This window comes from Camellia sinensis, chromosome 15, assembly GCF_055761805.1.
Source record: "Camellia sinensis isolate YWXY chromosome 15, ASM5576180v1, whole genome shotgun sequence".
In the NCBI taxonomy this organism is placed as follows: domain Eukaryota; kingdom Viridiplantae; phylum Streptophyta; class Magnoliopsida; order Ericales; family Theaceae; genus Camellia; species Camellia sinensis.
This window is the reverse complement of record NC_138975.1, coordinates 75,793,926-75,866,014: the sequence shown is the minus strand read 5'-3', so window position 1 is coordinate 75,866,014 and position 72,089 is coordinate 75,793,926. Positions and strand designations below refer to the sequence as shown.

At 36.3% G+C, this 72,089-nt stretch overlaps 3 protein-coding genes across 5 annotated transcripts; all 3 read right to left on the bottom strand.

Moving 5' to 3' along the window:
• Positions 1–635: 635 nt before the first annotated feature.
• Positions 636–2,626, bottom strand: AZG2 (Xanthine/uracil permease family protein). Its single transcript, XM_028264124.2, has one exon. It carries the CDS (start codon positions 2,591–2,593, stop codon positions 926–928), a length of 1,668 nt encoding a protein of 555 aa, XP_028119925.2. The 5' UTR covers positions 2,594–2,626; the 3' UTR covers positions 636–925.
• A 3,402-nt stretch (positions 2,627–6,028) lies between these two features.
• LOC114285593 (xyloglucan endotransglucosylase protein 1-like) lies at positions 6,029–6,996 on the bottom strand. Its single transcript, XM_082909156.1, has one exon. The coding sequence runs from the start codon at positions 6,686–6,688 to the stop codon at positions 6,044–6,046; it is 645 nt and encodes a 214-aa protein (XP_082765282.1). The 5' UTR covers positions 6,689–6,996; the 3' UTR covers positions 6,029–6,043.
• A 15,163-nt stretch (positions 6,997–22,159) lies between these two features.
• LOC114317461 (Galactose oxidase/kelch repeat superfamily protein) lies at positions 22,160–70,498 on the bottom strand. 3 transcript variants are annotated; one of them, XM_082909153.1, is made up of 20 exons: positions 70,259–70,498; positions 69,828–69,914; positions 69,668–69,736; positions 69,422–69,554; positions 69,243–69,289; positions 69,028–69,114; positions 51,539–51,600; positions 50,454–50,496; positions 50,270–50,350; positions 49,629–49,745; positions 47,668–47,773; positions 35,727–35,790; positions 30,511–30,553; positions 29,021–29,284; positions 28,782–28,943; positions 26,354–26,485; positions 25,466–25,618; positions 25,130–25,216; positions 22,705–22,773; positions 22,160–22,584 (listed from the first exon to the last, which is right to left on the bottom strand). In XM_082909153.1, the coding sequence occupies exons 1-20, from the start codon at positions 70,388–70,390 to the stop codon at positions 22,477–22,479; spliced, it is 2,046 nt and encodes a 681-aa protein (XP_082765279.1). In that variant the 5' UTR covers positions 70,391–70,498; the 3' UTR covers positions 22,160–22,476. The 3 variants fall into 3 exon arrangements, with proteins under 3 accessions (XP_082765279.1, XP_082765280.1, XP_082765281.1); XM_082909154.1 differs by having other exon boundaries at positions 26,357–26,485; XM_082909155.1 differs by having other exon boundaries at positions 26,363–26,485.
• Between the last annotated feature and the right edge of the window lie 1,591 nt (positions 70,499–72,089).

Genomic DNA, 72,089 nt, shown 5'->3' with positions numbered 1-72,089 from the left:
ATGGAACTAAAACACAGAGCTCGCTCGAGCGAAAAAAGCCTCGCTCGAGCGAAGACACCAAAATCTGGGCAGCAACTATTTGTTTCAAAACACACCCAACCTGTTACAAACATGCCCATCACATCCCAAAACTCAAATACAAAAAATGAAAGGACGAAAATGAAACATTTACAACAATAGACATCTACGGAACCGAGTCTGGAATACAATAACCAATGGAGGGAAAACTGGGATCGCTATACTTTTTTTTTAATTGTATAATCCTTGCTTCTATGGGCGAGAAAATGCTTTTATTTTGTGTTGAGTCGAATTTGCTCCCTTTTTTTTTTCGTTGTAGTTACGAGAGCTACTAAAAAGGGAAGCACTTAGTACAGTCAAGAGGAACAATATGCATAAAAAGTCAAAAAAATTATTTAAAATGGTAAATTTTCAAACGGACCTTAATTGAATACCAGTGCATGAAACAAGATTAATGAGTAATTTTTATTTTTTAATTCTTATACAAGCTCAAAATCAAGTTGCTTGAAAAATTGAAGAGGTATTTTAAAAAAAATGCTAGTAATGAACACAAAAATAAACTACAGAATAAAACAAAGAGAATCAAATGTACACACAAGATGAGACTCCGCGAGAAAGAGAAGAATAGAGCAACAAATTTATAATTCATCCATTCACCAGTCATACATGCACAAACGGCCTTGAAAAGCTGCAACACTATAATAAGTGCTATGTGATACATTCCTAAAACTCATTTTCAATCCCCCGCGTGCCTGCCTGTAGCCAAAACAACTACTAAGGAGAAGGTCACTTTCCACTTCTCATGGTAGCTTGTGCATCTATCTATCTACTGCCATTGCATCTCATCAAAACAAACAAAAACAAAAACAAAACAAAAACAAACAAACAAAACAGCTAGCTTAATCAATCAAATGATTTCAACCATCTCCGGACCAGCTGTTGTTGCTGACACTTGATTCTGTTCCTGGACAACCACTCTCTTCATCTTCATCAACCCATTCATCCAACCCACACTGTAATCATACAACCCTAGAGCAATGTAGATCCCAATGCCCCCCACGATGCCGTTGGATATGGAGTAAGTCAGTGGCATGAGAAGCATGGTAACAAAACCAGGCACTGCCTCCTTCATATTGTTCCAGTCTATATCCTTCACCACCTTCATCATCATCACCCCAACCATGACCAGTGATGGACCTATCGCCCATGGCGGCACACTTGACAACAATGGTATGAAAAACAATGATCCAAAGAAATACGCCCCCACAACCACCGCCGTCAGTCCTGTCCGGCCACCTTCCCTTATTCCTGCCGACGACTCTATGTAGGTTGAGATTGGCGAAACTCCGAGCACAGCCCCCACCACCGTTGTTCCGGCATCCACCATGTAGGCCAAGTACTCCCCTTCAATGCGTCCTCCTCCTCCTCCTTGCTCGTCATCATTTACAAACCCTCCAACTTCTGCCATGGTGTACAATGTCCCTGTGGTGGCTAGCACATCTACATAAAGCAAGGTCACCAGGGCCACCCAAACCTCAGTCCTGTTGAACTGACTGAAGCTAATAGCCCCTGCAGTGGATTTTATTTTGTGGAAGTCCACGACCTTTTTGAAGTAGTTGTAGTTTGAGTCACCAAGTGGGGTGATGGGAAAACATGTCACTTCTGTGCCCCTAAACCATGAGATTAATGTCACAAACAGAATACCATATATCATGCTTCCCTTAATCTCCTTCATTAGCCCAAAAGACATGATTAGGAAGCCCACCGAGCCAAGCCAGAACCTCGGGCTGCGCATTTTTCCCCCTGTGCACTCCCCGGTGACTGGATTCGTACGGGTGCAAGCCGAGATGGTCACCAGTGTGGCCAGATCGGAGCCCACAAGGCCCATACCTTGGTGGGCTTGTAAGCCCACAAAGGCAATGAAAAGCCCAATGCCAGCTGCGCAAGCCAACCGTACAGGCTTAGGAATGAGCCGAGCAAGCCTGGCCCGAAGCCCGAAAGCAGCTATGAGAAGAAAGGCACAGCCTTCAGCCAATACGACTGCCAGGGCAGTTTGATATGACATTGACCCACCAGAACCATGAAAGCCCACTAAATTATAAGCTAGGTAAGCGTTTGGGCCCATACCTGGGGCAAGAGCCAGGGGAAGGTTAGCGAAAATGCCCATAGCAAAGGAGCCGATCATAGATGACAAAGCAGTGGCCACAATAAGATCAGCCTTGACCTTGGAGAGGCAGTTCTGGTAGCCAGCGTTAGGTTTGAACATGCAGTCTGGATCTGGAGTAGTAGCAGTCTGGTTGGCCGTGGCTGTGCAGTCCGAAACAGAGCAAGTAGCGCCCGAGTCAGCAAGGATGGTGGCGTTGACGGTGATTATGTATGCCATGGTAAGAAAAGTAGCGGTGCCGGCACGTAGTTCTTTAGTGAAACAGCTCTTCCTCTCCTCCAACTTGAAGTATTTGCCAACCTTGCTCTTTGACACTGCTTCATTTAGACCTTTCTCCATTTTTATCCATGAATTTCCTAGCCTTGTCAATAACCCACTTCCTATTCTTGCACAAAGCTCACCTCCTCCCATCTCTCTCTCTCTCTCTCTCTCTCTCTCTCGTATGCATATTTTATGAATGGTTTTGTTTCAGACTTTTATAAGACAATTGTGCGTCATGCGGAGCGGACTAACTGTTGAATATTTAGGTGTAACAAAACGAAAAGCAATTAATTTTTAGGAATGAGTTTCTTTTTGGTGTGAGAGATTGTCCAATGGAAAAAAAAAAAAAAAAAAATGCTAGAGGGTCCCAAATTTTTTACCAAATAAATGACCAAATGTCTCACATGGGCGTGGGGCCCACAAAATTGCGGACCCCACACCCATGTGAGACATTTGGTCATTTGTTTGGTAGAAAATTTAGTGTCCCTAGCATTTTTCAAAAAAAAAATGGGGAAATTGTACTTTAAGCCTCGTTTGACAAGTGACTTTTTTAGTCAAAAAGTCAACAATCCATACTAAAAAGTCAAAGATTTCATTTTCTCTCTACTTTTGCAATCTTTTCATAAAAAATCAAAAAGTCATCCCTTACATCACATTTTAGTCAAAAAGTCAAAAAATTACTAAAAAACTTGTTCCCAAACAAGACCTTAGTGTAAGTTTTTAAAAAAGACCTAACAAATTTTATCAATTTTAATAATGAAAGTTATAAATTTTCTATGAATTTATAAATATTTTATTAAAATATCACTAAATTATAAATTTTTCAGAAAATAGTGTGACAGTGTGTCACCGACTAAAAAAATCATAGATCTATTAAGCGTATAACTCATCTCTTAACAATCCAGCAATGTTGCAATATTTAATATAAATGATGAATAGTTCGAATCACTGAAATCAATTTCAAAATAAATTTCAAAATAAATTTATCAAATCTAAATACTCTCTCAAATTGAAATGAATAGGTAACAAACGGGTCAAACCCGTTACAAATGCATAATTTGATATCCAAAAAGGAAGTCTTGAAGGTACTCAGCGTTAAAAGAATTTCATGGAGCATTCGTTTGAAAGTCAAAACAATAAATGACTTTTCTGTAGCCAAATTAGTGTAACGAAAACAATCGAATATTAGGTGGCAAGTTATTCTTTCTGTAAAAATTGATGTATTATTGATTGATATATTGAATGTTACAATGATTCTTATATATAGAAGAGTAGGTAGTAGTAGGTGGAAGATGGAGTAGGTAAAGTGGAGGTGGTAGTGGTGTAGTGGGTTAGGTTTAGTGGAGTAGGTGAAGTGGAGGTGATAGTGGTGTAGTGGGTTAGGTTTAGTGGAGTAGGTGAGGTGATAGTGGTGTAGTGGGTGGATTTTAACAGCCCCGCAAACTCAAGGGGGATAGGAACTAACCAACTTGAGTTTGGAGAGAGTAACAAAACAAGAAAATACATAAAAATAAAAGAGGATAAGAGACACTGTATGGTCGTGTCAGACCATTGGTGAAGACACTGGATGGTGGTGTCATAACGTTGTAGAGGACACTGTATGGGGGTGCCATAACCATGTAGAGGACACTGTATGGTGGTGTCAGTTCACGGAGTCTTGCTGGACCCTTGTAGAAACTAACCGGAATCAATGTCGGGACAGTTTACAGAGTCTTGTCGGACCCATGAAGGAGCTAACCGGAATCAATGTCAGGACAGTTTACAGAGTCTTGTCGGACCCATAAAGGAGCTAACCGGAATCAATGTCGGGACAGTTTACAGAGTCTTGTCGAACCCTTAAAAAGTTGCACCCTCAAAAGGTGTGTCCAATCTTTCAAAAAGGCGTGCCATCAAAAAGCGTGCCCAATCCATAAAAAGGCGTGCCATCAAAAGGCGTGCCAGATATGATGGCGAGGCACGTGAGGGCCGGCTGGCGCGCCCGTTTGTCGTCTGGCGTCAAGTGGCGCGCGATACGCGTGGCTGCCTCTTCGTCAGGGTCTTTATAAACTGAGGCGGAGGCTGTGCTTGAGACAGAAGCGAAGACAAAAAAACCTGGGAAAAAATTTCTGAAAAACTCTTCATTTTCTGAGAGAGATATTCGTTTTCTGAGAGATTGCCTCTAAGAGCTGCAAATCTTGAAACACTCTGTAACCAACCCTTCCGAACATTATCAGTCTGAAATTGCTATTTCGCTGAAACACTCAGCAACCCAAAAAACATGGCCTCTTCTTCCCGTTCAGCTACCCAGAATAGGGCCTCTTCATCCCGTGGTCTACTCACTCTCTTTCCCGACCTCAATGAGTCAACAAGAGAGAGAATTGGTGCGGTGGCCAGTGAACCTCAACCAAACACCTCTGTGTTTGCTCCGTTGAACTTTCCGATGCGGTCGGTGGAGCAAAAAATGGCGGTGCAAACTGATATTGAGGCCAATCAGTATACTCTGAAGTCATGTGTGGAAACCATGACTGCGGTCACAAACTTGTCGCACCGGCTGCAGAGCAGGACAAATGAGGTGCAACAGTTAAACTCCCAGCTGGCTCTGCTCCAACGCATGTATAAGGATGCGCGAGCAGAGATAAGTGTGCTAAAGGCAGAAAATAAGGAGCTGAAGCGGAAGGCCACCGTGATGTTCCGATTTGGAGGGCCGCCATATGCTGCAGTGGAGGAGCAGGGAGTAGTGATCGTGCCCAGTGGAGTGGGAAACACGGAGGCAGCACCGGCAAGGACTGCCCAGGACGGTGGCAAGAAGAAAAGACCGACGGAATAGGCGAAGAAGTGAGGTCGGTGGGTGGCCGTCTGCAGAAAAGAAAACAAATCTTTTGGTGTTGTGTTTTGGTTTTTTGTTGTTGTTTTTTTTTTTTTTTGTGTGTGTAAAATTGTGATCGGGGTTGATCCCTAAGATGAATAAATTATGGTTTGGTGTGCAAAGCTATATGGTATGAATGGAATTTGAAAAAGATTAAAAATAATGTGAAAGAAAAATAAAGAAAGAAATAATAAAAATATATTTGAAATCAAAATGAAAGATGGGGAAATAAGGAAAGTGGTTTGGAGAAAATAAATAAAAATAATGGATTTTGAAATCAAACGGAGGAGAGAGAGGGGACAAGCCCATGTGAGGGAAAGAGGGGTTTAAAGAAAGTGAGGGAGTGAGTTGATTAAAAAAAAAAAAGGATTGTGGGTTTGAAAGTGGAAAGATGAGAGAGAGAGAGTGAATTTGTTTGCTTTAACAAGATGACAAACTTGGGCACAAGTCTCTGTGGCAGCATTGCATTTTTCTGCCTCCCTCTGATACTGGGAAGCTACCGTTCTTGCTTCTGCAAAGGTAATGTTCATATGGTGAGCATGCTCTTCATTCACTGTCTCCTGCAGTTTCATCTCCTCTGTCAACAGATCCACAAACTGCTTTTCCGTCTCCTCTTTGAGATCTGGGTCATCTCCTCCACAGTCTGTAACAGAAAGATTTGCCAAGCCAGGAGCAATCTTGAGAAGGGAGAGAGGAGGAGGACAATCACAAAGGCAAGGAATGCAAGAACCAGTACAGGTTTGGACATTGAAGCCCTAGTAGTATGCTGTGAATGGTGCTTTTGTACAGTCAGCTTTCACTGGCCCGCCTCTCGTGGCCCAGTCATCAGCATTCCAGAGGCTAGAGTAGATCTTCATGGGTTGGTTTTTAGGGAAAGGGACACCAATTGATTCACCATTCTTGAATACCCTTATGGGAGTGTTATCCACCAAGAAAATGATTTGCTGGGAGGTCCAGACAATGGAGTAGGTGTGAAAATTTCTGGTAGGGTCAAACCAGAGATAGAACTGTTGCTCTCTATTTCCTTTCCCTTGAGTGAACACATTAGTATGAACAATGTAAGGGTCACCACTAAGGTTTCCCAAAAACTCAAAGTCAATCTCATCATGTGTTGGCCCTTGAGAAGACAAGTAGTAGGCAATAACAGTGCCAGCAGAGTTGCCTGCAACAAGGTTGAGCTGCATATCAATTCTCCCAAACAGATACTCTTTCTTTGAGATAAATCCAGAGCCAGAGGTCTTGTCTAGAGACAGAGACAGAAGCTGACCTCCACTGAATATCTTTGCCCTTTGATCACCCCATGGTATGTCAAAGTCTTGGTAGAAGTTTCCACCATAGCTAACCATCAAAGAGCTCATCACTATTAGACTACCCAACAAGAGTTTAAATGGAAGGGCCATTTTAGAAGGTAAGAGAGATTTTTGAATTGAGTAAAGGTGGTTGGAGAGGAGGTATGTGTTGGAGGTTTCAATTGGTTGAGGTCTGGCGGGCGGTTAAGGCAAAGTTGCCGCCCGCCAGAAGGCGAAGAGCACCAAGAGCTTAACCTATAGCTCTGATACCATGTAAAAATTGATGTATTATTGATTGATATATTGAATGTTACAATGATTCCTATATATAGAAGAGTAGGTAGTAGTAGGTGGAAGATGGAGTAGGTAAAGTGGAGGTGGTAGTGGTGTAGTGGGTTAGGTTTAGTGGAGTAGGTGAAGTGGAGGTGATAATGGTGTAGTGGGTTAGGTTTAGTGGAGTAGGTGAGGTGATAGTGGTGTAGTGGGTGGATTTTAACACTTTGTGTTATTCAAAACAAAATCATAATGAGCTTCACTAGTAGCTCTAGACGAGGCTAAATATTCACAGCTTTTAAATTTAATACCTCTATTTGAATGGTGTTATCACTTTTTATAAATAGATTTTAGAGTAATGCACCAATAAATTTCAAATCAAAAATTTTTAAATTATTTAATTTTTTCTTTTATTTTATGCATTGATAAGTCTCATTTGAGTAATAATGATGTTTTTGTACATGGTGCTAGCACATGTTGTCTCAAATGTTATGGGTAAATTAAGGATTCGGTGATGTTGAAATTACGATTATGCCCAAAAAGCTTACTATAGTCTTTTTCTGTTTTCCCTCAATATCGATCAAATTGGAAGAAATGGAAAGATTATAGATGCCCGATGTTAATGGGTGTAGATTACTTTATTTGTTGTTTTTTTTATTTTAGCAACGTTCAACCTTATCTTTATGTTAATTTTCACTTTTGGTTCCCCCCAAACCCTAAAAGTACAAATCTTCAATTCTGTCAATACAACAATTAAGATCAAGAACTACATTATTCTGCCGTTGGGTTGACGTTATTGACGTATAATCAACATGTGTACACTCCTTATTGCATCGACGGCGGCAATTGTGTTATGGGACAATGGCGTCAAGTATATGTTTCGATGTTGTTATTTTACTTCTTGAATGACATAGTTATCTATTTTTACATGTAATGTTGGGTTGGTAATGTTATAGGTTCGCATCGTATTATTGTTGTATGTAAATGGTAATGTAAGTTTAGAGTACATTGGAATTTTGGTGGTGTGATCATTGTTTTGTTGTGGGTTCTGTAGGTATAGATGTCATTTGGCAAGTTAGTGTAACTTTGTATTGCCGAACAATGATTGTGTTGTGTAACGTAGTAGTCTTTGTTGGCTGCATTTTGTCATTGTGATGTTTGTATTAGGGAATGGCTTCTGTCCAGTCCTTAATCGGACTGAACCGTGCTGTTGGGCCTGTGGGGGCCCACCACGGGTCCCGTTTTGATAATCTGAACTGTTCAATATGTACAGCTCATCGAGTACTATATGCTTATAAAGAATCACGTTGATCGGATATCGATAGCTATGTGATCAAAATATATTTTTGCCAACCGTTAATTTATTCACCGTCCATTTTTTTTATACAAAACTGATTTGATCACATAGGTATCGATATCCGATTAACGTGATTTTTTACAAGCATATAGTACTCGACGAGTTCTACACATTGACGGTTTAGATTATCAAAACGAGACCCGTGGTGGGCCTCTACGGGCCTAACAGCACGGTCCAGTCCGATTAAGGACTGGACAGAAGCCATGCCCTTTGTATTAACATCTGTTTTGTACACAGGAAATGGCCTCTCTTTTTTGACATTGTTATGGTTATTGGAGATATAGTAGTATTAGTTAGTGGTTTAGGTCATTTGGATGTTAACTAATATCAATGTTATAATAAGGACGAACACCACAAAAAAAACGAACACTAGAATAGTAACACCGCAAATAGGGTAACATCATGCACCCACAAATTACTCCACTAAATCTCCACGAAAAAATAGAAACGTAAAAACTTACATTACCCACACACACCCAACATTAAAAAAAAAAAAAAAAAAAAAAAAAAAAAAAAAAAAAATCTAAATAAAATCACACACAAGGACAAACAACCGAGTTCCTAAACCTCCAAACCAAGGAAATACAACATACCTAAAATAAAAAAAAAAATTAATTAATTTAAAAGAAAACTTCTAATACTAAATGAAACAACTCTAAATATGATTTATAAGTAATTTTTCCTAGATTTTATGTACCATTAATTACAACAAATAATAACTACTTTTATTTAAAAAGCACATTAATAATTTTTTGGGACACAACAATTGAGGTAGGGTGGTCATTTGAAACATCGCATAAAATATTATTTAAATAGATTGTATTTTTCTTATGTTCACATCAAATATTGTTTAAATAGATTGTGTTTTTTTTATGTTCATATTTTTTTTTTTTTTTTTGTTACAGGAAAATCCTCGAGGAGATCCCTAGGGTGTTGTCCGTTCCGAGTAAGAGACTATAACCTGGACAAAGAGACTATAACCTGGAAGCTTGTCCTGACCTCCCAAGGCAAGCTCCGCTTAAGTCAGGACTCGCACAGTGGGAGAGAATTAAACCGACACCAAGTAGCTGATAAGGCATCCTTGAGGTCAACCTCCTAACCAACTGTGCTACGCCCAGGAGATTGGCCCAGAGGAGAGTTGAACCCAGGACCTAGGGGCTTAAACCCCAGGCCCTTACCAAGTTGCCACTCACCCCTGGGTTGTGTTCATATTTTAACATAAGAGAATTTGAATAATCCGTAGTGTTTACCATCAATTCCATTTTAATGATTCTGAACTATTCATTTTGTAGGACAATCAATGTATAATCATTTATCAAAAAATTAACTTCATCTAATAATGGTAACATTTTGATACTATTGCGTTTGTTTTTGAAAAAAATAGACGCTCTATTTTCAAAAATATAGTTATCATTTATTTTTCGAAGACAAATACGATAGAATAAAAATATTACGATTATTAAATCAAACTAATTTTTTTAAATAGACGCTCTATTTTCAAAAATATAGTTATCATTTATTTTTCGAAGACAAATACAATAGAATAAAAATATTACGATTATTAAATCAAACTAATTTTTCTTATAAATATCATTTATTGATATGTGCACCTCAAATTCTCGTATACTGAAATGTTCCAGCGATATTTAAATATAATCGCTTTAGTATTATTACTCTTGTATTGAAGATGACAACATATTATTTTCTTGGTGAAAAAGGTAAAACCATATCACTTATATGTGTGCGCGCTTTCCTCGCACATTTATTTGGAATTTTTTTTTATTTGTTCAGTTTATTATACACCTTTGATTATGTGTTATACTTTCCATTATAATTGAGTACGCATTTTGGTGTAATTCTCAATAAATTATTCAAATATATTATTACAAATAAAAATTTTAACGGTCAATTTTTTGTCATCACGAGTCACTAATGGTCATCTCGGAGGTCAAAAAAAAACTTTTAGTAATAAAATTTTAAAAATCTCACCAATAAATACTCTTTTAAGTATAAAATAATGAGGAATTTTTTAAAAAAACTCCCTAATATTATACAATATTTTCATAGCAGCTGAGATCACTCAACATTTTCACAAAGAAAATTCAACACAGAGAAATTTCGCTTCGACACAAAGAAATTTCAATTTTCATTAAGAAATTTCTTTGGTATGATCACAGAAAAATTTCAATGAGAAACCTTAGCTAATAAAAAAATATATTGGATCTCGCCTACTACCCAAAATTTGAGAGGAATATTTCACTAATTTTTCCTAAAATAATTTGGTTTAGATAAAAAATTTGATCTCAAAAATTAGTAGTCATCACTAAATGTAGAATTTCGTCACTAAAAATAAATAATGATATTTTTTTAAATAAAAATATTTCATTTTTAAAAATTAATTTTATAGCCAAATTTTTATCTCTAAAATTTTAATTTATTATAATGACATTTTATGTCTCACCAATAAGAAAAAGTAATGAAAAGACCCCATGGCCATTTTGGCCCAAATGGTAATACTATGCATAAATAGTTTTCTTTTTATTATTATTTAATTTGTTTTACCACTTGATACAAAGTAATGGTTGTTACATGTATTGACTAACTATCCTTTTGTTTGAGTGTTTGTATTTTTTTAGCGTTTAGTATAATAGAAAAGGAAAATCAATAGAAACAAATTTAGTTGGTCAGAAAATATTTTTTAATTTTAAAAGATAAAAATTTTTCTAGACTAAAATTTTGTCAGTCTCACCACACCATAACCTCCACCCCAGTTTCACCTCACCCTACAACTACCACCTCCGACTCCAGCGCCACTAATATAATTATTAACATTGGTTTTTAAATCACAATCAAAGATAATATATATATATACGGGGATGGAATCAAGATTTCATTACATATTCTATCTAAAATAGTTTGGTAATACTTTGGTAAGAGTATGTATTATATGCAAGTTATGACATTTTTTTAATTGATCGTCACAAATGTCATAGTTCAATTCTAGACAAGTCATAATTAAAAAATAAAAAAAATTGTAACTAAATACCACATAAGGTACAACCAATATAATGAGTAATAATTAACACTTCAATTGGTCATAACTAAATCATTAAAAATCATAACTAAAACGCATATAGTTCACAATAGAATTTCCCAATATAGTTTTTATCGCAATAAACTCCTTTATACATAGGGATAAGAAAATTGAATAAAAAATTATTTAGGTATGATAAGGATTAGAGTGGCTATTGTGCATGGGCATAACAACTACTGTTGTGAACCATGAGATTTATTTCAGGACTCATTTTTATGATTAGAATCATTCATCTTTTAAGATACACTAATTAATTTTATTAGATATCGATAATCCTTTCATCAAAGTACAATTGTATTTAGTTTTATAATTCAAATCACATTTATCATTACTTTTTTTTAGATACAAATGCAATTCGATGAAAAGGTCTATCGATATCCGATTAACTTAATTTTTTATAAGTATATTTTACTGATGTATCCTAAAAAATGAACGATTATGTTATCAAAATAGCTCTTGAAATAAGCCCCATGAATTGCACAGCAGTAATTGCTGTGTCCTCGCACAACAATCCTCCCAATTTCGTATAAATAATAATAAGAAAAGGATTTTGATATGCAAGTAGGAGGAAAAATTATCGGTTGGCCTAGGAGTGCCACGTGACTATACCCTTCACCAATCATAATTTACCATTTCTTTTCATGTTTCCTAATCACTCAATATAAATTCGTAAATTTCACCCCGCTATCAATTACAACACTGTTAGAATATCAAGTAGTGGTAACTAAGACCAATAAATAACTTCTCGGGTGGGAGTGGGTTGGTATCACATCATAGTCGATGAAGATTGACCAATTGATGCCAAAGGGCAAAGGATTCTCACAATGTTGAATAGAGAGCTCCTCTCGTCCACCAAACGTGCATTTTTCCTATTTCTGTGATCTTACGGCTACCCAACCCAACCCAACCCAACCCACTAAAACAGATATTCGTGCCTCGGAAGTTCATGTTGACTCTTCAAGGATCAGGAGCCAATCCACATCCTACTTTCTTTGAATGGCATCAAATTGAAATTTAAAATTTCAGAGACCAACCAAAATCCAACAAATCTTTGAATAACCCACCGATTCAAGTTTTAATTACGTACAAGGTATCTCTTCAATGTCTACCTCAAACAAAAAGAAAAAAAAAAAAATAGAAAGAAGAAAGTTTCTCTTGAATCTTTACTAGAGGACCCCTTACTGTACTGGCTTTTAGACTACATTTCCTCCTAATTAACTTGGAGAAATAGTAAATCAGTGGCAATTTCTAAAATAAATATCAATTTCATGAAAAATTTTATGAGCTTTTAGGGTGTGTTTATTTGGACGGACTGAATAAAGGGGGATTGTAATCCATCGGACTGTTAGTCTTGGGATACATTGTCCCTGAACTATTTAGTTGGACTGGATTTGTATCCAATATTTGTTTAGTTATGAGATTAGAGGTATGGATTGGACTATTCTATTGAATCCCATGTTTGTTTGAGATATTATGGAGAATGATAAATATTCAAAAGACTATTTTGGCTTTTTGAATTATTTACTAAATAATAAGAATATTAAATTTGAATTATAAATTTTATTTAATTTGTTTGCTAGAACTCTTAAAATATTAAATAAATAGAATATTAATAAATATTACATAAATTTATTTTAATTTGTAATTGAGATTTTTAAATTTTATGACTACTTTATTAGTATAATTAATACCATGAATGCACCAAATATGAAATTTTTTTGACTTCATGCCTAATTCTAGTAGATCATGACAAGCTAGCAATTGTGATAATAACTTGACAAAAGTACTTAAAACTGTTATGTTTTAGAAATCTGGGCAAAAGATTTCTGTGAAAGCAAAATGGGCAAAAGATAAAAGAAAGAGATGTTAAACACTAGGGTCAATGATGTAATTCAATAGCTAATCCCATGGGATACATTGTCCTATGAATTCTGTCCCAATCCCTCCCCCGAGTAGAATAAGCCAATGAATATAGGACTAATAGTCTAAAGGGACTAATAGTCTGAAAGGACTATTAATCCGGAGCAAAAAATTAATACCAAACAACGGACTATTAGTCCATCCAGACTAATAGTCCAATCCCATGGTATAATCCTTCGAAACAAACAGGCTTTAATGTAACAAGTTTTCCCTTAATTATGTTACTTATACTATTTTTCTTAAATTTCACTGAATGATATTTTCCCAATTAGCTTTTTCTAAATGCCATTGCATATGTGGTACCTAAAATTAAAGCCAACTCTGCCAATTAAAAATCCTAGGTTTTGGGTTTTTTATTTTTTTTTTATTTTTTTATTTTTTTTTAAGTCATGGAAACAACCTTTCAAAAAACAAAAACAAAGTTATATATATATATATATATATATCTTATCCTTTTCAAATCTCGTTTTACTAGAAATTTCTTATATAATATATAATATGTATAAATATGTGAAGCAATGAACCCATTCCCTTACTCATCATACAAAATTCACAAATTGTAAAAATATAAAATAAAGAAAAATAAGGTAGCAAGCCATGAAAATGCTGTTCAAATCACCTGGACTGAGGGTTGCTGTTGTATCATAAGACATAATAGCCTTGTTGTGAGGGCATTTTGGGATATTTTTCAAACTTATCTTGACGATCCAAACCGTTCAAATTATAAGGTTTATCGAATATATCATTTATGTAAAAAATTAAGTTAAACGGATATCGGTAACCCCATGATCAAATCCTAATTATTTTTAGAAAATTATTAAAATCATGTTAACCATTTATTTTTTTAAAAATAAATGTGAGGTTACAAATATCCAATTTACTTATTTTTTACATGGATGATTTACTTAACGAACCTTACAATATGAACGGTTCAAATCATCGAAAGAGACTCAAGGACACACCCTCAATGGCAGTGGCAGAGCCAGAAATTTAATGTAGAAGGGCCACATATTAATCACAACAATAAATTTTTTTCCCCTCATAACAAGTAATAACAAGATATTATTAAATTCATACATTTTTATTTTTATTTTTATTACAATTATCTTAAGATTTACATTAACGTGACTTATAAATCTACAATCAATAACTAAATTCTATTAACCAAATAATCAATAAGTTCAATCCTATCAACTCAAAAAAAGTGTCCCACAATGAGGAGAAATAAGCAACTAAACAAATCTCGTAATAAGAAATAGATTATTAATTGATTTCTATTCTTGTCTTGACCTATCAATTAAAAATGTACAAGAATAATAAAAATAATAAATTACAAAAAATTTAAAATTTTAAAAATACAAGAAATTTTACATAATTTAAGAACGGTCACTATTAAATTTTATAAATGATAAATAATACATAATCTTTATTTATATGGGTAACAATAAAAATATTGAAAGTTTAGGGGGACACGTGACCCCCTTAAGCCTTAGGTGGCTCCACCCTTGCTCAATGGGCCACACAGCAGCCTGTTGTGCCACAAGGCACAGCAAGAACCCCAACTCCAAAACACCCACAACATTAATATTGGAAAATGTTTAAGATTCTCAAAAAGTATCCACAATTCTATCTATAATGACGTTATGTGATATAGGTCACATTTTAATTTGTTACACACTTTAATGATGGTGAGCCCAACTTCTATGTCACATTATTATGGATGATATTGCAGGCATAAAATGTGTAGATTTCTAACATTACTCCATTAATATACATACAAACACACAAACTTTGTTAATTTAAAAAAGTCCCATTCTATCTTGTTCTATGTAAAAAAATCTATCTATAATAAATATATATATATATATATATATATATGGAGAAATTATAGCACAATGAGACAGAAAAAAAATTACAAAAATATGTAAGATTGAAGTGATTCTATAATGAGATACAAATGAAATGCTGTAAAGATACAATGTAACTTAAACCCCTCCATATTTGTGTAAAAATAATAAATAAATAAATAAATATCCTACTCACATATAATTCCCTTATTTATATATCCCCCCTCACTAATCAAATTTATTATTATTAGAAAGGAGGAATATTATAATATAAGCATGTGATTGTCAGCATGCATGTCTTTCTCTTTGCTCTCTTTGCTCTCTGCACTAAAAATGGAATGAAGCAAAGGCTATGGAACAAGGCGTGCTGTACCCACCGTGATTAGCTTCCATGGAGATGGCTCGCCTTTATGGGGGCATGTACCCCCTCTCTCTATACATATAATTAAATATGGCATTTTCTTATTAAAGCGTGAATATTGTATGCACAATTTTCTTTCTTTCTATACCTCTGCTATATTTGTAATTTTAAAACCATAGCCTTGCATGCGCGAATAGATTGTATTTTTTATTATACTTCTATGGCATGTTTGATTGGAAGGATTAAAGCATAGGATTGGGATTATTAATCCGTGGGTCCAATCATCCTATGTTTGTTTTGACATTTTAGTTTAGGATTATTAATCCAATGGATAATTAATCCAACAAATTTGTAGGATTATTAGTAATGGGGTAGGGGTGGGATAACTAATACCACACTAATTTAATAGGATTATTAATACCTCACTATTAGTGTTGTGAATCAAACATGGCCCTAGTGAATACACAATGGGTTCTTCTTTTGAGACAAGTGAAAATACAAAAAAATAAAAAAATAAAAACATAAAAAAATAAAATTTTAAATAAATAAATTTTGTTTTAGTACAAAAACAATTCATAGAGAATAATATTATGGTAATGATACTTTGAAATTATGAGCTATAATGATAAGTTTGAAATCAAAGATCTTTAAACACATATTTCAAAAGTTTCATACAAATATTCTCTTCGTATATTAGAGCATCTCCAACAATAGTAGGCATTTTACCTATCTAAATATTACTATAAAGTATACATTTTATTTTGCCTATCAATTGTTTTATGTTTCTACTCCAACCATGCTCTCTATTTTAGCTATTCATCCAAATACTATTAATTTTATAGAATACCACGTCAACCACAAAGATGGAGGGAAATAATCCTAATTACATTTTACCTAGCCTTGAAGGTTAGCTACATGTAACTAGTGAACGTGAGCTGAGTCAAAATACCTAATCATATGCCTAGTGCATTGGAATTGAAAAAAAGTGAGTCACATTAGGCATTTTGACTAACAAGTATTATATGCCTAGTGGGTTGAACATGCTTATTGATTAAAAGAAAGACTTTCTATGAAAGAAAATAAATAAATAAAATGATAATTAATGCTTTCAAAGAGAAAGAAAGAGAAGCTCGTGCCAAAAAAATAAAATAAAGTAAAATAGTAACCACAATATGTGTGGAGTTGGTTGACCAATTGTAAGATTGGTTCGGCAAATGTTCTTTTTAGTAGGTTTTATTTTATTTTATTTTATTTTTTAAGATAAAATTATTGCTAAAAAATTTAATGCATTTTGTAAATGTTAAAAAAAATTGCGTACTTTTGCTTTTGGGAAAGTTTAATTGGGTTTGATTTTTTTTTTTTAAAAACATTTTATACCCATTTAGATTAAAAACGCTTGAAAAGTGAAAATAGCTTAATAAATATTTTTAAATTTTCACTAAAGACCAAAAAAAAACAAAATCCAAATAGATGTATGTTTTTGGCATATGCTAAATAGGATAAATTATGTTTTGAAAAATAATAATAATCTTCTCATTTTATCAACTAAATAAGCTAAAACTAAACAAACAATTTTAACTTAAATAGTCAAAAACTTATATATATATATATATATATATATATATATTTTTATAATACCACATACATAGACAGTGATAATATTCATGAACTATAACTTAAAAGATGAGAGTTTTCTCAAGTTTATATATGAATTTGAGAGAATTTTAGAGGCCTGTGAGGTCTACCATGGATCCTATTTTAATAATAGAATGGTTCATTTTGAAAAACTCTCTACGTGTACAGGATCGGCCTTGTGACAAGTCTAGCAAGGCGGCCTCCTCAGGGCTCTCAAATTTTGCCTAAAAAATACTGCCCCGAATGATTTAGTTCTTATGTTAGGTTTTGATTCATTGAAATAAATTGAAATGAAATATCATAATATTTTTTTTCACATTCGGTTCACTAAAAAATTGGAAAAAAAAAAAGAAGAGGAAATAGAATCATCATTCATCTTTATGAGAGAGTAGTCATTTTATAGAGAAGCTGATGAAAGATAACATTCTATACAATTTCATCCAAGTGAATCAAACGTTGCATTATTGTATTAGTAGTTTAAAAAATAAATTTCATTGACATTTTTTTAAAATAATTGAACGGCGAATTATTTAATAGCAATGGATGATTATTTGCTAAATGTATGAATTGTTTGTCGACTATAGTAGTTACAGTGCCTGGATAAATATTTTTTTTTATTGAAATTAATCAAATTTTACATTTCATACGTTATGTCATTAAAAAAAATAACAAAAAAAAAATTGAATAAATTAACGTTAATCATTGAAAATGTCCAAAATCAATTTAAATAATTATGATTTATGTCTATGGCCCTGTTTGGTAGGGTTTATTTCTAGCTTATTTTAGCTATTTTGATATGTTTGGTTTAGCTTAGTAATAAAGCTTATAGTTTTTTGTAAGTCAAAAATCAACTTATTCTTTGAGTGAGGGAGGAAAAGCTTAATTTATAAGTCAAAAAATAGCTTATGTTCACAGCTGCTGTTAGGTTATAAGTTATAATCACTTTCCCACAGATCTACCAAACGGGACCCATATCAATAACTATGATTTATGTCAATTATGAAATCATACGAACTTATTTAAATATATTATTATAATTATTGTGAAAAAAATTATAACCGAATTCACTAATGCAATATTTTAAATTAAATTTGTCACTTAATATTTTAATTATTTTACTTTCATAACACATTTAAATATAACTAATAATTTTAGAATTTATATATGCAAGAAAATTGTGTTGGTACAAGCAAAAAAAAAAAACGCACACACAAAACACAATATATATATATATATATATATATATATATATATATTTTAAAATATGTATAAAGACCTCGGGTGTTTGGTTCGGTTTTGGGAGATAAATTTTTTAAAAAAAATTTGGGAGAGAGTTTAAAAAAAAATTTGGTTTGTTTGGTTGTATATTTTGAAAATAGTTTTGCAGTATGGGAGTTTGACATGATTTGATATTTTGTTATTGAGTAGATGTGTGTGAGAGAAAAAGTGATTGAGAATGAGAGAGGAGAGAGAAAAAGTGATTGATTGATATGTAGGAAAGAGCAAGTGATTTTGGAAAATTTTTTTCAAAACCATTAAACCGAACAAAATTTTAAAAAATTTTCTCTAAAATTACTCTCTCAAAAGCAAACCAAGCAAGGCCCTCATTTTTTAAATTTGCCTTGGGCCTTTGCAAAGTTAGGACCAATCATGTCCATATATATCACCTATAAAAAAAAAATTAAATTGATCTCATAATCAGAACATTTATATATTATCGTGGTTATTGTCTTTAAAAACATAATTGTTTATTTTAGAGACAATCACAATAAAATAAAAAAAATATTACAATTATCAAATTAATTTAATATTTTTTTATAGATGATACACATTGATGAACCTATAAAATTAACTATTCAAATTATTCAAATAGAATCTATGGTGAAGCCTTATAAGACCCTCAAATTCTCTTAAATTCAAATTTAAATATGACAAACGGGACCAACCTAAACTATCTGAGAGAAAGAGGAGGGGAGGGCTTGCCGCTTCCGCTTCTGTTCTCTTCTATTCTCTCCTCATTTCGTTTTTTTTTTTTTTTTTTTAACCAAATTAAAACGATGACCTTTTTATCAAAACCACGTTATTTCTTACAACTTCACAAAATTTTTAAAGAACTAAACTTTAAGGCCCCGTTTGTTTTAAGAGATAGAATGGAAGGGATTGATAGTGAGGGGATTAATAATGAAAAATTGTTAAATTATTTTTATATAAAATAATAAAAAAATAAAAATATATAAAAAATTAAACATTATATTTAAAAAAAAATTCCCAATATATAAAAAATAAAAAAATTTCTAATCCCCTCGCTATTTTCTAATACCATCTCTACCTCCTCCTTACCAATTCCCATTCCAAGGGTATTAGTAATACCAAGAGACTAATAGTCCTAAGGTTATCTCTACAAACAAATAAAGACATTAGTAATACCTTGATATTACTAGTCCCAATACCCTTCCTATAACCTAAAACTAACGGTGCCTAAAGGGTCTGAACACAAGAGAATGGGGCACATCTTTTATGCTGTGTTTGGTTGGAGGATTTGGGAAGGGATTTGAAAAGGGAAAGGGAAAAGGTGTGTGAAACTATGTGAAATGTAGGTATATTTTTTTCACATTTCACCTACCTTTTCCATTTCCCTTTCCAAATCCCTCCTCAAATCCCTCAACCAAACACAGTATTAAGGGGATTGCGTCTTCGTGAAAATTTGCATGTTTCAACGCCAACCCACTGACTAATTTGATGTCAATTGAAGTCGTCATGCACATTCTACCTAATTCGTCAAATAATCAAAGTGCTAACAGTCCTAGCATGGCAATAACATAAATAAATAAATAAAAATCCAACATGATATTTAGATTGGAAGATTTGAAAATTAAACTAAATAGAATGTACATTTCTAAATTAATTAAAATAATTAATTATTTCTTTGTCCCGTGGTGATTTTTTTTTTTTCTTCTCACAAGATAGTCTATACTATGCTAAATTAGATTACAACGCAAACCAACATCTCTTCATAGATTCAAATATAAAATCTCATTCACTTTAACACTTAAGTGCCATCTCCATGATCAATTAGGCAATTGTTGGGGTCCCATTGTGATTATTGTGTTTTGAACGTTACAATTTTACAAACTATTACTAATCATTGTGATATAATTCTTAAAAAACATACTGCATACACCATTAAAGTTGAAGTTCCTAAAACACATTTACATTATTTTCAATATTTATTAGCTTATTCTTATTAGAGATTTATGAAATTAAAAAATTATCTAAGTCATTTAAGCTTATACTGATCCCTCCACTTGAATTTGTCTAATGCCTTAATTTTGACCCCTCAAGTAATACTATAAAAATAAAAAATTCATACATAATGATGTGACTCATTATAATAAATCTTTCACTCCAAAACAAAATATCATTAAGGATAAGTTTCTTTACACTAATGATATTGCCGCATCATTCTTGTAAAATTTTCTGGATAAATCTTTTGTATGAATAGAGTTTTTCTAATGAAATCTAAAGCTCTGCCCCTACTATAAGCTAACCCCAGTAGTTTGCACTTTTTAAGATATATATATATATATATATATATATATATTTTTATGTATTATCTGATGCAGTAATTGCTTTCTTGGCATGCTAACCATACTTGCAAAGACAATATTATACTGACAGAAAAAAAACTTATTTTAATATATGGTTCAAATTGATTTAAAATATTATTTTTACCAAACAAGAGTGGAATCTCAATCATATTTTGGGTATGTTTGGTTTGTGTTTGAAAGATGTGTTTTAGAGATAAAAAGTACGAAAAGTTGTTTGGTTTGGTTTTTTTCAAAAGATGTTTTGGAAAATTATTTTGAGAGAGAGTTTTGGAAAAAGTGATTGATTTGATGTGTGTGAGAGAGAGATTTGTTTGAAAAACTTGTTTGGTTTACAAGTTTTGAGAAATTTTTTTGGGAAAATTTGTTTGGTTTGATTACTTTTAAAAACTTATTTGTAGAGAAAATTTTCCAAAAATTTTTCAGAAATACAAACCAATTACCTTTGTGGCATAGATTCTATGTATATAGCTTTACTGATGTGGAAATACCATAATTTGCAGTGAAAAAAATCTGTGGTTTATCTTTCAGCACTGTTTTTAGGTTTGGATATTCTTTTCAAGTTGATCAAACTATTGAGTTTCTCCATTCTGTTCAGCTGTTATAGCTAGCAATCCTAGTAATTAAGTCCGCATTTAGAGACACAGTTCAAATAACAAGGAAAAAGCTTCGGACCCCCAGTGGGGTCCTGGGGGGTCGCGTGTGATCGGTCCAAAAAAAAAAAAACTTTTTTTTTTTTTTTTTTTTTATGTTTTTCACCAATCCCATGCTGCCACATCACTGGGGGTGCGACCCCAACTGGGGTCCGAAGCACGGCTCAAATAACAAAAGGCTCACTTGGGAGTGTAGCTTACATTTAGATATCAACTAAACATGCATGAATAAATGAGATTAACAAGTAAGTAGTTGGGAAACAAGAAGCTGAAAAAAAGGATTGAAATTCATGAAAGAAGTCACTAAAAAGTCTTTACATATTTGTATTTTTCTCCAATATGTGTGAGAGACTACTAGTTCAGTGGTTAAAATTTTGACCTATGAACTTTGAAGTCCGTAAAAATTTGACCGATCAACTTTAAAGTTATGGGTACAAACCTAAGAGCGGTAACTTGGGCAAATTATGCCAAAGGTTAAATCCGTATTCAATCTACCCTTCTCAAACTCCATCAAGTTGGGGAAACGAAAATATACAAGTATACTTGTGAATTTGAACTGCCAAGCCTTTCCTATCAAATATGGCCCACAAACCAAAATTATTCCTCCTACTTTGTGTTTCCCCAAAAGTACCAAGCTTTGATTTTCTATCAACTTTGTCTGAAAGAGGTTTTCGCAAACCAAAATTATTCCTCCTACTTTGTGTTTCCCCAAAAGTACCAAGCTTTGCAACAAATTTTTATTTGCGAAAACCTCTTTCAGACAAACTTGATAGAAAATCAAAGCTCTTGACGTATTAAATCCATATTAGGGCTGAAATGAAACAATGCTGTTGAATAGCACATGCAATGAGGAATATTTGATGTTCTTATACTTCACAAAAACAAAAACAGAAAAAGACCTAAATTCAAATTTTAAACAAAATCAGAACAAGCAAATTGGCTAGAGAGTTTAAAGCACAGCAATGGCTCAGAAAAAGAAACGAAAAAGTGAAGCATTCGAGTGTTTGTGAGCGCGCGCGTGTATGCGAGCGTGTGCACTTCTTTGTGTTTGTGTTTATCCATTTAAATAATAATTATTAACTTAATATTACAACTAAACCAACTGAATTACTTTACATCTCTATTGATGGCAAACGTTTAAAAAGCTCTTAAAACTACTTTGATGCTAAATGTTTGTTTTTCTTGTTGCCTCTCGTTCTCAGACTACTACTTTCAGGCCCTTCTTCCTCTTCAGCCTTCTGCTCCGCCTCTAAAATGGCCAACTGCAGTACGTGCGTAAACACGCACAAACAAAAAGATATATCTCAATGTAAAATCTTTATATGTTTTGATTCTTTTTCAGCAGCTGAAAAGCCCTCAGGGCTTAAACGCAAAGGTTTTACCTCATCAAGGATTGGTTTCAGCTCCTTGTATCGAGCAACGGCAAGGTCAAAACCATCTTTACGTAGCTCCTGTGTTGGCCCACAACAAAAATATTACAAACAGTAGGTAGGATACACTTATAAGGCAATACTTAAATTCATCTTTTGAAATTAGAGAATAAGAAGATCGTAGAGGATTACAGAGGGTAGCTAGCAGGGTGAGAACATTTCTTAAACCAACTGCAGTTCTAAATATATTGGTCAAGTCAGTCATTCAAAAACTAGATTAGATTTTATGGAAAAGAAATCACACTGGTCAATATATATCACCCACGTTCAATAAATCTCCAAATCTAAACTTCTTTAAACCTCTGAAATATATAAATCAAAGTCTACTTAGTCCCTAAACTATCGATTGAATTTATGAAGTCCCTAAATTTTTTAATTCAAATCTATTTAGTCCATGAAAGAATTACAAAAATAAAATATAAACCGATAAGTATTACAAATTAGTAAAAGACCCTACCTAGTGAAAATTTTATTTAAAAAAAACCCTAAAATTTTATTCTATCTTCTACAATGGCTACTAGATTGCCTTTATCTAGTATTATATGAAGAATTTTGTTTACAATTTCTAATTGATTGTCTTTAAGTTTTTCGTTAAATTCTATTTATAACTTAAATAATGTATTAGTTTGTTCTATTATTATTTGTAGCGAAGTGTTCTTACTTAAATTATTTAATTCTACTTCTTCAATATATCTAATACTCGTATAATTTTATTGGTAAGGCCAAAAAACCAAGTTCTGATGTTAATTTAAACACAAAGCAAAACAAAAAACTTTTAGGACAAAGTAAAAATTTAAGATTTTTTTTTTTTTTTTGAATAAAATCTTAACTAAGGAGAGGTCTTTTTATTAATTTAAAATACTTATGGATTTATATTTTATTTTTTTAATTCTTTCAAGGACTAAATAGGTTTGATTACATGTTTTAGGGACTTAATAAATCCAATTGATAGTTTAGAGACTAAATAGATTTTGAGTTATATACTTTAGAGACTTAGTAGACTCAATCAATAGTTTAGGAACTAAGTAGACAATTTGACGACAGTTCAAGGGTAAAAAAGTGTAATAAACCCTTTTATATATTGATACTATTATTTCAACAGAAATCAATAAAAATTTGATACATAGGGTTCTACAATTGCTTTCGACAAGCCATAACAAGTCATGCATAGCCTTGATGAAGCTTAAAGCCAATTTTTTCAAATTTTGTGTCCTAATTCAACATATGCTACGGATCTGTCAGAATGCCTCTCTGGAGGGGATCTGCACCTTGACCAACCCTAGACGGAGATCGTATCATAGCCAACATTGGAGAGACCCTCCATGATACAACCCTGAGATAGCATAATAATATCTCTGTAGCACCCATGATACAAACTCCAAGGTCTGATCCTAGGATGCATAAAAGTTAGGATACCTCCATTGGATAAGCCACCTGTGCAAAGGTAAGCTGCCCTCCATGGTTCAGTTACCCTCTATAAGGTATCATCACCTCCATCACCTTCTCCATCTCCGGCCTATGGCATGACCTCTCCACTACCCTCCCCTCTATTCTAAGGTTGTCTAATCTCTCACCATCTCCCTATTTGGTAGTTCTCTAGCCATATCAGTACCTACCATTTTCCGGAAAGGCCACCCCAGCCACTGCTATCCACAAGGGCATCATTTGGTGCCCAGATGGAAAGAGGATCATACACTGCATGCGGGTTGAGCTCAATTTGGTTTGAACAGGATTAACATTAAATATTCATAGGATTAAGATTATTTTTTTTTCTTTTTTAATAGTAAGCATTGGATTAACGTATACTGGAGGTGGGATATTCCGAAATAGGTAGGTTCAGTACGCTGTGCTAAGAAATGCATTAGGAAGATTAAACACAACCTGATTGTAAATTTACAAGATTCAGGACACGTTTCTGGACCCACTAAACAAACTAGTTTAGCATTTTGAATATCTACTTTTCGGCAATGGCAGCAATGAAAGAGAAAGGGTGGGATGCACATTATCAGGAATCCCGTAGCCAGCAATAAGATTCCTACTTGAAGCATTTCAAGTGTTTGGATTAGTCAAGAATTCTCTGAGGAAAAGGAAAAATCTTAAATAACGTTGTCCATTTTTCATTTTTTCACGTTCTCCAGGAATGTTTTCCATTTATGTGGGCTGAGATTCTCATCAACTGGGAACTAACCGAACAAGCAACCAATTCAATCAGCCCAACTCTGGGAGCCGAACAACAAAATCTTAGACTAGATAGCCAAACTGGCTGACACAGATTTGCTATTTCACCAAGGTGTTAAGAATTGAGAGAGAGAGAGAGAGAAGCAGATTAGTCCACAGCTATGGAAATATCCAGTTACTGTTATGAAAGAGAACAAACCTTCCCAGTATGTTGAGTGTGTTCATACGCTGCCATTTGCCAGTACAAATTTGTGCGCTTGTAGAAGTCCTTCAAGGATTCTCCAGGCTTCAAAAAAAAAAGGTACAACACAAGCAATCAATTCAAAGGGTGATAAAAAGAAACATGATTCAAAAAGAAGACTAAAGCTATATTTAGGTACAAATGCAGAGTAGCTAAATTCTGCAAAGCGCAAATAAGATTCCAATCCCTTGTCCAAAGAGTTCCTGACATATATACACTCGTTCAAGCTTCAAGAATTGGAAAGTGAAGATTCTTTTATTTTAGAGTCATATCTACAAAGAATAAAAGGAGTACCATTGGTGTTCTCTGTGAATCGGAGAGCCCAAGATTGGCTCTGATCTGCTCTATCCTGGCCCGCTTCTCTTTCCTCCGAACACTTTTTCCCCCACCCTTAAGTATAGCCACAGCATCTCCCAATTCAAGTGATCCAGGAACACTATTCTTAGCCTTCACATAGACAAGTTCAGAACAGAATATTAAAAAAAAAAAAACTAAGAGAACTTCATGATTATTCTAAAATAAAATAAAAGAAAAAAAGCATGTACATCGGCGTCTCTCTCTCTCTCTCCATTTTTGTGTGGGTGTGTTACATAAAATCAACATAGAATAAGAGTCCCACTTATCTTGCATTGGTTCTTATAGGAATATCACCATCATAAGAAGCATCAATTCCTATCGGTGTATCAACTCACCAAGTTAGTTTGCTTTTGGCACCTATAAAGATGATCATCACATCCCAAAGATGACACAAAAAGATTAACCCACATGACTATCAATGACAGTCATGTAGGACATACAGGATGTTCTTAACCAAATTGAACAAATTGACAAAATGGGAAAGGCAAATTTTAACATAAGTCAGCGGCATGTCCAGTTTTGAATGAAAAAATGCTATGTACCATAAAAGTTTGCCCCGAAAGTTACCCCGAAAATGAGGCGGATGGTGTAGGTTTAAAGTTGGTGAGATGTGGGTCACACCTAGAATGATTGTGATCCATAGATGTACTAATCTGGTACTTTTCTGGGTAATTTTTTTGAGTGTGTAGTATTGTTGGTTTTAAATATAAGTTTTGACACATAAAACACCTCCACCCCACCCACCCACCCACCCAACAGAGAGAGAATATCAAATTAACTAAGGCATGTATTCTTGTGGAAACTTGGAACTAAAAAAACACTCACATCATCATCATCATCATCATCATCAGTCTCATCACTGTCATCTTCACAACCAGATTGTTCATCTTCACTTTCGTCTTCATCTTCATCCTCATCTTCACCCTCTGAGGTTTCTATCCATTCAGATTCAGATGCCTGTGTTAATAACAAGAGAAAATTTATCTTCAGGGATACAAAATTTAGGTAGCTATATGTACCATGAATAAGATGATGTTTGCAACAACTTTTAATTTTGGACGACATGAAACATATTCAATGTACAAAATTAGCAAAGTCTACATTGTGGAAACCTGAACAGTAACGTAAATTCAAAAGAACATGGCATTTCAGCAGTGTAATTTCAGTTTCAATTGACCTTGTATTTGGGAAACATGAATAAGTTTTATATGCTTCACAAGGTCTAGTGACTTTAACAACCCTCTCCCCACTTCCCACAAAAAATAAATAGTACCAAACCAAACCAAATCTTAAGTCCCATCAAATGGGGTCGGCTACAAAAAATAAATAGTACTTAAAATAAAATGCATATAGGTTAGTTACTGCCTCTATTGCACTCTGAAAAAAAACAAAACAAAACAAAAAGACCTAAGTCTTATTATGAAATTTATAGACCAATCAGCATAGTACCTAAATTTAAAACTACAAAAAGTCAAATTCGTGCAAAGTCTGAAACTATGTCAATAGTGCTGCCAGGAGGTCATTGGCCCCAGGTATGAACTCATATGCATGCACCAGAAAGTTATAGATGGATCTTGAATCTTCATGAACAGTTCAGTGCTGAGAAGCATAGACTCTTCTGCAGAGGAAGTGTGTATCGGACACTGACACTCTTAAAAGTGTCTCCAGCACTCCTTCAATGTGCCTTAATTAAAAAATAAAATTCATAATATCAAGCACTTCACCGACACTTCACAAACACTTCTTGAACTCTTCGAACATGTCCTATATGATGAATCCCTTTATAATAACAATGTTTTACATTCTTCATAACACAATTTATGCACTGTAAATATAGTTTGGAGCATTTATAAAATGGATACATCATGTGTATTACAATACTTTATAATTATTTTGTTCTTTAGAATGTAATTGTCATATGAATGACTTCTTGATATTTAAGTTATGAAATATAAAACTTTTTAATGTAATTGAATAAAGGTCAAATTACACTAACCTACCCTAAGGTTTGGAAAACATACAGTAAGAAGCCTCGCAAGTTTGGCATAATTATATTGGGTCCCTAAAGATTTTAATTCACATAACACTTGGCCCCTTTTTCATTTGAAAATCGTTTGTCCTATAAATAGAAAAATGTTGTCATCTCATTTACACTAAATATATATATTTTACCTTATTTATCTTTGTCTCTTCACAACATCTGCATTAGTTTCAATCTCTTTAGCCTTACTAAAAGGCAGGTCAATATAACTATGCCAAAACTGTGGGCATTTATGTATTTTCTTCAAACCTTATGGAAGATAAGTGTAATTTAACCTTGAATAAATTATTCATATATATGATATATAATAAATTGGTAAAAATACAAAAAATTAACATGTTCCACGCATGTCGTGTCTTGTATTTTTTGAAAATCGACATGTCGCTGTGTCCATTATCTATGCTACTTAGGTTCAATGTTAAGGTGCAAGTTAAGAGTCTGCCTCAGCCAACAGTCCGCAATGATGAGCTCACCACTCTTTACCAAATGAAAAATGTTCCCATCACAAGTTCAAAAATCTAATAGGAACGAACACTAATTAGATAGATACAACCATACATTACATCCAATTGATTTCAAAACCGTACAGAAACGAAATAGTGATTCAAAAATCTTGCATGCAATGATCGAGTAAAAATTAGTAATGCTGAACATCAGGGCACTCAACCCTCTAATGAAATTTTGTTTAGCCTGTCTACTCAAAACAATAAGAATTTAACATTAAAGGCGTCAGTTTTGCCGATCATTTACCAGTGGAAAAGAGAATGATTAAGGTCCAGATTAGGATAGGCATCCTCATAAAGCAGCAAAAATAAAGTGACTTGATTGAAATCAGAGCAAAAGATTATCAGATCCACAGAGAATTCTTAAGGTGTCCAATCCAAAGATGGCCCGTGAAGCAAAATGTTTTTGAACAAGTGTGAATATGGTAAGTGGTTTAAAGTGATATTATGGATCATCACACATTATCTTGAACTGTTGTATGTACGGACAAATCAATGAGTTTTTAATTCTTCAAATATGCATAGCAGTGAAATATAAGTTGTTTCATTGTTTTTATGTGTGCCTATATACAGGAAAGAATGACCTGAAATAAATCCAGTAAATCATCCACTTTATAGAGTACAACATACAAGGATAATCAACCTAAGTACTTTTTGATCTAGCAAAACACAAGCAACTATACTTTATGAGAGAAACAATTGGACAAACCGGTATGATGCACTTCCATTCATCAAGTTTGCTGAGATTAAGTGTATACAAATCATCAAGCGTAATTTCTCGATCCTTTACTTCCATCATGCCCCCATAAATAAAAAGAGTATCTCTTCCCACAGCCATGCAGGAATTGATACGTCCACATGGCTTCACTACCTGCAAGTGACACAACATTAAAAATGAATGATTGAATGAAAATCCCAAGATAATCATTTCCATCCAATATAACAAACCTCCGACGAAACAGAACTTTGCAAAGAATATTTGGAACTAGGTTCAGAAGGCTTTCCATCAGATGTAGTAGCCACCCTCTCATCATCAACAGTCATGGTTCTTTCTAGATCAAGAGAAATATCATCAATGTTGCTCTCCACATCCACTTCTTCATTGTACTCCAAATCCTCATCTTTGTCATTTTCACACTTATCCAGCTCCATTGGACTTATTTTATCATCAACAGCAGCAGTGTTAGGTTTCTCGTCTGAACTCTTTTTCAACTGAAAACAATCCAACATGCAACCATATAATATTATTTTATTTCTTGCATTAACGACTTACTACTAATCTGTTCAAAATTTTGAAAAGAAAAAGAATAATTTAAAAAAAAAAAAATTGAAGTTTAATTCAAGTTGGACAAGGCAACAATTTATATATTCAAACAAAAAGAAAAAAAAAATTAAAAATATATATGTATATAGAATGACACATACAACAACGACATTCGTTAAAATAAAAATAACATAGGTACTACTACAAACCTCTTTGTCAGAATCATACGAATTACGATTCGATACACGAATTCGATTTGTGATTTATCAAAATCAATACACAATCGATTCATGATTCGATTCACTTTTTATGATTCATGCAATTCTTGAAACTATTGTGTCTGATGAATTTTGACCCCTTTTTTTTAGCTCTTTTTTAGTGAAAATAACATGATACAACTTCTACGAGTATTTAGTGAGAAAATAATCAATACTTTTATATGATTTGTTGTTATTTTAGTGATCATAGAGTTTTTAATAGCATCCCATCAGATCTAACATGTTCTTAATCTTTATTTCTTCTTTTTTTCCCCCTTCCAAAATGTCATAATGTGTCTTCTAAAGATGCTTAAGGTTAAAGTAACTTACACTCGTAAATTATCTATTGCTATTTTAGTAAAATAAATACGGTTCAATACTACATGGGTCAGGTTAGTCAAACCCATGATTCCACCAAAAACGAAAATTTAAAATTTAAAAAAAAAAAATCTTTTTTTGAGCAATAATCATACGCCACTTTTAAAGTATTTTAGATTTTAAAATAACTGTTTTTTACTTAATTATTTCTTCTTATTACCTTTTATATAGGGTTCTTAGGTCCATTTTTTGTATGCCAAGAGCAATTATATTATAGTTATTGAATAATTTTATAGTTTGTGAGATTTAGACCAACATCTCTCGATATAAAGCCATGTTTTGCCCAATTAGACGGTGTAATTATGTTCCTATATAAGAAATATTGTATATGATATGTCAAAACCAATTTGTTTCATTCTTTTTCATATATGCGTTTATTTAAGATCTTTTTCATAATTTGTATCAACTCTTAATGATTGTCAATTCAATTCACAATTCATAACATTAGGATTTCAATTCACGATACGATTCATGATTTGTGTAAAAACAAGACAAAATAATCACATACATTCATGCTACAAATTTCCTAACAAGAATACCTTATTTTTTGTTGACTTTGCCTTCCGAAGCTCCAACGGGTACCTATATTGCAGATTAAGAGGAGATGGGAAAAATAAAGAAGGGATCAAAAAAATCATCTTTTTTTTTTTTTTTTTTTTGATAATTGAAGGAATGGAAAGATCTAAAAGAATTTCAATGCATGTTTACGAGTGTACTCAGAAAATGTTAAATTTTGCTCTGTGTACGTTTTTTAGTAATTGTTAAAATTTACCATCACCTGCCACCAATTTACCATCACCTACCACCACCTACTCCTCACCTACTACACTCACCCTCTCCTATATAATGAGCCACTCACCATTTGTAATATACACAACAACAATTATCAATATCAATCAATAATACAATCAATATCTATACAATTCTCTATTTCTCTTTATACATTAAATTTTCATGGTATCAGAGCTAGGTTAACAACCTAGTCATTTTGCTTCACCGGCGGGCGGCAGTCTCGCCTTGGCCGCCCGCCGGACCTCTACACATTCCCATTCCATCCGCTTCCACATCTTCTCTGTTTTTTGCGGATAAACACTTTTGTCTTGTTATCCATTAATTTGCTGAGCATATCTCTATCGGCAACAATGTCCAATCTCAGTCTCAGTCTCAATCTCAATCTCCACGGCTTTTCGTTTCTCTCTAGAATCGATTCCCTCTATATTTAGTAGAAGCAGCATGATCATACATCTCTTCAACCGAAGCAAGATAGAAAGAAATCATGTCTTCTCAATCCTCTCAATTTGGTCAAGAACTTCTGATCCAGAAGCTTGATGTCTTCAAGATCCAAGGCAAAGATAAACGAGGCCGAAGCATCCTCCGTATTACCGGAAAGTTCTTCCCTGCTCGGATTGTGAGTGTTGACTCTCTGAAGAAGTATCTGGAAGAGAATATCTTTCCTAAACTGGAGAAGCCTTTTTTCTGTGTTGTACGTGCACACCGATGTTCAAAGGAGCGAGAATTTTCCAGGAATCTCAGCCCTACGATCGATCTACGATGCGATTCCGATCAACGTCCGGGAAAATCTGGAGGCTGTCTACTTCCTCCACCCAGGTCTACAATCCAGGCTCTTCCTCGCCACCTTTGGCCGCTTCATTTTCAGCGGAGGTCTGTATGGAAAGCTAAGGTATGTGAGCAAGTTGGACTACCTGTGGGACCACGGCATCGAGAGCTTCCGGCGGACTTCGGGGAGCTCTCGACGGAGCCAGAAAGCTCGCCGGAGTGGTTATTGGAAGCCTTGTTGGATCTATTACGCCTGGAGACCGAGATCGCCGAGTCGTCAAGGGCGATACAGGGGAACCCAGATCGAGTTCTCTGAAATCGGGTTTGTTGGTGGTGGTGGTGTCGTCGTCAAAGGTCATCGAGTCCCGGAATCGATCGGGGAGTGTATTGAGCCCTAGTTTCGAAATGGGTTTCTGAGACTGCGACATTTTGGAGTAAAAAAAAAAAACAAATGAAGGATTGATTCCCCACTTCCTCTCTCAATGATTAAAATACTCTCTCTCTCTCACTTTACACCCACTCTTTCAATCCAACAAACAGATTTTCTCCACCAGCGTTGTTCTAATTTTTTTTTATTCCTTTTTCGTTCTCTCAGTGCTTAGTCCACCAACTCACTCTCCCGTTAACATAATAAGTCTCCACCGAATTGGACACCCAATGAGGGAGATATATTGTATTTAAAAAAAAAAAAAAAAAACCATTGCAGGATTTAACAAAACAGTGGGCCAAGAAACCCACGTGACCCAATCTCCTTTCTCCCTCACTTTCTTTAAATCCCTCTTTTACTCACATGGGCTTGTTCTCTCTCTCTCCTCCATTTGATTTTAAAATCCATTATTTTTCTTTATTTTCTCCAAACCACTTTCCTTATTTCCCCCATCTTTCATTTTGATTTCAAAATATCTTCTTATTATTTCTTTCTTTATTTTTCTTTCGCATTATTTTTAATCTTTTTCAAATTCCATTCATACCATATCGCTTTGCACACCACACCATATTTTATTCATCTCAGGAATCAACCCCGATCACAATTCTACACACACAAAAAAAAAAAAAAAAAAAAAAAACAAACAAACAAACAAACCCAAACACAACAACAAAAGACTTGTTTTCTTTTCTGCAGACGGCCACCCACCGACCTACTCTGCCGCCGGTCTCTTCTTTTTGCCTCCGTCCTGGGAGGTCCTTACCGGTGCTGCCTCTGTGCTTCCTAATCCACCAGGCATGATCACTACTCCCTGCTCCTCCACTGCAGCATATGGCGGCCCTCCAAATCGAAACATCACGGTGGCCTTCCGCTTCAGCTCCTTGTTTTCAGCCTTTAGCACACTTATCTCTGCTCGCGCATCCTTATACATGCGTTGGAGCAGAGCCAGCTGGGAGTTTAACTGTTGCACCTCATTTGTCCTGCTCTGCAACCGGTGCGACAAGTTTGTGACCGCAGTCATGGTTTCCACACATGACTTCAGAGTATACTGATTGGCCTCAATATCAGTTTGCACCGCCATTTTTTGCTCCACTGACCGCATCGGAAAGTTCAACGGAGCAAAACCAGAGGTGTTTGGTTGAGGTTCACTGGCCACCGCACTAGTTATTTCTCTTGTGGACTCGTTCAGTTCTGGAAAGAGCGTGAGCAGACCACGGGACGAGGAGGCCATGTTCTGGGTAGCTGGACGGGAAGAAGAGGCCATGTTGCTGAGTGTTTCAGAGACGGGTTGGTTACAGAGTATTACAGAGTTTCTCTCTCAGCAAAGGAAGAGTTTTTTTCAGAGGATTTTCAGAAGTTTTTTGTCTGCCTCAGCCTCAGCATCAACCTTGGTTAAATAGCCAAGGCAGCCACGCGCATCATGCGCCGCTCGGCGCTCGACGCCAACCTGGACACACCTTTTGATGGCACGCCTTTTGATGAATTGGGCACGCCTTTTGATGGCACGCCTTTTGATAGATTGGGCACACCTTTTGAGGGTGCGACTTTTTAACGGTCCGACATGACCCCGTAAACTGTCCCGACATTGATCCCGGTCAGCTGTCAGCTTCTACAACGGTCCGACATGACCCCGTAAACTGTCTTCTACATCGGTCTGACACGACCACACAGTGTCTGCTACAACGGTCCGACATGACCCCGTAAACTGTCTTCTACAACGGTCCGACATGATCCCATAAACTGTCCCGACATTGATTCCGGTCAGCTTCTACAACGGTCCGACATGACCCCATAAACTGTCTTCTACAACCACACAGTGTCTGCTACATCGGTCCGGCATGACCTCGTAAACTGTCCTGCTACAACGGTCCGACATGACCCCGTAAACTGTCTGCTACAACGGTCCGACATGACCCCATAAACTGTCTGCTACAACGGTCTGACACGACCATACCGTGTCTCCTATCCTGTTTTATTTTATTTATCAGTTTATTTTTATGTATTTTCTTGTTTTGTTACTCTCTCCAAACTCAAGTTGGTTAGTTTCTATCCTCCTTGAGTTTGCGGGGGGCTGTTAAAATTTACCATCACCTACCACCAATTTACCATCACCTACCACCACCTACTCCTCACCTACTCCTCACCTACTACACTCACCCTCTCCTATATAATGAGCCACTCACCATTTGTAATATACACAACAACAATTATCAATATCAATCAATAATACAATCAATATCTATACAATTCTCTATTTCTCTTTATAAATTAAATTTTAACAAATCTTGATAGCACAAGCTCCCTAGAAGTGCCAAATAAGATATTTTTCTTTTTATTCGCAACCAAAAAAAAAATTATTAAAAAAGGGAGCAAGTATAAGAAAGAGGGGGACAAAAAAAGTCCACCAAAATCAAGAGAGAAGAAAAAAAAAATACCTCACACTCTAAAAAAAGCAGTCCAATCTTTAAAAATTAAAAATAATGGAATCCCCTTAAAATAAAGGACCCTTAAAACCCAAAAAGGAGTCCTATTAGGGGTGTTCACAGGTTGGCTCGGATCAGATTACCCTTGGCCCGTTAGCAGAACCGACATCATCAGTTTAGGAATCACTCAACCGTTATCAACTAACTTACAATTCGAAATCGACTGATTCAAAATATCCAATTTGACGGTCAGTTCAGTCGATTTCAAAAATTTGTTAAAGATAAGAGGGTGGAGGAAAAAATTAGATTCAAAGTTTAAAACAAATAAATAAGAGTCCTACATGCATACATACATACATTTTGTAAGAGAAGAAGATGGAGAAAATAAAATGAGGAGAAAGGGGAGACTCATTATGCCACTGTCACTGCAATTGCTCATCAACACCGCCACCATCGTTTATTGGCGCTGCCTCCGTCAGTAGCCAACATTGTGCACCACCAACAGAAAGGGGATATCATTGGCTACCAACAGAACAAGAAAAATGAAAGATCGAAGAGATGAGAGAGATTGAAAGATGAAACGTTTTTCTTTTAAGTCTTAGAGAGAAAACGAGACAGTGAGTGATAATAAGGGAGACCATCTGTCTTCTAGGGTTTGAAATTTACTGTTGGAAGTTGGAATTGAGAGAGAGAGAGAGAGAGAGCTAGAGAGGTTCTGGAAATTGGTGTTGGTGTGGTGGTATATAGAGAAAAACGAAACAGAGAGACGATGAGAGGCAATCAGTACTTTAGGATTTGAAATATACTCTTGGAAGTTGGAATTAGAAAGTATGAGAGCGAGAAAAGGTTTTGAAAATTGGCGTTAGTGGAATACAAGCTCTCAGTCAGAGAAGGTATTAAATCCAAAGTCCAAAACTATTCAACACCTTGAAGATTTGAAAGTATAAAAAGTATTTTATTTGGACAGGTTGGGTTAGACAGGTGTATGTATGTGATCTACCCGCTTCTGACCATGAATCTGTAATATTCGAAGTAGCAAAACCGCAGCCGATCGTTCAATAGTTCAAAACCGTCCATTTCTTCTTGGATTGAGCCGGATCGGACGTTTGGGTAGGTCCACAGTTCCTATGAATAACCCTAAGCCAAATAACAAATTTTACCCGAAATGATCTCAACTTCGTGAGTTTTCTCCTCAAAAATCCTAACATTCCTTCGTAGTCATAAAACCCAAAGAACCACACAAACAACACATCTCCAAAATGCCCGAATCTTGTAAAATTTTATGAAATATGAATATTACAAAATTAAGCTAAACCAGATAATGTTAACATAACATGAGATGGGTTACCAGCGACGGCTGTCTAACTGAAATCCATAAAGCTCATTCAAGAACAAACTCATTATTACATCACCTGCACAGAAAAATAGACAGTTACAAAGTCAGATTTTCTTGAGATAGAAAGCACACATTCAGTGAAAAGAATGATTGAACACAGTCAAGGCAAATCTCTATCTTTTTTTTTTTTTGATAAGTAAAGTCATCAAAGTTGTATTAACAACAGCGTCAAAAAGGGAAAACCCTGTACACTCAAAAGGCCCAAGCCCATATGCTATACATCCACTTGCATGAAAAAATCACTAATGAATGGCACCAACGATAAAACAAAGAAGGGACAAGAAAAGGCTCCAACGTAATTCAACACTACCAAAAAAAACCCTTTTTTGAGCTAACTGAAGTGTAATAAATCCTGTATCACTAACATGTTCAATCTGGGGGGACCTATTTTATCAGGGGAAAACATCTCCTTCATCACTAACTTAACTCGCATCAGTTTTTCATCTTTCATTCATCCTTGCAACACCTTGAATTAAGAAATATTATTTCCCAAGTTCTGCAATCATTGGCTTTCACTGCATCTGATCTTGAGCACATATGCTGAAACCAGTTTCTCTACATTGTTTGTGCTGGAAATTTGTGTTAATGCATATAATAAGATAGTGGCATATGATAGTGGTGTTGGTGGTAGATAGTGGCATGTATAGAATATGATAGTGGTGTTGGTGGTAGATAGTGGCATGTATAGAATATGATAGTGGTGTTGGTGGTAGATAGTGGCATGTATAGAATATGATAGTGGTGTTGGTGGTAGATAGTGGCATGTATATAATATGATAGTGGTAGATAGTGATAATATATAATATGTAAGTGGCATATAATGGGTTATAATGATGTTTGTAATATCTCCTATATAAGGAGTGTCATTTGGTCTTGTAAAATAAGAAGTTTTGAATATAACAGAAATATATTCCTTCTTCCTCATATTTTCGGAGTTCTTCTTCCTCATATTTTCTAAGTTGGTATCAGAGCTACAAAAAACACAGCAGCCCTAAAACCGTCATAGCCATGTCGGAAGTCACGTCCGAAACCACTTCAACCCCTGCCGCTGCCATTCCGTTGAAAACATCAAACTCTCACTCTGTCCAAATCACCACCATCCGCCTAAATGGTGATAATTTTCTCCGCTGGTCACAATCTGTCCGGATGTATATCCGTGGGCAAGGAAAGATCGGTTACATCACTGGTGACAAGAAGGCTCCTGCTGTTAATGATCCGCTGTTCGACAGTTGGGACGCTGAAAACTCCATGGTTATGACATGGTTGGTCAATTCCATGGAGGAGGATATAAGCTCTAATTACATGTGCTATCCTACTGCACAAGAATTGTGGGATAATGTTAGTCAGATGTATTCTGACTTAGGAAATCAATCTCAAGTTTTCGAATTAACTTTGAAGTTGGGAGAGATTCGTCAAGGAGATGATTCCGTCACCAAATATTTCAATTCGTTGAAAAGGTTGTGGCAGGATCTTGACATCTTCAACACATACTGTAAAAATATATGTATAAAGAGAAAACTACAGAGAATAAATGTATCTGATGATCTTATTATTGATTAATATTGATTGATTTTCTGTCTATTACAAATGGTTCCTTATATAGATGTAGGTGTAGTGGATGGTGGTAGTGGTGTAGTGGGTTAGGTTTAGTGGAGTAGGTGAGGTGGTAGTGGTGTAGTGGGTTAGGTTTAGTGGAGTAGGTGAGGTGGTAGTGGTGGTAGGTGATGGTAAATTCTAACAGCCCCCCGCAAACTCAAGGAGGATAGAAACTAACCAACTTGAGTTTGAAGCGAAAAACAAAACAAGAAAATACATAAAAATAAAAAAAGGATAGGAGACACTGTATGGTCGTGTCAGACCGTTGGTGAAGACACTGAATGGTTGTGTCATAACGGTGTAGAGGACACTGTATGGGGGTGTCATAACCATGTAGAGGACAGTTTAGGGGGTCATGTCGGACCGTTGTAGAAGACAGTTTATGGGGTCATGTCGGACCGTTGTAGCAGACAGTTTACGGGGTCATGTCGGACCGTTGTAGAAGACAGTTTATGGGGTCATGTCGGACCGGTGTAGAAGACAGTTTACGGGGTCATGTCGGACCGTTGTAGCAGACAGTTTACAGAGTCTTGTCGGACCCATGAAGGAGCTAACCGGAATCAATGTCGGGACAGTTTACAGAGTCTTGTCGGACCCTTGTAGAAATTAACCGGAAACAATGTCGGGACAGTTTACAGAGTCTTGTCGGACCCTTGTAGAAACTAACCGGAATCTATGTCGGGACAGTTTACAGAGTCTTGTCGGACCCTTGTAGAAAGTCGCACCCTCAAAAGGTGTGCCCAATCTTTCAAAAAGGCGTACCATCAAAAGGCGTGCCCAATCCATAAAAAGGCGTGCCATCAAAAGGCGTGTCCACTTTATCAAAAGATGTGCCATGAAAAGGCGTGCCAGTTTGTCGGGCGTCAAGAGGCGCGCGATGCGCGTGGCTGCCTCGGCTATTTAACCAAGACGAAGGCAGAGGCTGAGGCAGAGAAAAACTTAGAGAAACCTCTGAAAAATCCTTTGTGTTGCTGAGAAAGAGAGTTCCTTGTGCTGAGAGAGATAGTCTGTAACACTTTGTTGCCCAGAAAATGGCCTCGTCTTCCCGTGGACTGCTCACCCTCTTTCCCGACCACAACGAGTCAACAAGAGAGAGAACTGGAGCGGTGGCACTGGAACCTCAACCGAGTGCCCCGGAGTTTACTCCGCTGAACTTTCCGATGCGGTCTGTGGAGCAAAGAATGACAGTGCAGTCGGATGTGGAAGCCAATCAGTATACATTAAAGTCATGTGTGGAAACCATGACTGCGGTTACAAACTTGTCGAACCGGCTGCAGAGTAGGGCAAATGAGGTGCAGCAGTTAAACTCCCAGCTGGCTCTGCTCCAACGCATGTATAAGGATGCGCGAGCAGAGATAAGTGTGCTAAAGGCAGAAAATAAGGAGCTGAAGCGGAAGGCTACTGTGATGTTCCGATTTGGAGGGCCGCCATATGCTGCAGTGGAGGAGCAGGGAGTAGTGATCATGCCCAGTGGAGTGGGACACACGGAGGCAACACTGGCAAGGGCCGCCCAGGACGGAGGCAAGAAGAAAAGACCGGCGGCAGAGTAGAGAAGAAAAAAAATCCCACCTGTGAATGTGGTTGTTTGTTTGTATTTTTTTTTTTTTTTTTTTGTGTAAAATTGTGATCGGGGTTGATCCCTGAGATGAATAAAATATGGTTTGGTGTGCAAAGCTAAATGGTATGAATGGAATTGGAAAAAGAGTAAAAATAATGTGAAAGAAAAATAAAGAAAAGAAATAATAAAAATATATTTGAAATCAAAAAAATGAAAGATGGGGGAAATAAGGAAAGTGGGTTGGAGAAAATAAATAAAAATAATGGAGTGTGAAATCAAACGGAGGAGAGATGATGTTTTTTTTTTTTGTTTTTTTTTTTAATATATAATAAAAAAGATATATATATATATATATATAAAATATAGAAAGTGGGGAAAGTGGCGGTGGATGCAAAGTGGGTTGGAAAGTGAAAAGATGAGAGAGAGAAGGCATGTGGGTGGTTGTGCATGTGTAGCTGGTGAAATCAAAAGATGGAGTAAAATAATAAAAAGAAAAGGAAAGTTGATAAGCTGGGTTTTTGTTTTTAATTCATTTGCTTATTTATTTATTTATTTTATTTGTTTGTGATAGAGTGGATCACATGCATTTATGTATTTTATTTGAAGTTGGCAGATGACCATCGAGACAAGAGAGATTTGTTGATATTACCATAGATTAGAGAGAGAGAACGAGTGGTAGTGCTCCACGAAAGCATTCGTGCCTCACAATCAAGACCTCAGGCGCTCGGAATTTGATCGAGACAGCCGGTCTCGAGGGCTATTTGGGGCTCTCGGTGGCCCTCGTGTACGAGAAGGGCTTGGGACACCAGTCCCCTTGGTTCGGTTATCTTCAGTTGTTGCCGGAGAATGACTGTATTCCAATGCTTTGGAGCTTGGAGGAAGTTGATTCTCTGTTATTGGGCACTGAGCTTCACAAGATAGTTAAAGAAGACAAGGCTCTCATCTATGAGGACTGGAAATGGAACTGGGGTGTTCATACCTCATATTGTCAAATACAGAAGACGGCATAAGAACAGAGGGAGGAACAATGACAAAGGAAGAATATTTTCTGGTATGTGTTTAAAATTCTAGGGGACTACGTTGAGGTCCGGCGGGCGGCCAAGGCGAGGTTGCCGCCCGCCGGTGAAGCGGGAAATACTAAGATCTTAACCTTGCTCTGATACCATGTAAAAATATATGTATAAAGAGAAAACTACAGAGAATAAATGTATCTGATGATCTTATTATTGATTAATATTGATTGATTTTCTGTCTATTACAAATGGTTCCTTATATAGATGTAGGTGTAGTGGATGGTGGTAGTGGTGTAGTGGGTTAGGTTTAGTGGAGTAGGTGAGGTGGTAGTGGTGTAGTGGGTTAGGTTTAGTGGAGTAGGTGAGGTGGTAGTGGTGGTAGGTGATGGTAAATTCTAACACATACGAATGGAAATCGGTTGACGACTGCAACCACCACAAGAAAACTGTGGAAGACAGCCGTATTTACAAGTTTCTTGCCGGCCTCAACATTGAGTTCGATGAAGTGCGAGGAAGAATTATTGGCAGACCTCCTCTCCCATCCATTGGCGAAGTATTTGCCGAAGTCAGAAGGGAAGAGAGCCGAAGGAGCGTCATGCTTAAGAAAAAAGGTACTGGTGAATCAATTGAAATTTCTGCTTTAATTAGCGATGCTGCGGCCAACAAGGCTGCAAATTACTAGTGCAGGTTTGATGATAAGCCACGGGTCTGGTGTGATTTTTGCAACAAGCCTCGCCATACACGTGAAACGTGTTGGAAGATCCATGGCAAACCTGTCAACTGGAAAAGCAGCAAACAAGGAGAGAAGAATCGTGGCTTTCCTACCGCTAATGAAGCCGATTCAGGTCCCTTCAACAAAGAGCAGATTGATCAACTCTTAAAGCTGATAAAATCCAACTCCTCATCCGGTACTCCTAGTGTTTTGTTGGCACAAACAGGTAGAAATCCTAAAGCCTTCTCTTGCCTAAACTTCTCTCCGTGGATCATAGATTCCGGTGCCTCCGATCACATGACTAGTTTTTCCCATTTATTTAGTACCTATTTCCCTTGTTCCGGTCATGACAAAATCAGAATAGCCGATGGTAGTTTTTCACCTATTGCAGGAAAAGGATTTATTAAACTAACTGAGAAAATTAATCTCAATGCTGTTCTTCACGTCCCCAACTTAGCCTGTAACCTTTTGTCTGTCAGTAAACTATCTAAGGATTCTAATTGTCGTGTGACATTTTTTGAATCCCATTGTGAATTTTAGGACCAGAACTCGGGGATGATGATTGGGCGTGCTAGGATGCTTAAAGGTCTTTACTACTTTGATGAAGTACCTGTTAGTAATAAAAAAGCTCAGAGCTTTAATAGTACTAGTTCAATCTCTGTTCGAGAAAAAATAATGCTATGGCACTATAGGCTAGGACATCCTAGTTTTCTTTATCTGAAACATTTATTTCCAGAATTATTTAAAGGGATTGATTGTTCTTCTTTTCATTGTGAAAGTTGCATTTTTGCAAAATTTCATCGCTCTACTTATTTGCCAAAACCTTACCAGGCTTCCAAACCTTTTTATTTGATTCATAGTGATGTTTGGGGCCCTTCTAAAATCACTACTCTTTCTGGTAAAAGATGGTTTGTTACATTTATTGATGACCATACCCGCTTATGTTGGATTTATTTGATGAATAAAAAATCTGACGTGAAAAATTTATTCACAAATTTTTACAATATGATTGAAAACCAATTTCAAACCAAAATTGGTATTTTACATTCTGATAATGGAACAGAATATTTCAATGAGCAGTTGGGTGAGTTTTTGGAAAAAAAGGGAATTTTTCATCAATCTACATGTCGGGATACCCCTCAACAAAATGGCATTGCAGAACGAAAAAATAAACATCTACTTGAAGTAGCACGTGCTATAATGTTTTACATGCATGTTCCTAAATATTTATGGAGTGAAGCAATTTTAACAGCCTCTTATTTGATAAACAGGATGCCTACAAAGGTGTTAACATACAAAACGCCTTTCGATTGTCTCAAAACTTTTTTTCCTGACACGAGGTTGTTTTCTGATTTACCCGCCAAAGTTTTTGGATGTACTGCCTATGTTCATGTTCCTAGTCAGTTTCGTTCAAAACTTGACCCCCGTGCTATAAAATGTGTTTTTTTGGGTTATTCCTCAAACAAAAAGGGGTATAAGTGTTTCGACCCTCAAACCAAGAAATTTCATGTGAGTATGGATGTGTCATTTGTGGAAACAAAATCCTATTTCCCCAACACTTCTCTTCAGGGGGAGACAAGTGGAGTAGAAGACCGTTTTTGGGATATTTCTATCCCGCTCCCCAATGTCATTTATCCTACACAAAAACCACATCTATCTGATAATGATCACTTAGGAGAACCAAGTTCTATGGTGCCTAGTCAAGAAGATTCTTGTTTAGGGGGAGAAGTACTACAAAATGATCTAAATCCTGAGCTTCAGGTTTATACTAGGAAGCGATTTCATCTGAGGAATAATGACCCGAATGTCCATCCTAATGACCCGAATGTCCACCCGAGTTCTGGCATCGAAATTTTAGGTAATCCTATTCCTTCTATTTCCGACCTTGATGTTCCTATAGCAATTAGGAAAGGTGTCCGAAATTGCATTAAACATCCTATTGCAAATTACCTCTCCTATCAAAGACTGTCTAAAAACCATAGAGCTTTCACATCTAGGATTTCACACTTGTTTGTTCCAAGGAATATACAGGAAGCATTGGATGATCCGAATTGGAAATTAGCAGTCATGGAGGAGATGAATGCTTTAAGGAGAAGTGGTACTTGGGAGCTAGTTGATCTACCCAAAGACAAGAAAACAGTTGGGTGTAAATGGGTGTTTACGATAAAATGTAACGCAGATGGAAGCGTTGAGAGATACAAGGCGAGACTGGTGGCTAAAGGCTTCACTCAAACTTATGGGATCGACTATCAGGAGACGTTTGCTCCTGTTGCTAAAATAAATTCCATCAGAGTACTGTTATCTCTTGCAGTAAATTCAGATTGGCCTCTACATCAACTTGACATTAAAAATGCATTTCTCAATGGTGATCTTGAAGAGGAGGTGTTCATGAGCCTACCGCCGGGATTTGAGCAGAGACTTGGAAGCGACAGAGTATGCAGATTGAACAAGTCATTATACGGACTCAAACAATCACCAAGAGCATGGTTTGAACGCTTTGGGAAGGCAGTTATCAGTTGTGGCTTCTCGCAGAGTCAAGTAGATCACACAATATTTTATAAACATTCAAAAAACAGTAAAATTGCAATTTTGATTGTTTATGTTGATGACATCATTTTAACTGGTAATGATGAAGCAGAGTTAGCAGCCCTCAAAGAGAAACTCGCAAAAGAATTTCACATTAAGGATCTGGGAGCCCTCAAGTATTTCCTCGGAATGGAATTTGCAAGATCCAAGGAAGGTATATTCGTTAATCAGAGAAAATATGTTCTTGATCTCCTTGGAGAAACAGGTATGCTTGGTTGTAAGATGGTGGAGACTCCGATCGAGCCTAACTTGAAGTTACAAGCTGCTAAGGCTGAAGAAGTCAAAGAGAGGGAACAATATCAGCGACTTGTCGGGAAATTGATTTACTTGTCTCATACGCGGCCTGATATTGCCTTTGCAGTCAGCATGGTAAGTCAGTTCATGCACTCACCAGGGGCAGAGCACTTTGAGGCCGTTTATAAGATCTTAAGATATTTGAAAGGAACTCCAGGGAGAGGCTTACTGTTCAAGAAACATGGACATCTTCAAGTTGAAGTATATACAGATGCAGACTGGGCAGGAAGTGTTACAGACAGGAGATCAACATCCGGATACTGCTCCTTTGTAGGTGGGAACCTAGTTACATGGCGGAGTAAAAAACAGAATGTGGTAGCTAGAAGTAGTGCAGAAGCAGAGTTCAGAGCTGTTGCCCATGGAATCTGTGAAGTAATGTGGATTAAAAGAATTCTTGAAGAATTAAAGCTTTCTCACCCGACACCTATGAAGGTCTATTGTGATAACAAAGCAGCTATATCTATAGCTCATAATCCAGTTCTACATGATCGCACAAAACATATAGAAGTGGATAAACATTTCATCAAGGAGAAAATCAATGCTGGCATAATCTGTATGACCTACCTTCCAACAGGTGAACAATTAGCTGATGTGCTAACGAAGGGACTACACAAGAAGCAATTTGATAAGCTGACTAGCAAGCTGGCTATGGAAGATATCTTCAAACCAGCTTGAGGGGGAGTGCTGGAAATTTGTGTTAATGCATATAATAAGATAGTGGCATATGATAGTGGTGTTGGTGGTAGATAGTGGCATGTATAGAATATGATAGTGGTGTTGGTGGTAGATAGTGGCATGTATAGAATATGATAGTGGTGTTGGTGGTAGATAGTGGCATGTATAGAATATGATAGTGGTGTTGGTGGTAGATAGTGGCATGTATATAATATGATAGTGGTAGATAGTGGTAATATATAATATGTAAGTGGCATATAATGGGTTATAATGATATTTGTAATATCTCCTATATAAGGAGTGTCATTTGGTCTTGTAAAATAAGAAGTTTTGAATATAACAGAAATATATTCCTTCTTCCTCATATTTTCGGAGTTCTTCTTCCTCATATTTTCTAAGTTTGCTATTGGTGCAACTACTAATGGTTAAAAATATATATTATCCCAGTACACTTTACAAAAAATAGTTAAAAAGTGGATCCAGTTCTGCCCACATCAATCTTTAACATCCCTACTTCAGCTATGCTCAATTTTTTGCGAGTACAGAGTTCCTTGACTTTCCAACAGCTTGCACTACAATGGCAGTCATCATCATCTTAAAATTTCAGAAAGTATCAATACAGACAAATGTCCCACCCCATTTATCCTTTCTGTTAGAATTTCCCATCTTTACCTTCACCTACTCCACTACACACTCCACTTCACCACACACTCCACTTCACCTAACCCACTATCACCTCCACTACACCTACTACCACATTTTCTTCTATATATAGATTGTATAGGAATTGTAAACACATCCATCAATACATGAATCAATAATACAATTCTTTATTTCTCTTTATACATTAAATTTCTACATGGTATCAGAGCCATAAGATTTAGGCCCGTATTTTGTTTTCTCACCGGCGGGCAGCCGGCCGGCAACCTTGCCTCCGCTGCCCGCTGGAATTTTGTACACATACCTTCACTTTCCTGCCTCTTCCAACTTTCTTACAACTGTTGTCCCATAGATGGGCTTCATATCTACCGGTCCATCTATGCCTTGTGACACCTCTATACTGTGAAGTCCTCTGTCCAAATGCATCAATGGACTTCCTATGGACAACCTGCTTCTGATCAAGCTTCTCAGACCCTCTTTTCTTCCCCTCCTTGAATGGTGTTTGGTACACCTCATGGCCTCTAAATGCATAGTAATCTGAGTATTGCTGGGCTAATAACGAAGGCCTCTCGAGCAACTGAGATGGGGCTTCATATTCCCTTGCCCATCCAGCATCCATAACCATCACTTTGTCACAGTCCATAACTGTGGGTATTCTGTGAGCTATGCTGATTATTGTAAACGACACAAAGTCCTCGCGAATGGTTTTCTGAATGACAACATCGGTCTGGGAGTCGACAGAAGCCGTTGCTTCGTCCATAAACAGAATCTTGCTGTGTTTTAGCATGACTCTCCCCAAGCACAGAAGCTGTCTCTGTCCCACACTCCAATTGTCTCCGCCATCAACCACTGATGCATTGAGTTTTTCAGGCTTTGCAGCCACAACATCTTTTAGTGGTACTGTTTTTGTGCGAAGGGACAGAAATCATCACATTTCTCACCTTTTTTTCTTTTATTTTGTCCTCCACTTTACACCTCACATGCCTTCTCTCTGTCTAAACAATAATTTTCCACCATCTCCCTCTTTTTCTACACAATATTTTTGTACCACCGCCCACTCCATGATACCAATATCAAAAAAAAAAAAAAAACAAAAAAAAAAAAAAATTTCATTCCAGTTAATTTTTCTGCATTACCACACCTACCATTCGAGTTTGCCAAAAACACTTGCTTTATTCATATCGGGACTCACCCCGATCACCATTTTACATCCAAAAAAAAAAAAAAAAAACAAACAAACAAACAAAAAACAAAACAACCGCACCCACAGTGGGATTTTTCTTCTCTACTCTGCCGCCGGTCTCTTCTTCTTGCCTCCGTCCTGAGGCGCCCTTGCCGGTGTTGCCTCCGTGTTTCCCACTCCACTGGGCATGATCACTCCCCCATACTCTTCCACTGCAGCATATGGCGGCCCTCCAAATCGGAACATCACGGTGGCCTTCCGCTTCAGCTCCTTGTTTTCTGCCCTTAGCACGCTTATCTCTGCTCGCGCATCCTTATACATGCGTTGGAGCAGAGCCAGCTGGGAGTTTAAATGCTGCACCTCATTTGTCCTACTCTGCAGCCGGTTCGACAAGTTTGTGACCGCCGTCATGCTTTCCACGCATGCCTTCAAAGTATACTGGTTGGCCTCCACATCTGACTGCACTGCCATTCTTTGCTCCACCGACCGCATCGGAAAGTTCAATGGAGCAAAACCAGAGGTGTTTGGTTGAGGTTCACTGGCCACTGCACCAGTTATTTCTCTTGTGGGCTCGTTCAGTTCTGGAAAGAGCGTGAGCAGGTTCTGGGTAGCTGGACGGGAAGAAGAGGCCATGTTTTGGGTTGCTCAGTGTTTCAGCGCAGGGTTTCAAGAGTGTTTCAGACTGCCAAAATTTCAGAGGTTTCAGAATGGTATGCCTCAGCCTCAGCCTTCGTCTTGGTTAAATAGCCGAGGCAGCCACGCGCATCGCGCGCCTCTTGCCACCAGCCGACAAACGGGCACGCAAGCCAAGGCGTCCACGTGCCTCGCCATCATGTCCGGCACACCTTTTGATGAATTGGGCACGCCTTTTGATAAAATTGGGCACGCCTTTTGAGGGTGCACCTTTTTCTACGGTCCGACATGACCCTCTAAACTGTCCCGACATTGATTCCGGTTAGCATACAGTGTCCTCTACCACGTTATGACACCACCATATAGTGTCCTCTACAACGTTATGACACCACCATCTACCATCCTCTCTCACCCTTACAATAATGAACCTATACAATAAAATAGTTTCTTTGGAGTTTCACTTGTCATCTACTAATGCTACCTTCTAAGTTGGTCAAATATATCTAAACAGCAACAAGAATATCTCCCAGGCATAAATAGAAATTCCAGTCAATATGTCAGTGGGATTGGCCTACATTGGAGATAAAATTAACATTGTGTTTGGATCGTAGATTTGGATAGGGATTTAGAAATCTCAGCTTATATTTCATTCACATTTCTTCACTCACCTTTTCTCTTTCCCTCTCCAAATTCCTACCCAAAATTCTAATCCAAATACAACCTAAGTGTACATATTGACTTGTCATGATGAGAAAAACACTAATACTTGTTATTTGTCACTAGCTGAGGGATCAGACAACATGCACAGCTCCATGGGCACGAGACTTGTCTAATACTAATTGAGTTCACCTTTGTTTACTGATGAGATGAAATGACAAAAAACAAATGCATATGGTAATTTGAAAACAAAGACTAATTTGGATAATTTGATAATAGAGAATAGAGAAAAAAATATGAATGCCTCTACATAAAAAGAAACCAACCTTCAACTTCCATGTCCACCACACCCCCAAAAAGTAGAGCCCGCTTTTTATGGACACACACAGAAAAACCAGCACGAGGCCCAGGCGGCATCCCACTTTTCTTTACCTATTACAAAGGATTTTTTTTTTTTTTTTTGGGTGAATAAATACAAAGGAATATAAATAAAGTAAAAAGCATTGAATAAAGGGAAGTTTCCAAACAAAAGGAAAGCCAATGTAGGATACAACTCCCTTATACCTGGAAAACTGAATCATTATGAAGTAACATAATGGTATGGAACTAGGAAAGGAATATTTGAAAAGCAACTTATTTTTTGAAAATCTCTTTAGTTGAATTTCAAGAACCACTAGCTACATGAGAACTAGGCTTGCTTAAACTGCATGATCAACACACAAATATGGTGCAGACTGCAGAATCATTGGAAGTAGTGAAAGAAAGGGTGTCTACATATAAGATATATTTTTAGGCGACAACCAGGGAAAAAACTGCCAACAAATTGCATCCATTCTTTCTACAGAAAACAAATAAAATAAGAAATTCAAAGTACAAAATTCATGCTTAGAAAAAGAACTTTGTATACAAAAATCAATCAGAAGTATCAATTGAACAGAAGCTTGTAATTTGTTTCTTCAACTTAGTCCACATATAAGCACAATATGTGACCAGATAACAAGCAGTGGTCTCACATAATGTGTAGTTCTATAATTTAATTTTCTTTATTAAAAAAAATATTTAAAAAAATAATAATAATAAATCAAACACAATAAATAAATAAATAAATAAGAGATATAAGTCTGGAGCCTTGTATGCCTCGTGGAGCAGGCTCAAATCTGTCTGATCTGATTTGTGTACTTCTCACAGTAAGCGACAATAATTTTAAATTTTAAAACAAAACAATTCAAAGGCATTGTTGAAATGTTTCTATGTTTTACATAGGGGTGCAACTCGGGCGGGTTCGGAGGTTGTCCAAGCCCAGCCAAGTTGTGCTGAGACCTACCCAGGCCTGCTCAAACCCGAATTGTAACTCGAGATTGTCTGCCCAAGCCCGACCCGATTAAAACCTGAATTGCCTGAATTGTAAATAAGTTTTAGTTTTTTTTTTTTTTTTTTGGCAGCGAAATTATTAAATTATTAAAATTAGACTTTAGTTACATTTTTTTTAAGAAAATCATTAATAACATCAAAACAAATAATGTATATAATGTAAGAGAGATGCCGCTATAGTAGTCTTTACAATTGATGAGTGAGAATAAAAAATGTAAGATTTTGTGGTATTTGTATATATAATATATATTCATTATGATTTAATAATCTAAATTACATTAATATCATGTAATGGCTAATACTTTATATGTATATTTAATATTTTTATATATCTATATATGTATAATTCAAGTTTTGGGTTGCTCGGGGTTGTTTGATATCTTTGTCCAAACCCACCCAAATCTAATTCGGGCTTCTGAATTTTTGCTTAAGTCCATACCAAATGTAAAAATATCTTATCCAAACTCTAAAAAAATTCGGGCTGGGTTCGGGTTGAGTCCACCCAAGTTGCACCCCTAGTTTACATCAGCAAGATGATACAATAAGCTAAGTATTTCATCATCAGATAGGCTGTACTCTCTGCCTGTGTCTGTGAGAAACATTTCTCAAAAGAGGCACCACATTAATTTCATTGGGTCATACATGAATACAGAACAGGCCAATGTAATGTAACTACCCTTAAATAGCTGGGATTATGTCAAGTTACATTAAGCATGTGCAGCAACAACAAAAACCAAAAAACAAAAAAAACATAGTCATGTACCCAAAACAGAGCAACATGAAACATATAAAGGAAGCTTAAAATCACAAAAATGATGCACCAATTCTCTACTTGTTGACATGTATATCATTATTTAGCCCCATCCCCAACTCCCAAGCAGGAGATGGGGGTCTGCAGGTAAGAAAGCATACAAACCTTGTTCCATTCCCAACTCCTAGGGTCAAGGGACCACATGTCTGAATGAACAATTCCCTTCTCAGAGCCATTTTTATCAGACGAAACTTCTTTGGAATAGCCACCATATAAAAATATCTGCAATATGACGAGCGGATATCACATTTCTTCACCCCAGGATACTTCAGTTTGGGGGAAAAAATACAACAACACAGAGAAGGATATAAAATTCAAATTCGAGATGGTATATGGATCTATATTTTGGCATTCCCAACTGAACTGCCATATTCAGCCCTCATCTTTGAATTTAAGCAAGTTTCAGTTAGTGTTTTTGCCCTTTTCATGCATGACAAAACTGAACAGTTCAATATATTTGTACATTAGAACATCAGCACCAATACCTGAAGCATCATATCTCACATGCGATGAGATTAAATTTGTTCCACTTGGATGGGATCTTTTAGCATGTTTAACATTAAAGAAATTTTCCTTAGGTACCACACATTCAGTTTAACATTAACGAAATCTTTTGGCAGAATTGAAGAATTTATAATTCATAATCATACAACCAGGATGCTGCTAGTGGAATTTAGCTTCCACAAACACAAAATAATTTATATTAAGACAGGAGTATAATCCATGCTTGACTCCAGTTTACCCACCTCATCTTGGTGAACAAAAAGCTGAAAACCACTCCGAGCACTCGGCCACATACATCCAGGCGAGGGTTTTATCTCTTGCCACTACAATTCCGCATTGCATTAATTTTAGTAGATTAGTATGAACCTTACACTATCAACTTCATAATTTTAGACTTATAGAATAGTGAGGGACCAATCTGTTCACCTTAAACTGATCCAGGTCAAAGACATGCAAATCATTGAAATACCTGCACATATGGAAACCTTCAAATATTACATGTTGCAGCAAACCCAAAATCTAAATACAATCACACCAATACAGTTTAACTATTTGATTCCATGACAAGTAAATAAACCACTATAAACAAGGTTCGGATCTGGTCTAGAGTTGAATTATTTGATTCCATGAAAAGTAAATGAACCACTATAAACAAGGTTCACATCTGGTTCAGTTTTCATTATTCAGGCCTCATTGAGCTACAGAAAATTCTAATGCAAAACTGTTGAAATCATGTAAATTTTCCTGTGTACAATCAAACCAGCAAGATTATCAATTTCATCTGTGCAGTTTCAATCTTTAGTTTATTTAAGTATTATGGGTCACAAATAATCAATTTTTTATAAGTAGATCATTGGTGTGAAAAAAAAAGATCAATTGTTATTAATTAAGTACTTAATGTCTTTCCTGAAATAAGTAGTAGAGAATTTATTTGAAAGAATAAGAAAATGGAGAGGAAGTCTCCTTCCTCAAAACACCTATATTTAGTGACTACTATTTCTCATATGTATCATCTAATCAACTCCACAATGGAGTTGAGACCATCTCCCTAGACGAAGTTTTTGATTTGAAGATGGGCTCAGCAGATATCTTACCCTGCTCAATCCTGAATCATTGTCCAAGAATGTGTTGATCCAACTTGCTGAACCCTCTAAAATGTCAAGAATTAGTATCTTGCTCAACCAAAATAAACTAGCACTGATTTGGAATAGGCAAACTTTCTAGTTCAACATTTGAATGTGCTTGTTTAAGTAAAAACATATCTCATGCAATCATCAAGACCTTAAACAAGTACACAGGCCAGAAGCACTTCAAGGTAAAATATATATAAATTTTGAAAAAAGAAAACATACAATTATACCACACAAAAGCAACCAAAATAAATAATGGGATTAAACCCCTTGTATATGTTTAGGACAGAACATGAAATATTCAACAACCATATACAATTAACAAAGGAAAAAGAGTTCATAATAATCCTAAAATTGTTTGATGAGGACCGAAACAACAACCTCACTTCTCTGAGAGTGTCATAGAAACCACCAAAAACAATAATCTTGTGCTTGTATAAAACCTGCAACACATCCAAGAAATCGGCACATAAAAAGATCCTCATAAATGGTACATAAGTCAAGGTTAAAAGAAACTCAAACTAGAAAAATACTGCAAGACCAGAAACTGCATATAAAGCTTAAGAGAGCATATGAAACTCATAAGTCAGAAAAGAATTCAAAAATGTATGTTCAATGTGTGAACGGGTGAAGGGGGGAGAAGAGGGTATAGAAAGAGAGAGATAGGAACTCTTAGGAGTAGATCACAACATGGAAGTAAATATTAGAAATATGATCTATTGAAGGAATCATCAGAAATATAGAGTATAACATAGTCATTACATTCCAAATTACCAACTAGCCAAAACCTAGAGTCTCTGTTACACGGACTCTTCAAAATAAATCAAATACCCGTGTCGGACACCCGATACTCGAACAAGGGTATGGGATATGTGTTGGATATTTTTCAATGGACACTTCTTATATAATTGTATATAATACAATTATTATAAGTACATATTGTTGTATAATTACTATAAATGTCTTTTTGACACTGAAAGTGACATATAACACCATTTTATCTCACATACATGATTATTAATTAAAAATATAAAAATATGACAATTTTTTGGCGAGTCCGCGTACCCTTAAATTTATGGTTTGATGAATCCGACTTTTAGATACATCCTCACACCCGACACCCATACCCGAGTCCATGTAACATAGATGATTGCACAACCCTAAGGGCTTCCAAGGTGTTGCTTATTTCAATGTGGAGATAGAATACATGAAAAATTTATTAGTTGAATTTTCTGGAATTGAATGCATTAAAGTTTCATTACTTGTATTTGTGGCTTAATTGTTCAACTACGATTTCCTATGTTTTGAAGTTTATGTCCAGTATTCTCATGATTTCACAAATTTTTTTTTTTTTTTTGGTGATTAATCATGTTTATAGACTTTATTTTCTAACTTGAGCATGTTGAATATCATATTGTTTGTAATAAATAATTAATATGTTTAGGACGACTCTATATTCAATGCATCATCATCCAGCCAATTTTAGCAACAAATCCTAATGGCAAAAGTTTGGATAAATATGTGGTTGGGAGGAAATGCATTTGAAATCAGTGTACTTCATGGTATTCTTACCATATGGAGTGGGTGTTTTGCTCACTCTGTTTTGGAGATGGGAAGTGTTTCAAAATAATAGGTTGTTGTGGGGATGTCATCTTACGAGAATCTTTCACCTTCTTATGTAGGATTATAATGGAAAATTAGGTTTTGCTTCCAATCTATCTTGCATTTGATGCAGTAGGTATATGTTTCATCATGCATGGATGGGACCGTCAATTGGTGGTGGAGTTCCTTCAAACAGATTCAAACTAAACCACAAAACCAACTACATAAAATAGGGAAAAAAAAATTTGTTCTTTAATATAGTAATGGGGTCTTCCGAGCCGTCAAAAGTAGTCTCATCATGCTCTCCCCAAATGGACCACACCAAAACCAAAAGCACCAAAATTCAAGCCTTCTTCCTTCACTTCGACACTCTAGTTTCCCTCCAAGTGTGCAACAACTCTAACAATTTCCTAGGGGACATCAAAACCAAACCAAACACTCCTAAAATCAAGGGACCAAAAGTCCTAGCCACCATGCATTAAATAAGAAGTTGATTGATAGATTCCCCTTTTTTATTGTACATAAAACACCAATTCACATAAATCTACCTCCTCCTAATGACTAATGAGATTATCAAGGGTAAGGATCTTTCCATTAGTCGTAGACCAAACAAAAAATGCCAACTTAGAAGAAGCCTTAGATCCCGCAGACGTAATTTTTCAAAAATAATATTTTTATCAAGGATTTTATTGCAGTTTTTATTGTTTTCTTGGATCATTATTCAGATGAGGGAGTTGTCAAACTAGGGGTTGAAGGCATTGAGGGATGCTTATTGAGGAGGATAGAGATAGCTTGAGAGACCATTTGACAAATTGGAGATTAGAGATGTGGTTTTTTATTGCAATAAAGGCAAAGCTCCAAGTCCGGATGGTTTTTCTATGGCTGTTTTCTAGGTCTGTTGGGGAGGTTGTGAAGGGGCATTTGGTTAAAGTCTTTGATGAATTTTTTGAGAAAGGAGTGATAAATTTGTGCACAAATCCTTTTATTTGTCTGGTTCCAAAAAAAGATAACACTGTTAAGATTAAAGATTTCAAGCCCATTAGTTTGGTCACATCTCTTTACAAGATTCTTGGAAATGTTTTATCAAAGAGACTAAGATCTTTGAATTCTACTATCTCTTGGGTTCAAGGACCATTTGTGAAGGGTTGCCAAATTCTTAATGGTTGTCTAGGGACAAATAAAGTGGTTATAGGAGTAAGAAAAAGGAGGTTCTCATCTTTTAGTTTGAAAAGGCACATGGCCATGTTGATTGACAATTTTTGGACTGTCTTGGAAAAAGAAAAGCATATGAGTTGAGATGGAGCAAGTGGATAAGGGGGTGTCTTCTGCCATGCAATATGTCCATTATCATTAATGGTAAACCGAGAATTTGTTAGGGCTTCAAGGGGATTGAGGCAGTGTGATCCACTGTCGCCGTTTCTATGTTTACTTCTTGTTGATGTGCTGGGGAAGTTGGTCGATAAGGCTAGGGAGGTGGAGTTATGGTTTTGTAATAGGGAGGGGATTTGTGTATCCCATCTCTGGTATGCTTGCAAACGACACTATTTTCTTTTTTTGAAGAGATGAACAAGGTTCGTAGCCTTCTTTCTTTACTAAGAATCTTTGAAATGATTTAGTTGATCAAAAAAAAAAAAAAAAAAAAAAAAACAGAATCTTTGAAATGATTTCAAGGCTCAAGGTCAACTTGAGAAGAGTAATGTAATGGGAATTACATGCAACAAGATACGGTTCAATGGGTAGCAGAAGATTTGGGGTGTTCCACTAAAAGTTTACCATTTAAGGACTTGGGGTTGCCGTTAGGGGTAATCCGAGGAGTCATTCTTTTTGGCCTATGGTCATTGAAAAGACTAGGAAAAGATTAGAGGGATACGGGAGAGTTATGTTGTCAAAAGGGGGTAGATTTACTTTGGTCCAAGCAGTCCTAAGTGGGATTCAAGTCTATTTTTTTTGCCTCTTTTCACAATCTCGGTTAGAATTGCAAAGAAAATTTAAAAAATTGATCAGGGATTGCCTTTGTGAAAGAAAGGACGAGGGTAGGTAGGATCATTTGGTTAGATGGGAAATTGTTTCACTTTCTAAGAGAAAAGGGTTCTAACAATTGGGAATATTGTGGCTAGGAATATTGCCTTGCTTGGCAAGTGGTTATGGAGATTTTCCAATGAAGGTGAGTCACTATGGCAATCTATGGTTAAGAACAAATATGGGGTTCATGTTACTGGTAGAGACCCTCAAGTTGTGAATAGGGGATAAGGTCGATCTCCTTGGAAATTTGTATCTCACATTTTAACGCTTTGGTCTAGGTCTCTTGCTCTAAGAGTGGGAAATGGGGTTGATGTCCAGTTTTGGGAAAGATGTGTGGGTGTATTATTCTTCCATTGACCATGCTTTTCCTTGCCTTGATAGGGTCGCTCAGTCTCATAATTCAACCATCTCTTCTTTGGCATGTTCTAATGACACACCTATCTCTTGGAATTCTTGCTTTGCTAGAAATCTTAATGACAGAGAAACGGGTGATTTGGTTTCTTTAATTTATGAGATTGATCATATTTCTTTGATTCCAAATTTGAGGGATAAGATGGTATAGCTTTCTCACCCTTCAAGGGAGTTTACTTGCAAATCTTTTTTTGACTTAAAGTATTGATCAATTGAATGCACCTTCTTTTCGCCTTCATAAGAATATTTGGAGATCTTTTGTGCTGCTTAAGATAAAGTTTTTGATGGTCATTGAATCGTGGAGGCATTCTAACCAATGATACCTTTCAATAGAGGAGACATAATTGTGCTCTTCGTCCTCAATGGTGTGTAATGTGCAAGAGATGTGAGGAATCTTTGAAGCATTTTTTTTACATGGTCCCATTGCTTTGAGTTTGTAGCATCGGCTCTTTTGTTTGGTGGATTTGTCACGGGTGGTTCCTATGGATTGTATTCAAATGCTCTCTATTGAATTAAGAGGGTTTAGAAATCAAAAGAAAGCAAAAGCATTGTGGATTTGTGTGGTTGGAGCTATTTTTTGGTCTTATGGGTGGAAAGAGGAATGCAAGAATATTTTAAGACAAATTTGGGAATGTGGACTCTTTATAGGACAAAATTTGAAGTTTGGCATCTTTTTGGGTTTCGGTACCTCCTCCAGTCCAAGGGATTCCCTTTTTTTTTTTTCTCCAAAGATTGGAAGGTCATGTGTGATTTATAGTTTTTCTTCTCGGTTTTTTTTTTAGAGGCTTGTTTGGATTAGTGCTTTTTGGTTTTTCTCAGGGGACATCTTGTCCTCTCTTGTATTTCTCTTTTCTTTTTAAATAAATATACTCTTCTTTTTATTATAGTTTCCAAATTTTACCTCAAGTCAAATTTGCCATTTTGGTAAATTTTTTATTTTATGTTATTGTGGCTTGATTTGAGGTGTGAATTGTTGATCACCAAGCAACATTCACTATAACTTGGATTGTAAACCTTTGAGGCTAGGGAGTCATTGATTGAGTAATAAAATTTAGAGAAAGTTTTCTCTGTTCTATACTGTTATTTTCCTTTTGTTTTTCATTCATTCCATACACTTCCCTAAATCACTTCTCCGTGGGAATAATCTTCACACCCACTAAACATAATAAGATCTGATCTCTCTCAAGTCTTCCATACAGGCCTATAGTTTTGTTTTCTATGATTCTTGCACACTGGCTGCTCCCCTTCTTTTTGTACCTTCCAATAATAATGTAATTAATGACTGGACAAATTTAAACTTTCATTTAATTATATTTGGGGCGCTGATTATTTATTTAATCTCAATTAGTTCCCTCAATTAAATTTCTCATGCGAGAGTTAACCGGTACACACGAACGGCTTTCTGTTCCGATTAAAGATTGGAGAGACAGACTCTTTGGGCCAGTAGATAACTTTTCTATGTTAATATTAATATTATTAAATAATATTATTTTATCATTAATCTGAGATTACTTTAATTAATTGCACATTAGGGCCATAAAGTTGAAAATTTGAAATGAAAAAAAAAAAACAAAACAAAACAAAAACTTGAAATATTTGTAGAATCCAAATTTAGGTCAATGTATAATTTTCATAAAGTCCACCTAGCCCCACTCTCACCCCCAACCGGCTCACTCTCTTTCCTCTTCCCCATGCTTGACTTTCCATTTTGGGGGCCTACACACCTTTACTTTCTCTTACACCTTTTCCTAACATTTTGGGCTTAACCTCTTTTGGGTAATATTTTCTCCTAAACTTTGTGCCAAATAGGTTTATAAATGTATAATGGTGTTTATACAAAAGATGATAGTATTATGTGGCTAGAATTGATTTGAACATGTGTTGGTCATTTTGGATTATTGGATTAATTAAGAATTAATGGCAATGAAGGCAGATATTTTATAAGAGGGTTAGGTCATCTTTGGGGGATCAATACACACTTTCTCTCTCTTTTTGGTTGAACCCAAATCCATGGGTGCCTCCCTCCCCCGCTCTCTTGGTTCTTCTCTTCTAGCCGTCATTTTTGAGAGCTTAATGGTCTTGCCTTGATCTTCCTCAATAAGACATAGAGCTTAGCTTGTCTAGTGAAGTTGAAAGAGTACATAGAGTGCCTTGAGAGTGAGCCTTCAAAATTTGAGTGGCCATTGTTGGCACACTTGAAGCTTTTGGAGCTTTGGTTGAAGCTTGGAGCTCTCTCCTCTTCCTCTCTCATAATTTCTTGCTTGATCTTCATACTTTTCCATTTTTCTTTTTCTTTTCTTTCTTTTTTCTTTTTTTTATTCTTTTTTTCAAAAAATCTAGGGTATCTCCCACCTAACCTAACACAATTAGACCCAAATTACCTCATGCCTGGATAGCTGAGAACTAATCTCTGGAGACCTTGAAGTTAACAACCGGACAAATCTCCAGTGGCCCCTTGGGGGAGTCGTACTCGAGACCTTGGATCTTATCCTCAGATCTTTACCACATTACTTGATCTTCATACTTGGTAAGGATTTCTTTACTTCATTTTGTATATGAGAGCATGTTAGGGCTTCCTTTACATACATTTTGTGTTATTTATGGTTAAAGATGATGGATCCATGTCTAGTTCTTGTTTTTCCATTTTCTTCATATTTTATACTTAGAAAATATGAGCAAGAAGAACTCCGAAAATATGAGGAAGAAGGAATATATTTCTGTTATATTCAAAACTTCTTATCTTACAAGACCAAATGACACTCCTTATATAGGAGATATTACAAACATCATTATAATCCATTATATGCCACTTACATATTATATATTACCACTATCTACCACTATCATATTATATACATGCCACTATCTGCCACCAACACCACTATCATATTCTATACATGCCACTATCTGCCACCAACACCACTATCATATTATATACATGCCACTATCTTATTATATACATTAACACAAATTTCCAGCATTTATCATGATTTATAGCCTTCTTGATAATCTGGCTTGAAAATAATAGTAAGAGCATATTAGGGTTTACATATTCAAAATGGTTATTTATATTAGAAAATGAATATTAGGCTTTAAAACCCTAAAAAGTGTACTCTAGAGGATATTTGGAGCATTTTGATATGAATATGGTAAAATTTTTGGCTCACTTTGATAAAAATGAAAAAATAGTAAGGTACAAATAAACTGGGACAAATGTGATTTTTGGACAGCATGCTATTGATTACGGTTGAAATTAAAAAATGGCGTGATTTTAAGTATCAACTATTATGTATTGTATCACTTGTTAAATAATCATGTTTAGGTTAATTAGTTTCCGCCTAATTAATCTTTTAAAAATCGGGACATGAAAAATATCTTCAAATCATCAACTCATAAAGAAAAGAAAATAAAAGAAACTATATAACTTGATCAATGGCGTGAATATAACTTTTGTAAACTTTTATATTGGACTAAACTAAACCCTAATAGGATAAACCAAACTGATTTGGTAATCAAATTAATGTTACCTACTGTTACAAATTTAGTTCCAGAAAATATTCAGTGTCACATTGTTATAGCTTGGTGATGGTAACTCAGGCAGTCAAGCATGAAGACAATGAGGTTAGGACTACACCAAGTCCTCTGCATTGGCAGTACCATCACTGAATAATGGCCTGTATTTTATTGTTTTATTATCGTAATTCAGTACAAAAGATGCAATTTAGTCCCAAATCATAAATTTTTTAATTAACTTCTCTTCCCTATAAGTATATGATATACTAGTGGTAGGCACACGTAATGTGTGTGCAAGTCAAATAAATAAATAAAGGGAAATTTGGCCATAAACCCCTCCTAGCTTCCTTTTCTTGTTAAACGGACAAAAAAAAAAAAATTAGTACTTTCAAAACCCCCTTATAATTACAAAGTCTTGTATGAAGGACAAAATTTGCTATTTGAATATTTTATTTGACCATTATACCCTCTCTTTCTCCTTTTTCTTTTACAACACACTCTCTCTTCACCAACTCCATGGTTCACCATCTCCACCATCTTCATCGTCCACCGACGCTGCTCATCCTTATAGTTGGCCAGAAACCACCATTTTTACCGTCAAACCACCAACATATCAGATTTGATACCTACGAACTCATATTTGAGATCAATAACTTTAGATCTGAGATAAAAAATAAAAAATAAACAAAAAATAAAAGAAAACTTAGATTTGATAATATTAAAAAAATGAGAAATCAAGATATTACAATGAAAAATCAAGAAGTTTTTTATTTGTTTGTTCATAGATCTATGAGAGGGGAAAATCCAATGAGCAGAATGGGCCGAGCTATGCATGTGCTCAGTGGAGAAGTGTGGGCCAAGCTATGTATGTAATTGAGGGGAATTACACCGAACAAAGGACCGGACTACATGTGGAATGGGCCGACCTAAGGATAGTCCGAGCTAATGACGCCGTCTTCTGTATAGACCGAGCAATATTTGGCCGAGCCGCGGTTGACCGGTTGGGCAACTCGGAACTAAGCTGATTGATATAAGTTGGTAAATGGCCTTGTGTCAGGTTATGGGTAACACGACAGGAGTCGCTACGTGGCCCAATTGGAGTGCGAGGAGAAAAACCCACCAATAGTTGCGCGCCAATACTGTTTGGCGGTTTGGCCAAATGTTGTTGGGCAGTATTGACGCATACACGTGTAAGGAATAGAGAGGGCAAACAAAACCTTGTCATTCAATCTTTTCCGGTCATCTTTTATGGTGAACAACGACAACATTACGCTGTCCGCCATCGACGGCATCACTCTAAAGTCCGTTCAGTGCAAAGATGGTCTGCCCGCCATTCCGACGATGGCTAGTTTGGAGACCTCCGCACGAGGACTTCCTAGAGATGCGCGAGACAAGCACGCAAGGAGTTCTAGGTGCTCTGTCAATCCAAAAGAGCGTTGCCGACGGTGAGATTCACACACTCAGCGCCTGGAAGATAAGTCGAAAAACCAAGATACCATCATCATGAAAATGGCGATGGAGATGGAGGCCATGAGACGCCAGATGAAGGAAAAGGGCGTCATTAGAGTGAGAAACCACAGTGAGCACGCCCATTCCTGTCGTTCCGGCAGTCAGAATAGATACGGCACCCCTTCACTCTCCGTCACAAGAAGCTTCAGAGCTGGAGACTACATCGCGTTGGCGACAACATCTCGCACGCAAGACAGCAGTTACCATCCCTCACATCCGACGACGACGTTGAGATATTCTCGTTCCGACCGTTCAAAAGCCCTAAGAGATGTGTTGGAGGAGCACGCTCGCTGGCAGGAAGCGCAAAGGTTGCCTGCATTACAGCAACTGGTCCCTAGAGGGCGAGCCAGTGAAGAGGTCACCATGCCACCACCATGCTTGGCGAGACCAGCGCCACCAGACAGAGAATTGGCAAGGCTGAGCGCCACACCTTTTTCCATAGAGATCAAGAGCACACTACTCCTCCCCTGGGTTCCATCAACCAAAGTTCACGCTTTATGACGGGAAAACTGACCCATACATGCACGTAAGCCATTTCCAGCAAGTTATGGCAGGGCATAGGCATAACGATGCACTCATGTGCCTTATTTTCCCATCGAGTTTGGGTGAATTGGGCCTGAAATGGTTCGAGAGGCTGCCGGAGGAGAGTATCGAGAGATGGCAGCAGTTGGCGGAGGCGTTTGTGACTCGATTCAAAACCAACACCAAAACCCCCAAGGAAGTCGACCACCTTCTAGGAATTAAGATGGAACTGAGCGACTCACAGACGACGTATAATGCCAAGTATTGGGAGACATTCAATGAGGTTCTTGATTGCCCGATGAACCTAGCAATCACTCAGTACAAGCACGGTCTTCCCGTTAGACATAGACTAAGAGACTCGCTTACAATGAATCAACCGTTGGCCATGGAACTGCTCATGCAACGCATTAATGAGCACATTCGAGTTAAAAATGATGCAGCCGCAGCTATCGTGAAGGCAAGTTCGGTAATAGAGAACGAGAGTAACGGGAAAGATTCAACCAGTCGGACAAGAGGATGGCCGGGGCAAACAACCATAGAAGAGATCTAGGGAGTTCAGTTTTGGAATTAGTCAATAAGAAGGCCGAGGAAAAGGGGCATAAAATTCACAGGATATAAATGGCCGATCTATTCCCAGAACGTGGAACACTGTCAATCTGAAATTTTATTCTTAGTTCTACTTTTGTAACCCATTCTACTATTAATGTAATGAAACAAGTAGATTATTTTCTTGAAAATTGTTGTATTTTCGCCTCGCCAAGCAGATTTAGCACGGTCTAGGGGGCAATTGACAATCATTTTGACAAAAAGATCAGAATTCCTTGACGAGCTGATTTTGCACGGCAAGACGAAAGTTGGTGTTTTATTCAACTTTGGAATTCTTCGCCGAGCGGATTTTGCTCAACAAAATGTTTGTTGATGGTTTTGTTCAACTTTGGAATTCCTTACTGAATGGATTTTGCTCGACAAGAGATTTGTTGATGGTTTTGATCAACTTTAGAATTCCTTGGTGAGCGGATTTTACTCGTCAAGAAGCAAGTTACCGAGCTGACCTCGCTCGCCAACTTTAGAGTTCCTTGCCGAGCTGATTTTGCTCGCTAAGAAGCAAGTTACCGAGCTGACCTCGCTCGCCAACTTTAGAGTTCCTTGCCGAGCTGATTTTGCTCGCCAAGAAGCAAGTTGCCGAGCTGACCTTGCTCGCCAACTTTGAATTTCCTTGCTGAGCAGATTTTGCTCGCCAAGAAGCAAGTTCCCAAGCTGACGTTGCTCGCCAACTTTGAAGTTCCTTGCCGAGCGGATTTTGCTCGCCAAGAAGCAAGCGGCCGAGCTAACCTTGCTCTCCGACCTTAGAGTTCCTTGCAGAGCGGATTTTGCTCGCCAAGAAGTAAGTTGTCGAGCTGACGTTGCTTGCCAACTTTATAGTTCCTTACCGAGCAAATTTTGCTCGCCAAAAAGCAAGTGGCCGAGCTGACCTCGCTTGCCGACCTTGGAGTTTCTTGCCGAGCTAATTTTACTCGCCAAGAAACAAGTTGTTGAGCTGACATTGCTCGCCAACTTTGGAGTTCCTTACTGAGCTGCTTTTGCTCGCCAAGAAGCAAGTTGCCGAACTAACCTTACTCGCCAACTTTAGAGCTATGAAGCACGGATACGGACACGGACACGGACACGCATACGGACACGGACACCGAACACGGCAATTTCTAAAAAATGGGGACACGGACACGGCAGGGGACACGGCAAATTTTTTAATTTTTTATAAATATTTTTATTTTAATATACATTAATTATTTTATTTATTTATTATATTTTTTAAAATAATGTGTTATTGTTAATTTATTATTTTTATTTTTAAATGATATATATATATATTATATAAATAAAAATATATAACAAATAAAGAATAATAAAATATGTTAAAATAAATAAAAAGAAAAATTAGATATTTTATTTTATTATATATGATTTAATTAGAATTTTTTTAAATAATTAGATGATTTATTTTATTTATTATATGTTAAAAAATTAAGAAATAATAATTTATAAAAATTATTATTATATATGATATTTTAAGAAATAATAATTAAATATTTTATTTTACAAGATAAAAATTATAATTTATAAATTTTATTATATATATTATATATGATAAATTATATTATATATATATATATATATATATTATCTGATCAATTATAAATTATATTATATATATATTATCTTATCAATTATCTTATATAATTAACAAAAACACAGAGAAAGAGGGAGAGGGAGAACAGAGACGATCGAAGACAGAGAGAGAGAGAGGACAGAGATGATCGAAGCGAGAGAGAGAGCTTACCTTCGAAGTCGTCTGGATGGAAGACGACTGATCGACTGATGGAGATCGACTGATCGACTGAGAGAGAGGGGCTTACCTTCGATCGACTTGATGGGGGTCAAAGGTCTTCGATCGACTGGATGGAGGTGGTGGATCAATTGGTTTAAATCGACTGATGGAGGTAAGTCTCCTGAACCGACTGTCTCATGACCTTGATCTTCTCCTTCTCTTTTCCTCTGTGTCTAGATTTGGACACGTGTGTCCAGATTTGGTGGACACGCGTGTCCCCGTCGTGTCGCCGCCGTGTCCCCTGTAAAAAAATAATTAAATTAAAGGGACACGCCACCTGGCGTGTCCCGTACGTGTCCCCGGCGTGTCCCCGTATCCCCGGCGTGTCCCCGTGTCAGACACCCCCACGGCATGAGATCTGGCGTGTCCATGCTTCATAGCTTTAGAGTTCCTTGTTGAGCTGATTTTTGCTTGCCAAGAAGTAAGTTGCCGAGTTGACTTTGCTCGCCAACCTTGAAGTTTCTTACCGAGCTGATTTTGCTCACGAAGAAGCAAGTTGTCGAGCTGACCTTGCTCGCCCACTTTAGAGTTCCTTGCCGAGCTGATTTTTGCTCGCCAAAGAGTAAGTTGTCGAGCTGACTTTTCTCGCCAACTTTGAAATTCCTTGCCAAGCGGATTTTGCTCGCCAAGAAGCAAGTTGCCGAGCTGACCTTACTCGCCAACTTTGAAGTTCCTTGCCGAGCAAATTTTCCTCGCCAAGAAGCAAGTTGCCGAGCTGACCTTACTCGCCAACTCTGAAGTGCCTTGCCGAGCAAATTTTCCTCGCCAAGAAGCAAGTTGCCGAGCTGACCTTACTCGCCAACTTTGAAGTTCCTTGCCAAGCAGATTTTGCTCGCCAAGAAACAAATTGCCGAGCTGACCTTGCTCGCCAAGTTTGAAGTTCCTTGCTGAACGGATTTTTGCTCGCCAAGAAGCAAGCTGCCAAGCTGACCTTCCTTGCCAACTTTGAAGTTCCTCGCGGAGCAGATTTTGCTCGCCAAGAAATAAGTGGTCGAGCTGACCTTGCTCACCAACCTTAGAGTTCCTTACCGAGCTGATTTTGTTCGCCAAGAAACAAGTGGCCGAACTGACCTTACTCGCCGACCTTAGAGTTCCTTACCGAGCTAATTTTGCTCACCAAGAAATAAATTGCCGAGCTGACGTTGCTCGCCAACCTTGAAGTTCTTTGCCGAGCTAATTTTTGCTCGCTAAGAAGCAAGTTGTCGAGCTGACCTTGCTCGCCAACTTTGGTGTTTCTTATCGAGCTGATTTTGCTCGCCAAGAAGCAAGTGGCCGAGCTAGCCTTGCTCGCCAACCTTGGAGTGCCTTACCGAGCTGATTTTGCTCGTCGAGATGCAAGTTGTCGAGCTGACCTTGCTCGCCAACCTTGGAGTTCCTTGCCAAGCTGATTTTACTCGCCAAGATGCAAGTTGCCGAACTAACCTTACTCGCCAACTTTGGAATTCCTTGTCGAGCTGATTTTGCTCGCCAAGGAAGTTACCAAGCCGATTTTGCTTGCCAAGAAATAAATCGTCGAGCTAAGTTTATTTTGCTTACCAAAGAGTTGCGCTGATTTTGCTCACTGAGAAGTAAATTGCCGAGCTAAGCTAGTTAAGTGGTTAACACGAAAATCGAAGAACGTTTTGAAAAATTTAAGCTATAAAGATTTGTGTAACAGTGCAGCGCGGGGCCCGAAAATAAGTGACAAAACTTGACCGAGCTATCATGAAGCTAGATGACAAATCAAGCTGAAATGAAGATTATACAAGAATAAAGTAATCCCAATCAGGTTGCAACCAATGGGATTAAGGGACAATTGAGAGGGGAAAATCTAATGAGTAGAATGGGCCGAGCTATGTATGCAATTGAGGGAATTACACCAAACAAAGGACCAAACTACATATGGAATGGCCGACCTAAGGATAGTCCGAGCTAATGACACCGTCCTCTGTATAGACCGAGCAATATTTCGCCGAGCCGCGGTTGACCGGTTGAGCAACTCGGAGCTGAGCCGATTAACGGAAGTTGGTAAACGGCCTTGTGCCTGGTTATGGGTAGCACGGTAGAAGTCGCTACGTGGCCCAATTGGAGTGCGAGGAGATAAACCCGCCAGTAGTTGCGCGTCAATACTGTTTGGCAGTTTGGCCAAATGTTGTTGGGCAATATTGACGCATACACGTGTAAGGAATAGAGAGGGCAGTACAACCACACGTCCAGAAAAAGACGAGCAAAGTGGTGAGCGCAGAAGCTATTTAAACTGTACGGCACCTCCATACAACAGGTTTGGAACATCTGGTTATCAGAGCGACCTACCCCTTTCTCTCTCTCTCTCTCTCTCTTCTTCTTCTCTCTAAGTGTGCTAACTTGACCGTCGAAAGGTTTTTCCGGCAACACACCACCGGGTAGCTTACCGTCTTTGTGTTCTTAGGTCACTCGAAAAGAAACGAAGTTTGGACACGAGGAGTACGGAAGGCGACGAATATTTCCACCCCGTACAATCTAAAATTGAAATTTAACTCTGGTTCATTCATTTAGTATGTACTCTATTTTTTGTAACAGTAAAATTTTACTCTGGTTAACAGCATGTTGATCTGCTTAACAACAGTAAAATTTTACTTTAAATTATAGTAAATTTTACTCTCAATAGTAAAATTTTACTCTTTTTTGTTTTTTAATTACAGAGTAAAATTTTACTCTGAAACAAGCTACGAGGATGGCTTTACAAGAGAATGTAGCATCATGAGAAAAAGAAAGAGAAATAGGGAGACAGAGTTCAAAAACAAAAGATCATGAGAAGAAGAAGAAGAAAGAGAGAGAGAGAGGGGGGGAGCATGAACCATCAGAGCCAGAGAAAGAGAGTGAAGGATCTCAGCTCTCAGGTTTGCGAATCGTCAGGAACTATCATTTCCGACAACAACGACGACGACAACTATGAATGATCTTAGATCTGAGATTGTGGATGTGACGAGTAGCGGTGGCGGTGGTGATGAAGACGGTAGAGAAAGAGTTTTATAGTGAGCAGCGGTGGCGCCGACGGAGAGCAATGATGGCGTTGATCGAGAGCAACAATGATAAGAGCAAGATAGAGAGGAGAGATTGAGATAAGAGAGCGTGATTGCAATCTGATACACACACACATATATATGTATATGTATGAGGGTATTATAATAAAAGAAACAAGTTTTAAAATAGTAAGGGATTTTGGAAGGATCTATATAATTCTTGTCCTTTTGAAGGACAAGTTAGACACTGAAGGGTCTATCACCAAATCCCCCATAAATAAATAAACAAAATATTTGCTATATGTTGTATGCAACTCAAATGATAAGAGCTTTGTTTATCAAATTTGTGGTCTTACGTTCAAGTCACACTGTGATAACCACACCATGTATATCATTTTGCATTCATTTAATGGTAGGGATTTTTAATTTAATTGTATTTTATGGATATGAAGTTCGTGTGTGTATTATTTGTCAGAAGACTATAATTTGAATCAACTTATTGTGTACAGCCTAATGGGATTTGATTAAAACTAAAAGCGAATAGAATTAAGGTTAGATGGATTCAAATAAAATTAGGAATGATCAAATTAGGCATTATTATGATTAATTAGCTATAAGATTTGATTAATTAGTGCTTAATTAACCTAAACTAATTCTATTTATATATATAACACAAGAAGAAGAGAAGTTGAATTCATTATTATCTGTGCTGAGAATTTTAAAGAGGAGAGAACAAACTCTGGAGAGAGAGAGAGAGAGAGAGAGAGAGAGAGAGAGAGAGAGAGAGAGAGAGAGAGAGAGAGAGAGATTTGAAGAATTGAAGGAGAGCTAGAAGAATTAAGGGAGGAAATCATCAAAATTACTAGAATTCAAGTAAAAGGTATGGAATTTAAGCTAAAGTCTTGTAGTTAATCTACCTAAGAGTTGAATTCATAAAGTAATTAGGATTAATTGTATGAAATTTGTAAGGAATTGTTAAGAAAAGGATGAAATCAAGCTAAGTACATGCTCCTGGTTGAACATGTCATGTTTCATCATTTTTGCTTTGAGATTTGTAATTCTAACATGCATGTGAGTTTAAACTTTGCATATTTCCAAAAAATCTCCATAAACTTTGCTCTTCATTACATGTTCATGTTCCTTAAGTGAAGAGTTGAAAATATTTACATGCATAAAGTTTTTAACTTCAATTTTGCCAATTGATGATGTTTTAAGTTAATGGTTTCAAAATTGGTCATGAATTCATGTTTTCTAAAGTATTTCCATGTTTTTGAATAAGTCATGCAAGCCCTCAAACCATGAAATTGAGTGTGGAACTAATTTCTTCAGCTTTTGAAAAACAGAATTTGCACTGACTACTCAAGCGGTCTAGTTTTCGCTCGAGCACACATTGAGACCAATCAATATTTTTGCAGACTGCTCGAGTAGTCTAGTTACCGCTCAAGCCTACATTTGAACCATCCAGAATCTCATTTTGCAAACCAAAGTACTAGGAGCTTGCATTCACCGCTCAAGCAGTGAAAGGACTACTTGAGCAAACACCCTATTTTCAACATGTTTTGAAAAACACTTTCATGTGCATATTTTTGTTTCTATGTTCTTTTGAGCATTCTTAGTCATGAATTAACCCTCATTAAATAGATAACAAGCTAGAGACCAACATAAGGAAATGGATTAGATAAAGATGTGTTTATTTGAACAGTGTGTTTTAATGTGTATATGTTTATGCGTGATGTGTAGGTTGGACACCCGAGAACTAGCGTTTGCATAAGCCCACTGTGAGTAACGTCTTTGTAAAGTTATGTTTGAAAGTATATTTTGAAAATGCTTCGAGAACAATGTTTTATGAAATCTTATTTCGTATGAATGAATGTCCCTTTTGTTAAATGTATTTGTCACATCCTTTGGTGAGGCCCTACCGTGGTGGATATAATACCATGACCCTTTGATTATTCGATTTACAAAAATGTCTGATGTTTGACCCGAGTGGTCCCTTCGTTAGACCGGAATGGTCCCTTTGTATTGACCTAAATGGTCCCTTTGAAATGGACCCAAGTAGTCCTTTTGACATTGGCTGAGTGACCCCTTTGTTTTGCTCTATTGGATGTTACCACGTATCACGCTTCGATAATGAATTTTGTTTATAAGCAAAAGCTTTGTTATGAATTCGATACATGATTTGTTTTGAGAATACAAGTTATGTTTTGTAATGTGATTGAACTTCATTCGTTAACCACTTTATATTGATGTTACTCATTGGGATTTAGCTCACCTTCTTCTCCTATATGTATGTAGGTGAGCATTTGGAAGATCAACCTTAGAATATGCCTTGGGAGTCCACCATTGCCAATGGTGGAGTGCCTCTATGTCGAGGCATTTGTTTTGGAGTTTGTTTTGGACCAAGCTTTTGTCAAGCTTTGTTTTGTCAAGTCATTATTTTTGGACTTAGTATGAATGTTTGTGGTTTATCATATAAACACAACTCAATGGGCTTGTTTAATTTCTTATTTGCTTCCACTTCAGACCCCGTTAATTAATAAATATTTTGTATTTTGATTAAGAGACCATATGTAATCTATGATTACTAGCCGGTTATGTCCCTAACCTCTAGGAGTGGGTTAGGGTCATGACACACCCTCTTCTCTATTTTTTTTTTTTTTCCTTTTTGTGAATAGAAAATTGGACACTTGGCATAAAGAGAAAAAAAGTTTCAAGACACCAAAGCAGGTGCTCACATATATAATAATATAGGCAAAGAACTAGAAGAAATCATTTCAACATGAACTTATAAGCATTAATAGCACATACGTAAACAAGTTTGAGCTCCATATGGGAGTGTGTATATATTCAAACAAATACACAAAAGTTAGAAACAAACCACTGTAGATCATTAATTCTATAAATCCAAATAAATCTAAACTTACCATCCGATGACCTGATCGTGGACTTGGACACCCTTTATAATTTAGTTGTTCCCATTGATTTGTTTTCAAGTCCAACACCCAAAAGTCCTAAAACAACAAATTCAAATGGCAACATTCTAACCTTAGGGACTTATTTAACAAATATATATGCGTGTGTGCATGTGCAATTTATTCATCAGCCATGGCTTCTTCAAAAAAAAAAAAAGAAGTCTTGCCTTGTAGTGATGGAACCGCTCTTGATTTGGAGACGTGAACTCCCCACCTAGTAGTAGTACACAACAACGATTCTCTCATTACAAACACAATGCAGTAGATCTTTATTGTGTGAGTGAGTGAGTTAGTGTGTGTGTGTGCTGTTATTATGTGTTTGTGGACACAAATGCTGCCACATTACCAAAAATATAAAGATAGTTCTTCCAGGCAACTGCCTGATGTGCACTGCGAGGTGGTGGACTATTTGGGCTTGAAATCAGCTTCCACTCCTGCTTTTCCACATCATACCGATAAAGATCACCATATACAAATGTCTGCATCAAACCAATTCCATAGACTCTCAGTGTGGAGCAAGTATATACATATATACATATATTATGGACAAAACAAAAACAATTAAATAGTTGACAAATATAAAAGGCCTAACCTTGGTACCATTGTAGAATTCACCCCCATAAAGAATCAATTCAGTCTCTTTCAATGGATTAATGTTCAACTACAGAATCAACAAACTAAACTCTGAATTCACAACACATTATACACTAAAAATTAAAACCCAAAAACACTGAACTGAACAATTGTAATACCGAGCAATTCGATCGGGGAGACGGTGCTGGGACATTTTCTTCAATGTGGATTTCTTTCTTCTTGGCTTCCTCCTTCTGTATACTCAACTGTGTGTGGAATAAAAAAACAAAACAAAACAAAACAAAAACAACAACAACATCACAACACAATTTCAAGTCTCCTCATATAAACATGAAAAATGCTACTAAATTTTTATCAAATGTGGGTCATGTGAGAGACATTTGATAAAAAAATTGGTAAAACTTTTTGGGTCGATACCATTACTCTATAAACATGGGTGGGCCTTTTTTTTTTTCTTTTTAATTTCCTTCCTTCCATCTCAGTTTGTCTTGGTGGAAAGCAAAAGCTATATATACTTATATATTTCGGGGAAAGAGTTTTTCTCAGTCGGGAAAATAAAATTAAACGACATAGGAATACGGAAGAGTACCAAGATGGCATCGATGTCGTCTTCGGAAGAGAGCTTTTTGGTCTCTCTGCGAGATCTTTTTTCCTCAGCTTTCGCAGTTTTTCTCTCAGTTTTTTCTTTGCCTTTGCCGGGTTTCTTCGTCTTCTTCCCCATTTTCCCCAACTCTTCCTCTCAAACGGCGGCCCATTCTGGAACAGAGGAGGCTAGTATTTATTATTATCAGTGCCTGCGTCACTACGGACGACGTCGCTTTACTTTTCCCCTTTTTTCTGTTTTCAACTTTTTTTTTTTAACCTTGATAGTTCGGCAACTGCGATACACGTGACACATGAACTTTTATTGACTGTTAGTATTATAATTAAGTGTGTCAAGTTTGACATATTTTAAATAATTTATCTTTTTATTTTTTTATTATTTTTTATTATATCATTTTTTTATTTTTTTATATATATTTTTGTAAAAAGATGAAAAATGCACTTATTTAAGTCATCTCAAACAATTTATATGTAATATGTGTACAAAAAATAGAGATTTCTATGAATAAAGGGTGGTTTGAGATGTTTTAAATAAGTGTACTTTTTGAATTTTTATAAAAAGATGTGTACAAAAGTAGAGAGGAGATGTTGATTGATGTGACCTAAAAAAGATAAAAAAATAAAAAAATGGACTAAAATAGGTTATGCCAAACAAGGCTTAAATTGATTTGTATTCAAAATACAACTAAAAAAAATGAATACATATTCAGTTAAAGAATTTATATAATAAATGAAAATTTTGATAAATATAAATATTAATTTATAGTTAGATTGTTGAGGTCACACTTTTATTTTAAATAATAAATAATAAGTAGGTCCTTTAAATATATAGTATTATATAAATTTTTTTCTATTAACTTCCTATTTTAATTTTTCATAATCCGTACCTATAATATAATTGAATGTGTGAAATTAATTACACAATTACACAATTTTGTTTAATAATTTATCTCATAATACAAAATTCATTGACTCCACTATTACATTTTACTTGCATACTATTTGATGTAAAAACGCGTTAATATCAATATATAATATATTTTTATAGTAAGAGTTGTTGAGTTTCATTTTTTCGTGCCACGAATATCTTGTATAATGAAAAATATATTATTAATCATTAGTATATTTTTCATTTATGTGAAAATTGTAGAATAGTTTTCTTAAGAAAATAGAATGATATTGTAATTTAATATTTCGATCGATATAAAAATTTCATAATTATTTTTACGATATTTATAAATTCATGCTTATAAGTGTTTGCAGAACCACTTTTATGAAATTGTCAAGTTACATAATTTATTATGACATTTGTAAGTAATCAACATATAACAAAGATTGATCAAAACTTTTTTATTTGATGCACTTACTTTCTACATCATTGAGTTGCTGCGATAATGTTTGGGTACCAGTTGATTTTTTTCTTGTAATTTGATTAAAATGTGTGCATGATATTGTTTTTCTTGAATTTCGCAACAGATAAAATAATTGTTACTTTAATTCGTCTAACATTGCTTGGAGAGCATGCTGCAATAGATCTTTTATAGTTTTTGTTTCACCATCTTCATGTTTTTCTTCTTACTCATCATTATAACTCATGAGTAAGAGTTTAAAGCGATAACATATTGTTATGAATTTAAAAATCCATTTTCACTCAATAATGCAATTTTTTGTGAGGGAAAAAAAATATAATTATTGTTGTGATTGAGGTGTTTTGTAAAGTCTTAGTTTGTTATTGAAAGTGTTTATTGTGGACACTCATTTGTATGACATGTATATATATTGAATATAAGTTGATAGAAGAACAATACATAATTCCA

Bases quoted from the DNA above. Each gene is read 5' to 3' on its own strand.
- AZG2 (XM_028264124.2), bottom strand. From the start codon at position 2,593: ATGGGAGGAGGTGAGCTTTGTGCAAGAATAGGAAGTGGGTTATTGACA.
- LOC114285593 (XM_082909156.1), bottom strand. From the start codon at position 6,688: ATGGCCCTTCCATTTAAACTCTTGTTGGGTAGTCTAATAGTGATGAGC.
- LOC114317461 (XM_082909153.1), bottom strand. From the start codon at position 70,390: ATGGGGAAGAAGACGAAGAAACCCGGCAAAGGCAAAGAAAAAACTGAG. The intron at 47,774-49,628 runs GTTTGTATGCTT...CCTTTGTAATAG, and splicing joins GGAGTTGGGAATGGAACAAG to GTAAAGAAAAGTGGGATGCC. The intron at 25,217-25,465 runs GTACTCCTTTTA...TTTTTTTTGAAG, and splicing joins ATTCACAGAGAACACCAATG to CCTGGAGAATCCTTGAAGGA.